Genomic DNA, 72089 nt, shown 5'->3' on the forward strand with positions numbered 1-72089 from the left:
TCTCTCTCTCTCTCTCTCCCCCCCATCTTGTATAGAACACACGACGCTCTCACTCTCGACGCTGAAACTTCCCTGCGGTGAACACGCTGTGCACTAACCCTGCCTGAAGGCAAAAGTCTCTCCTCGTAAGTATGATATCCTTCAAGACATGGGGGCCCACCAGTACAGAACACCCCCTCCTCAAGACATGGGGTCCCACCAATACAGAACACCCCCTCCTCAAGACATGGGGTCCCACCAATACAGAACACCCCCTCCTCAAGACATGGGGTCCCAGGAGTGCAGAACACCCCCTCTTCAAGACAAGGGGTCCCACCAATGCAGAACACCCCCTCCTCAAGACATGGGGTCCCAAAAGTGCAGAACACCCCCTCCTCAAGACATGGGGTCCCATCAGTACAGAACACTCCCTCCTCAAGACATGGGGGTCCCATCAGTACAGAACACCCCCTCCTCAAGGCATGGGGTCCCACCAATGCAGAACACCTCCTCTTCAAGACATGGGATCCCACCAGTGCAGAACACTCCCTCCTCCCCTTACTGTGCAAATAGGTAACTTTAAAACACATGAGTAGAAATGTACAAATGGGTATTTAAAAATGGGTAATAGGTAATTAGAAATGGGTAATAGGTAACTAGAAATAGGGAATAGGTCATTAGACATGGGCAATAGGTACTTAGGACCTAGTCACACACAACACTCTTCAGATGTTCATGTTATTCCCTCGCAGGTTAACACCGTCCTGACGAAGAAGTCCACCTGACACCACACACCCACCCCAGCAGGGTCATGGCGTCAGAGTGACACACACACACACACACACACACACACACACACACACAGATCCTTGGGGGGAAAAAATGGACTTGGACGCGTCAGCAGCATTCCAGATGACACACCACAGGTTACGACACCTCAGAGGACACCCCTCACCCCCCATCGCAGGTGACACACACACACACACACACACACACACACACACACACATTCCGATTGACACCAGGCGCCGGATGACTTTTACTCCCAGGCGACCCGCTTCAGGTAACACCAAGGTCGTCCTGTCTCCGAAACCGCAGGCGATTGTCGGGTCTCCGTGGAGAGAGAGAGAGAGAGAGAGAGAGAGAGAGAGAGAGTGGTTGGTAAACGTACTGAATTACGAATAACATCATTGCGTCGTGACAATCCACTTTATCTCTCTTTTTTTAACCTTATTAGATCAATACTTTATTGAGAAGCGAAGGAAGTGTGTTTCTGTAGTCGTTCCTTTAGGGTTATAGAGTCAGTTGTTCGAGTACTGGTAGATGGAAGTTATATTCTCCACAGAGGGTGTTGGATACCATATGCGACCTTTGTCGACCAGTTCTACCCATAGATGGAAGTTATATTCTCCACAGAGGGTGTTGGATACCATATGCGACCTTTGTCCACCAATTCTACCCCACAGAACATCAGAGGGAAGGGTGTGGTTGGGTAGATTGTTCGAGGGGTGTGGGTAGATTATCCCACCCGCTCCACACTGCCCGGTTGGTTAGATGGCTACACTGAATCACCAGATCATGGAACCCTTACTGATAGATACGCTTGTCTGATTAATGACCTGATTTACTGGTTGATTAAGGCTGATTGACACATGCGATTCTCCTGATTGTTTCATGGGGTCATTTTCTCTAAGTCTTCATTTGATGATTGATGGGGCCGGTGGTTGATGATCGATTGATGGGGCCGGTGGTTGATGATCGATTGATGGGGCCGGTGGTTGATGATCGATTGATGGGGCCGGTGGTTGATGATCGATTGATGGGGCCGGTGGTTGATGATCGATTGATGGGGCCGGTGGGTGATGATCGATTTTGATGGGGCCGGTGGTTGATGATCGATTGATGGGGCCGGTGGTTGATGATCGATTTTGATGGGGCCGGTGGTTGATGATCGATTGACGGGGCCGGTGGTTGATGATCGATTGATGTGGCCGGTGGTTGATGATCGATTGATGGGGCCGGTGGTTGATGATCGATTGATGGGGCCGATGGTTGATGATCGATTGATGGGGCCGATGGTTGATGATCGATTGATGTGGCCGGTGGTTGATGATCGATTGATGGGACCGGTGGGTGATGATCGATTGATGGGGCCGGTGGGTGATGATCGATTGATGGGGCCGGTGGTTGATGATCGATTGATGGGGCCGGTGGTTGATGATAGATTGATGGGGCCGGTGGTTGATGATGGATTGATGGGGCCGGTGGTTGATGATCGATTGACGGGGCCGGTGGGTGATGATCGATTGATGTGGCCGGTGGTTGATGATCGATTGATGGGGCCGGTGGTTGATGATCGATTGATGGGGCCGGTGGTTGATGATGGATTGATGGGGCCGGTGGTTGATGATCGATTGAAGGGCCGGTGGTTGATGATCGATTGATGGGGCCGGTGGTTGATGATCGATTGATGGGGCCGGTGGTTGATGATCGATTGATGGGGCCGGTGGTTGATGATCGATTGATGGGGCGGGTGGTTGATGATCGATTGATGGGGCCGGTGGTTGATGATCGATTGATGGGGCCGGTGGTTGATGATCGATTGATGGGGCCGGTGGTTGATGATCGATTGATGTGGCCGGTGGTTGATGATCGATTGATGGGGCCGGTGGTTGATGATCGATTGATGGGGCCGGTGGTTGATGATCGATTGATGGGGCCGGTGGTTGATGATGGATTGATGGGGCCGGTGGTTGATGATCGATTGATGGGGCCGGTGGTTGATGATGGATTGATGGGCCGATGGTTGATGATCGATTGATGGGGCCGGTGGTTGATGATCGATTGATGGGGCCGGTGGTTGATGATCGATTGATGGGGCCGGTGGTTGATGATCGATTGATGGGGCCGGTGGTTGATGATCGATTGATGGGGCCGGTGGTTGATGATCGATTGATGGGGCCGGTGGTTGATGATCGATTGATGGGGCCGGTGGTTGATGATCGATTGATGGGGCCGGTGGTTGATGATCGATTGATGGGGCCGGTGGTTGATGATCGATTGATGGGGCCGGTGGTTGATGATCGATTGATGGGGCCGGTGGTTGATGATGGATTGATGGGGCCGGTGGTTGATGATGGATTGATGGGGCCGGTGGTTGATGATCGATTGATGGGGCCGGTGGTTGATGATGGATTTGAGGGCAGCAGACATTGTTGAGTGTGGGGGGTTCAGGTATCAGGTGATGTCTCCTTGTATCAGGTTACCAGGGTCCTGACCAGGTGATGTCATCCCCAGTCAGTGAGCTGGTCAGGTGGGCAGGGAAGCCAACCACCCTACCAGTCACTGACTCAACCAGTCAACCACCACTCCTCCACCACTCAAAACCAGTCCTGTCAACCAGTTTCTTATAAACCGAGGGCATTTGGTTAACCTTTAGAATCACTGAGCTAAGGATTAATCTTACATGACGAAGTAGCTAGTTAAACCAGTCAGTTGGACAATCAGTCCAATCACAGAGTCGACTTTTGAGCATATATATATATATATCACCCCAGTCATTTTTTATCATACCCAAGCCAGTCAGTTCAGTTCATTAGTTGACCGAGTTGCCTAAGTCAAGTCCTAGAGACCAGATCAATTCTTATGTGATTTTTTTTTTTTCCTACATCGATGTTTACACTCATTTGCAGAGTTGATAAAAGACGTGATGTTCTGATATTTGAATTATATTAGAAAACACCGTAGGGTACGCCAGACGAACAAATGAGTAGGTGATCACCCTCAGCGCAACGGTACGACCCTTGAACACGACGGTACGACCCTTGAACACGACGGTACGACCCTTGAACACGACGGTACGACCCTTGAACACGACGTTACGACCCTTGAACACGACGGTACGACCCTTGAACACGACGGTACAGCCCTTCGACATGACAGTACGAACCTTGAACACGACGGTACAGCCCTTCGACACGACGGTACGACTCTTGAACACGACGGTACAGCCCTTCGACACGACGGCACGACCCTTGAAAACGACGGTACAGACCTTGAATAGCGTATCTTACGTTGGGTGTTAGTTTAGAATTCCAAGAGAAACAAACACAAGTACCTAACCTAACAGGAGGATTTTTTTCTAGCGAAGAATAAATTACTGGAAGATTTATTCCAGCCATGACACTGGATAAGAGAGAGCGGCTCTCGGCGGATGACGCAACTTTCTCACAAGACGATAAGACGAAAATCATGACATAAAAGAACGAAATTAAAGTGTGACATTATTACCAAGTCCCTCTTCTCTCTCTCTCTCTCTCTCTCTCTCTCTCTCTCTCTCTCTCTCTATATATATATATATATATATATATATATATATATATATATATATATATATATATATATATATATATATTCTTTCCTGGCACATTTTAAAGTGAGGGAGGAAGATCGTGACCTACACTAATAAGAGGGACGTGGCGGAAGGTGGCATAGCGCCACAGCTGGGGCTGTGGAGGGAGGGCCCCACAGCGTCTGGGGAAGACTTGGGGGTGGGGCTCTATAGAACGCCAAGTCTCCGGATAGGAGCTCTCCCCGCGGGAGGAGGAGGAGGAGGAAAACTCACGAGACCGAGGCTCCTGGCTGGAGAGGAAACTTGATTGAAAGGCGGAAGAAAAGAGAGAAAGAAGAGCAGGCGGAGGAGGAGGAGGAGGAGGGAGGAGCTCATCTTAAGGGTCCTGGTGGCCCTGGCTGTGTTTGGGGACGTAGACTTGGCAAGACGTTTAAATGGGAGGGAGGAAGATAGTGTTATCCATGCCATGGTGAGGGACAGGTAGGTCAGGGCCCGGTGCTTGTCTTGGAGGTTTTATGAGTGTCTTCCCCGGTGGTTCAAATGGTGGGGTTTTAGGGGACTTGAAGACTGTGTGAGAGGTTGGTGGCTCGGAGGGATCCTTGGGAATGTGGTTATACAACTGTGTTCAAATAGCATCAGACAATAGGGTCTTAAAATGGTTGTTTGTTGACAAGTGGAAGTGAACAGAAACTCATGGGTTAGTGTAGGAGGAGTAGAAAGACATACAGATTTCTTCTATAGAGGAAACCGTGTAGCTAAACAGGGGTAGATAATGTCGGTCGTGGATATGAAGATAAATGTTTATCAGGTGTTTGCTAAAACGTATCTGTGGTACTGTTTTCAACGACTCTTAATTGGTAAATCATTCCGTATATTAACAGTCCCGTTGAAGTAATGGTAACCTCGCTTCATTTTTATGGATATGAATGTTTACTGGATGATGCAAGAAAGTGAAAGAATTTAATTCACTGGATGACCGAAAGAAAAAAAGGAGGAGGGGCGTGAGGAGTGGCTGCTGGTTCCCGCTAACCGCCCATAGATACTGGTCGAGAAGACCCCGCCCGTCGACCAGCCCCAGAGACACGAAGACCTCCTCCTTCAGGCGGACAGCGTCAGATGACCCCCTGGGTCTGGCACATCCACAAAGTCGGTTAGATGAAGCCCAACTGTTAACCTGTGTTCAGGGGAGCAATGTGAGGGGAGACTCTGGTCTTGGTCTGATGACCTGATGGTTCTACGTGGACCCATAAGCGACCATGACCCTCAGAGCTGACCTTACCCATGACAGAGAGAATAACTCACTGTTTAGTGTCAGGTTTTGATAAGTAGAGCGTTAACATATGGAAATAAGGACGCAGATCCTGTCGTCAAGAAAGAGATATGGAACACCGAACGACCCTTGGAGGGAGCTAGAGGTGGCTGGGAAACCCTTGCTAATTACTTCCGGTAGATGATATGTTAAGTGATAATTATGATAAGTAATAAGTACGTTAAATGATAAGTATGTTGAGACCTTGAACACGACGGTACGACCGTTGAGCACGACGGCTGCTACCCATGAGCACGACTGCGCGATCCTTAAACACGACGGCGAGGTCGACGCGCTCAATACAACAAACACCAAAGCACAACGGTACGACCCGTGAGTATATGATGGCGTGACCTTTGGACTCACACCTTAAGGGCAGTGGTACGAAAGTTGAATGTTCCACGGTACAGTAACGCACAGGGCGGAGGTAAGTTACACGAGGAGGACGGTACACGCAACTACATTGATGCGAACCCCAGTGTTACAAGGGAGATGTTCCCAGCACTGGAGTGCAGAGTAGTGGTGCACAGTGGGAGGCGAGGAGAGTGGTACACAGCGGTGCACAGAGGAGAGAGAGAGAGAGAGAGAGAGAGAGAGAGAGAGAGAGAGAGAGAGAGAGAGAGAGCGGTACGCCGGATTGTGGTACCCCAGCAGGTGATCATCTTCAAGCTCGGCTCTAGCGTCAAAAATTTAGCTTGGAGGATAAAGTTGCCTGAACCGCTGCCAAACCCCAGAGAACTGGCACTCTCTGGTATAACCCCAGAGAACTGGTACTTTCGGGTACTACCCCCGGAGAAGTGGTACTCTCTGGGACACCCCATAGAACATACACTTGCTGGCGCATCCCTTAGAACAAATACTGTGAGTGACACCCAAAAGAACAGATAATCTTTTAGATACAGTTACCATTATTTTTTTTTAATATTTTGGAAGAACTTACAGATTTGTATCTTCACACAGGAAGGCACCAACCACAGGTGCTAGTCCAAGTGTACGCATCACCGTCGCTTCTGATGACGCATGACCTCCCATGCCTTACGCCAGCTCGAGAGGACAGATGTCCACCATGACAGAGCTTTTTGTCAACCGTATGATTCAAACACGGTGAAAACCTCGAGGTAAGGCAGGGTAACTCCTTCCCAACACTTTACCCAGACGTCATGACCAGCTTAACAGTTCGCCTTTATCTAAACGACTTTGTCGATAGGCCAGACCCAGGGGGTCCATCTGAACTACGACAGCGTCAGCAGCCTCTGGATGGGTCAGCAGACGACCCCTGGGTGTGTCGGGTGACGCTGACCTGTCGTGACCTGACCCACAGTAGGGTGGAGGAGGTGGCGAGGGTTCAAGTTTCTCGATCAGAGAAGTTAAGCAGCGTTGGGTTAGGTTAGCAAGTAGATGGGGGTGACTGTCTGATAATAGTACATAGGCCGTTGGCATATGCAGTGATCGCTATGCGCTATAACCCCGCCTAAAAGCCAAAAAGGAGAAGAAAATATACGTGTTATGAGTACTCCTGAGTACATAATTACTCACATGTGTCATGAGGCGTTGTATAAGTACTCCTAAGTACACAAGCACTCATATGTGTCATGATGGGTTGTATAAGTACTTCTAAGTACACAAGCACTCATATGTGTCATGAGGCGTTGTACACGTACTCCTAAGTGCATAAGTACACAAGTACTCATATGTGTCATGAGGCAGCGCAAGTCACCACCGGACGCGTTATTTTATGGCCTTTGACCCTTTTCCTGCCGGCATTGGGACATGTTCGGCACCAGTGGGGTCTTGGTGTCCGGCAGTGACGTCACCTTTCGTCACCGGACGTCTCTCGGGAAGGTCACCTTAGCTTCGGCGGTGAGGTCATGTCCGGTCGCAGTGGCCGTCGCAACCATCGCCGCCGCTCTCTGGCCACGGGGATAACCTCCCCCTCTCCCTTCACCAGACACACACACACACACACACACACACACACACACACACACACACCGGGTAGATCAAAACGTAATATCCGAGAATATGGTGGGCCTCCTGAGTGGGCTTAATGGAGATCCTGGGAAACGCAGAATGAGTCGTAGGGGGTGGGGAGGTCACTTTGGGATTTATCCTTGTTGCTTCGGTCACGTTTCAAGAGGAGGTGGGAGGCTCGCGCGCGCGTTGTGAGTCGGTGGGAGTGAACTACGACCGTAGGGGACGACATGTTCGAGACTTGGTTACGAACGGACGACCCTTTGGGTACGACGGTGCGACCCCTTGACTACGACCGCACGACCTTGGGGCACAACAGTGACGCCCCTTGAGCACGACCGATGTGTCTTCTCGCTATAAGGACATAGGTAATGGAAGGAGACCGCGCTTGGCCTGTTACCTCATGCCAGGTAGTAACCCCTCCACTTGGCCTGTTGCCTCATGCCAGGTAGTAGCCCCTCCACTTGGCCTGTTGCCTCATGCCAGGTAGTAGCCCCTCCACTTGGCCTGTTGCCTCATGCCAGGTAGTAACCCCTCCACTTGGCCTGTTGCCTCATGCCAGGTAGTAGCCCCTCCACTTGGCCTGTTGCCTCATGCCAGGTAGTAACCCCTCCACTTGGCCTGTTGCCTCATGCCAGGTAGTAACCCCTCCACTTGGCCTGTTGCCTCATGCCAGGTAGTAGCCCCTCCACTTGGCCTGTTGCCTCATGCCAGGTAGTGACCCCTCCACTTGGCCTGTTGCCTCATGCCAGGTAGTAGCCCCTCCACTTGGCCTGTTGCCTCATGCCAGGTAGTAACCCCTCCACTTGGCCTGTTGCCTCATGCCAGGTAGTAGCCCCTCCACTTGGCCTGTTGCCTCATGCCAGGTAGTAACCCCTCCACTTGGCCTGTTGCCTCATGCCAGGTAGTAACCCCTCCACTTGGCCTGTTGCCTCATGCCAGGTAGTAACCCCTCCACTTGGCCTGTTGCCTCATGCCAGGTAGTGACCCCTCCACTTGGCCTGTTGCCTCATGCTGGGTAGTAACCCCTCCCACATAACATGAGATTAAGCAAGTGTAAATAAAGATGTAAAAGAGATAATTTTACCGCGTAGTTGTGGATGAATGGAAGGGATTGACTGGGGACACGGTCCGTGAAAACAGCATGCATGAATTTTGGAGGGAGGCTGTAAGGTAGTATAGAGGGATATGTGATTGCTATTTGTGTGTGATGGGGAGGGAGGTTTACACTCGTGTTGCCCTCCGTCTCTTAATCTTGTGTTTCCGTATACGTACCATGTCTTTACTCCCGTGTATGAATGCACACATATACCCACCCAAGGCTATGTTAGGTACCCATGTATATGTGTGTGTGTGTGTGTGTGTGTGTGTGTGTGTGTGTGTGGATATAGAGACACTGTCTGAGTAAGGGGTATACAGTGTCGCTGGCAAGAGCCATAGTGAGCTACTGTAAAATGGACGTTTATGGGATGAGGTTCAGGTGATGGGTAAGGAGAGCCGGGAGGACCCATGTGCTGAGTGCCTATTAAGAGGTGCTAGTGTGAAGTGGAGCTGCTGCACCAACCTCGCCACCATTACTTCTTTCCATCTGAGATCCCTCGTCCCCGCGTTGCAGTTCGACACCACAACAGCCCTTAAGAGCTCCTGCAGACCAGAGCGCTACAATCATTATGAACATTATTAATGATGAATAAACAGACAAGTATTTATGTATACACTAATGCACAACAACCTCCCCTCCCTAGTATTTGAATCGTGCGTATTTTCGCTATATTTTCAGCCTTCGTTGTACTTGATTTAGTTAGCCATTCATAGTTATATTTTTCGTGCATGCTGGCATTATTATTATTATTATTATTATTATTATTATTATTATTATTATTATTATTATTATTATCATTATTAATATTATTATTAGCATTATCATTATTATTATTATTATTATTATTATTATTATTAATATTATTATTAGCATTATTATTATTATTATTATTATTATTATTATTATTATTATTATTATTATTATTATTATCATCATCATCATCAGTATTATTATTATTATTATTATTATTATTATTATTATTATTATCCGACGCGTCGAGTGGAAAGAGGCCACCGGGCTGTTGTGAGGACTAGCCTGCGCGAGAGAGCCAGACGGTGTAGCGTGGGGCCGACCCCCCACAGCGTGGTAGGGAGGCTGCGACCCTTGCATCCGTCCTGACCAATTGTCACCGGGTCGCCACTTGTTACGGACGACCCCCTCGTTGGGTACGACCTCACGCCCCAGTTGGCTAGCTGGCTGGCTGCCCGCCCAGGGACAAGGGCGAGACATGGATGGGATTAGTACTCTTATCATGCACACATCACAGGGTTACACAGATAGTGTGTAGATAGTGGGTAAGGCACTGTGGACATAGAGTGTGGGGTATACAACGGTATGCGAATTCTTGCCTCACCCCTCCCCTCTCCCATCTCTCTCTCTCTCTCTCTCTCTCTCTCTCTCTCTCTCTCTCTCTCTCTCTCTCTCTCTCTCTTTGGGAGACATACAAAGTGAATAGAAAGAAGAGAGAGAGAGAGAGAGAGAGAGAGAGAGAGAGAGAGAGAGAGAGAGAGAGAGAGAGAGAGAATGCTGCTGTCGTCCGAGCAGGACCTGCTGGTGGACCTGTCGTTCACCTTGAGGATAAGGGGGAGGTGGGCTGGGGGAGGGTTGAGAGGACAAGCGGTCATCTGATGACGTCAGGTCAGGTCAGGTCAGGTGGTCAGGGGTTGGGGGAGGAGGGAAGGCCGTGTGACCTGACGTCAGCAGCTGACGTGGCGTGGAGGGGGTTTTAAGGAGACGGGGAGGGTGTTTAGGGAAGTGAGAGGAGGGGTTTGGGGGCGTGAGAGGAGGGGTTTGAGGAGGAGAGGAGAGAGGTATTCACAGCAGGTCTGGTCTGCCATCCTCCTCGTGTCGTCAATATACCAGAGACGCGTCTTATCATCTGATAATTCCGAGTCGTGATAACCTCGATTATGCTTTACTTCTACTGGTTCCTCGGCTTTTGGTCACTGATTTCCTTCAGGTTGGTGAAAAAGGGGGAAGATGAAACAGCCTTCTGCTGACATGAGCACGCAGGTGTAGTGACTATGTAACTGATAATACGAGAGAAAACTTCGTTTTGGAACATGCGATGTGGTATATGGGGGGCGACGTGGTGTCAGTGGACTATACCAAGGCTTATAGAGCGGTTCAGGATAAAATGTGGACAGGATGAGCTGTGTACATATTGATACATATTTTACATAAATGTCTTAAGGAAATTCTGCTTTAAGGTTCGAGTATATACATATTGTCCTGGTACTATGGAACAGACCAGGTGGCTGGGAGATAAACATGTCTCCTTGGGTTACCAACAGATTACAGTGATCCTTCAGGGTCAGGTCATAGGTCAACTGATCATACCCAAGGGTTCGTACAGCCGTGCTCAAAGGATTGTAGCGTCTTCTTGTTCAAAGGGCCGGACCATCTTTCGCAAGGGTCGTCCTGTGTTGTTCAAAGGACGGTGAACATGGCACTGAACTGCTCATTTGAATATGGATACTTAAAGACGCATACCTTGAAATGTGTCACGTAATGGTTCTCTGAAACGAAATACCTGTACCCTAACTCTTGTCATACTCGAATGTATTTGTAAACTTTATCTAAAGTTTACCTTAACGTGCACTCGTTCGCTCAGGCGTCTGTAGAGCGAGGTAGTTGTCCGTATATATGTAAACTAAGGAAGTATACCGTGGCGTATGATGGCTCATCTGTATGCAGATCTAAGGCTAAGGTAATGTTGCCTGACCCATTGTGAATCTAACTCTGCTGCGGGTGATTAGGAGAGGGATTTGCATTAGTAGTGCATGTTCCTTTACCTGTCGCCTAGTATCGACCCGTAGGACCCTTTCTGCCCAAGGTGGGCGGGGGTGTGGGTTGTTTAGAACTCTCTCTCTCTCTCTCTCTCTCTCTCTCTCTCTCTCTCTCTCTCTCTCTCTCTCTCTCTCTCTCTCTCTCATGGCAACTCGACTCCCAGACGCTCTCATCATGTCGTCCAAGTATGGATTGGCCTGTGAATGGCAGGCAGTACTGTAATGAACTCTCTCTCTCTCTCTCTCTCTCTCTCTCTCTCTCTCTCTCTCTCTCTCTCTCTCTCTCTCTCGCATGGCAACTCGACTCCCAGACGCTCTCATCATGTCGTCCAAGTATGGATTGGCCTGTGAATGGCAATGCTGTAATGAACGCGCCACGGCAACGCTCGTTCTTAGTCGAGAGACAGAATGGCAACACTGACCCCTTTTCAAACGTATTAGTACGTGACGGCAACGCTCATAATGGCAACGTCCATAATGGCAACATCGTTCGTACTGCATCTGTGCCGAATGGCATGACGTACGTCCACAAAGGCGACGGTGCCATACCCTCACCTCTTCACGGTGGCAACATTGTGTCGTTGAGCCGTCCCGCGTCCTCAGCTAGATTCCAGCGATTAACCGCTCGATAATAAAGACCTCTCTGGCTAATTATTAGCGAGATAACATCTCTCAAACGGATGATGATTAATAATCATATCGATGACTCGGAGCCATGGCGGGGCTCCAGGCCACACCGTTGTGGTATTTGCATTTCTCCTTATCATAACGGAACAGGGAGAAGTAGAGTTTGGGCTGGGTAAACAAGACCTTGGCCCACGGAGGGTGATTACACATCACGACGCCCCTCACAGCCCGGGGGGGTGTCGGTCTTGGCAGGAACAGCCCAGTATGTAATGCGGTGGTTTCCATGCACTATGCATGACAGATAAGAGTGTTTGATGTGAGCAGATGAGTCCGATCTTTGTCTATTCCTGGCGCTTCACTGCTAACGCGGGAAACGGCGACCAAGGACACACACACCCACATTCCTTGTTCGCTGATAACCACGAGGAAAAATAAAACGGGATAAATCCGAGTGCACTTTCATGTTTCCATTTTCCTTGTAGTTATCAGCAACGTGGTCCAGATGATTTGATTGTATTTTATTCTCATTGTATGTATTCATTCTGACTGGCAAAGTGGCAGAGTTGCACAGGGAAGGAACAAGATGCCAAGCGAGGTCATAAATGATAACCTAGTGCCAAGCTTTCATCAAGTGATAGATGAATACACGACCAATTACGACAGCGTAAAGAATAGCTGCCTCGTATACAGATACAAATGAGTTCAAACAGAGCAACAGAGCACTGGGTTCCTAACGAGGCTGTTTTTGATAGTGCGAGAGAGCTAGAGATTCTTGGAATAGTAAAGGAGAAGTAGGAAGACATAGCTAAATGTATGTATGGTACTGCTTTTAACTACTGTAATTGGTGAATTATTCCAAATGTTAACAATCCTGTTGAAGGAAAAGTAATTCCCTTCCTTGAGACTTAAAACGCTTGCGCACGAGTTTAAGTATATTACTAAGAGTGATTTCTGACTAATATATCCTTAAGTAGCTCGTAAGTTCGAGATTGTCGAAGGCCCGTAGTTCCCTTTACACACACACACACACACACACACACACACATATATATATATATATATATATATATATATATATATATATATATATATATATATATATATATATATATATATATATATATATGGTGTACAGACATACACGTACTTAAAAATACACACACCGTCATTATTAATATTCAGAATGCAATTTGAAATTCAGAATAGAGCTCTGAGGTTCCTCCAGATAAGAAATTGAATTAGATTTAGTTTAATTCTATATTTAAGAGTTTGAATTACATATGCAATCTATTACTCTGTATTGCTAGTCGATCCTGTAGCCAGCGAACTGTTGCCACAGTTCAGATTTCTTAACCTAATGTCAAACATGCCAGCTTTAACAATGTGAGTACCATCCGGCCGTGGGTTGTTGACAATAACCGTACTTTAAAAATGGCGGGGAGCCTAAGGTCAAATAAGATCTTTCATAAATTCACGCATAATGACAAATATTCTTCTTTACCATAAAGATATATGTGTTAGAATTGTTAATATAGTTGTATATTCGAAACTTTTGTTAACACCAAAAAGAAATATTTAAGAATATGGTGGAGTATGAGACTCTCATATGACTGAGCGCGGACCAATCAACGCTCGCTTGGTTGTGACGTCACTGGCTTCGCTTTGACGCGGGAGAAGCCGGGCGTGGTTCAGTCGGTCAGTTGAGTGCGAGGGCGAGGCGTGTGATCTTCATATTGGGTTATCCGTACTGTTGTACTTTACGTTTTTAAATTTGTTTTTCAACCTTTAATTAATCATGACGACTGAAACCGAAACCAAGCCTGTGGAGCAAACAGAGGAGAAGAAAGAGGAAGTGAAGGAAGAAGTAAAGAAGGAGGAGGCAGAGGCGAATAACGCTGAAGAAAAGGCTGACGACAAGGCTGAGAAGGCAGACAAAGAGAAAAAGGAGGAGGAGAAGAAAGATGTGAAACCCAAGAAGGAACCAGCGCCTCCAAAACCTGCGGTGCATAAGCCGGACTTTGAGAAAGACGTGGTGTATTTATACCAATTTACTCGCACGCCTGTGTTGCCATCCCTTAGCCCTTACTGCCTGAAGGTGGAGACCTGGCTGAGGCTTGCTGGACTCAGATACGAGGTAAGTGAACCCTTAAATTATTGCCCTTTTTTTACTTGGTTTGAGTTGAATATCATTCCCCTTTAATTTAAGGATTAGACGTTGATTAGGGTATGTGCTCTTGGTTCAACCTTCGCTTCGAGCAAAGTTGATTTTGTTTGTATAATTGAATACTTAAATGAAGTACAGCTATTTCGAGGTATTCTACCGCTGGAGGGCGCGGGAGGCGTGGCGAGTTAGCGGCGGCGTTGTAGTCTCGTGGATGGCGTAGGTTGGCCTACCTGATGTTTTTGTCGGTGAACTCGAGAATCTTCCCTCTAGTTCTTAATGTCTTACCCCGAGGTGCAACAGACTTCAAACAAAAAGGTTGCTGGTGTTTGGACAGGATGCTGTATATACTGACAGTAAATTTTGTAACTTAAAATTGTCTAAGGCGCTCTGGATACAGACGATCCTCCGGAGGTGTTAGCCTTTGCCATAGTAAAGCAGTTAAACTAAACGTCACTGTCCAGTTCAGCGTAGTTTAGCTGGATGTGCTTTTAACATCTTTGTGTGGGCCTGCATGATGGTAGTTGCATGGGTGGGAGTAATGGTTCATTGGATGAAACGGTCAGTGGGAGAGATTTAACCGGGGAAGTGTCACTTGGTGGTTGAGAGGGACGCCCTGCAGACGAGGCTTGACCCATGGGAGGCAACTGTCCTTTGTTTGACTTCAATATGTGCCACTTAAACACCTGTATATTGTAGCTTTGAGTTTTCACTCACAAATGATGTCTTTTGGTTGACAGGGCAAGACGGGACAAAATACAGATGGTAGATGTGGTGATTGAAAAGCAGAGCAAGCAGTGTGGTGCATCGAGGTGGCAGATAAAAACTGGGCGGAGCATAGTAGGGTGGTGGGGGCATGACAGCTAGCCGGGACAGGTCAGGAGGGTGGGGCACGACGGTGGCTTAATGGAACGGGTTAGGGGCGCAACAGCTGAGCAAGGAACCTAGCAGGTGCTCGCTGTGATTCATGGAAACTGTTTCAGAATAGAATGCTGCCCCGTGCGTCAGTACTGAAGAGGAAGTTATTGGAATTGGTAGATTGTGACGCTCCTGCTAATATAGGCTTAATATCTTGCTTCCTTGCTTGTGCTGACTGGTTGTAGTTGTGCTGCTTGGAACCTGTATTGTGCTCCCTTGTATGTTTTTCCTTTGTGTGTTTTTCTACCGTAGGCGCTGGTAATTCTCATGGTATACCTGGTCACACTCCGGCCGTGGGTATAATTGTAAACCTTGCTTCCTTTTTTTCCATCGGCTACAGTGTTATTGCTGGTAAATGCTTGTATTTAGTGGTTTGTATCAATTACTGCTGTTATATCAATCATATTGGTTGACGAGTACTTTCGTAGCGTTGAGGGGTCAGCATAGATATTTAGATTTCTTGCATTGATAAGCTTGGGTCAGTATTTGGTTAGAATTTTGTTCCTGGTGGTTAACATGCTGTAGTTACTTCCATTGTTATTAGAGGTATTTGAAGTTAAAGGTATATCGAGAGGCGCAATAGCTTAGTGATTTAGTTCGAAAACTGAGATCTGAAAACCTGTTGTAGCAGCCTTATTACTAGGAAATGGTTTCGATCAGATTACATCAGTTGCAGGTCATGAATTCGCCCAATGTTTCGGTGATGTTCAAATTCCCTTAGTAAGAAGTCGTATTAAAGTTTATGCACTAGTGAAAGGAGATTGAAAGTAGTGGCAAGCAGCCATTTTGTATTGGTTGTCTGTTTGTGCTTGTTCCGTCATTGGTAGGATTGACCAATAACTTTCTGTATACAGGTTTGGTAATTTTGGCGCAGTATCAGCGCTTACTTAACTAGAAGTCCTTGGCTCATTTTGCGTTCTTACGAAGTGGATGTTGATCGTTTCTTCACAGGAAGTAGACGTGTTGCTTTTTGAAGTGCGAGCGGATTGAATTGGAAAGGTCAGCATCAGTTGAAGTGGTTGTAGGTTTTTCATTTGGGTTTGAACGACCCACCCTTCTACTCGCCCTCCGTTCTTTAACAAAACCTTGTACAATATTAACGCTGATGGCTGAAGAATCTGGTATTGACAAGTTAGCTGTTGTCTTGTACAATAATGTAGGTAAGTGGTTAGCTTGGTTAGTTATACTTTTACCGTCAGCTGTTTAGTTTCTAATGCGGTTTGGGTTATTGCTGCGTTGTGGTAAGAATTAAGAGCGGTTTCGTACTTGACATTGAAGTATCTTTTTGCATGTAAATGTTGGTTAACTTTTGGGGCATCCCTGAATTTGTAGGAATTTCATGCAGGGTTATCACCCTGCTCTTTTTAGATATTAGAAAGAAATTTCTTGCACGCATACGAAGTTGAAGCTTTACCTAACTTGGCACGGGGTCAAATGTCATATGGTGAAACGGAAATTTTGAACTTTGGTCACTGGCAAGCACATAATTAGAGGGCCTCTTTGTCGTTGCTGTGTATTCCAACCTCCTTTACTCGCCCTTTGACATCCTGTGGTGGCTCATGGTAAGCGACAGGAAAGGCCAGCCCCCTCCCCTCCCCCATTTTCTTTGGTCAACATGGTTGTTTTTTGTGCCTAGTAGGTTAAACGGTTTAGTGAGCCAGCTTAGTTTTGAATGACGCAGCTAAACTTGGACGCTTTATTTGTGCCTTATCACTTGTTCCCTCCAGGTTAATATTAAGGCTGTACCATTAAGTAATGCTACACCATATGTTAGGGATGATAGCAGATAACTTCCCTTTCCTGAGGAAGAGGTAAACGCAATTCAACCCAATACAGTCTTTATACGTTCCGTGCATTAGAAACAAATAACGTTAGAATGACCATTTTCATTTTACACTATATATCTAACCTAAGTAGGTGGTCATTTTTTTTTTTTTTAGAATTGCGAAAAATGTCAGTCTGTACGTACATAAAGAACGACGAACTAATGAACTGTGGAGTTCATTTACGCTACATTACAAAATTGGAAAGGGTTTTTAGTGCTCGGAAAGTTACCTAACCCTCAACCGGGGAGACCCCCCCTTCCCTCTCCCCCTCCCCTCCCACCATAACCTACCTCAACGTAACCTAGAGCTGACGATGATTCGAGGGCAATTAAAAAGTAATCTGGACACAGGCTTGCCATCTTAACGCAAAGGAAGGGACGCATGCGTCGCTTGAGGCCGCGCATGCGTTGAAGTGGCTGCTGCCAGTATCGGTATATAAAGTGTTACTCTTTAAATATCGTTTGAAAAAACCATAGAATTCTAAAAGGAATTCGAACAGTAAGACCATTGGGTCCCAAGGAGACTGATATTGGGAGAACAGAGGCTTTTGGTGTGCTGGTGATGGCGAAGTAAAAGTATACCGATTTTTCAGCGAAATGCTTGTAGTTTTTTCATTTCAGCTTTAAGATATACCATTGTCAGTTTTTGAAATGAGAATCGCTTGCTGGAAACGTTAGAAATAACAGATCTTGAGAATTTGCCTTGCCACCGTAAGCAAATTTGTTGAATAGTAAAAATGAGTGTACTATCTTTAGTTATCCCTGCCTAAAGCAAACGTTTGAAATGATTAAGGCAAGTCATTATTGTTAGTGGAAGTTGTCTATATATAGCGAGTAACAATGACCAACATTATGGACACCAATATTAGAGGTTTGATATTTTTTCATCCTTGATTGTTGAGCCATGTTTGACCCAGGTGTCGTATTTTCTGTGGCGATATAGATCAATCGTTCTCCGTGTTTGATGAATCCCAAATTCGTGACCGGCCAAGTAACTGCAGCGTTAGAAAAGTATTGAAAGTAAACTTGGGGCTCTCCGTGTAAACTAACCAGAATTGAACTAAGGCAGCATATGGGTAAAGTTTTTGAGTGAAAAGTAATTGATATTTTCGTTCCTCGAAATTTTTATTTGTTGGAATCTTGAGAAATATACTGGAAGAACTGTGAAACCCATTAGTGAACTGGTGATATGGCTCAAGAGAAGTAAACTCTGGTCAGAATGACTGCTGCCAAATCAGATAAGTGCAGACGTTAAATGTAGTAGCTTATTGTTGCATTACTTACAAGTTCGTTTTCTCTTATTCTGTTAGGAACTGATCTTGGATTTTCGCAAAGCTTTGCTTTAAGGATCTTAATAAAGTCATTTGTAATTTTTTAAATGTTTATAACTAGCATCTCCAGGCATCAAGAGTTGCATGCATCCAGAAGTCTGGGCCCTGTGACCCTGTGCCGTATTTATTCTAACTGTTCGTCTGTCGTCAGTTTCCCTCGCGCCGTGTATTGAGGCCTCTCCATGTCGTGACTTCGCTTTTAACTATTCCTGGACCAGTATTATGTAATATGAACTACAACCTTAACCATTTTTTTTCCTCTTATATGTTTATACCAGGGACCTTTGGCAGAGTAGGGGTAGGAATTGGAACCTTTGGCAGTTAGTGGGGTAGGAATTGCCCCCGTACTATCATAAACAGACAGGGTAGATGTATAGTGTGGATGTGTGTACATTAGCGTTTGTTTTATGTAAGTTCGCTTTGACATACGTGCTTATACATGGGTGCAGCAGCTTTGGTGCCCGGTTATAGTGAACTGCACACGCGCGCGCTGTTTTTGTAAGTCTCTCTTCGCGCAGCTTTAGTTTGCTTTAGAGCATACACCAATGTTGGCGTTTGTGAGGACATATTTTGTGTATGTTTAGCGCATTTATCTTAGTTGTACGTATGGAGTTTCCGCAATTTCTGTCCTTGATGAACGACTTGAGCTTGATGTTTGCTACAAGATGATGTATTTACCGGCCTTCTTAGGGAATGGTTTCACGTGTAAACCACTAATGTATAACATTCCAGTGTGCATCTATTCTTTAGTTACGGGTATGCACTGTAAAACTCTGCTGGTACTTGGGTTGGACTAGGCCAATGCTCCTGACTACGGTTAGGCCTCCCGCACTTTTTTTTTTTTTTAGGAAGGCATATTCAGTTGGCAGGGAGGAGGGAGGCAGTTTGATTAATCGCTGCGGATGCGCAACAAGGTTGGATAGTTTCGGTTTGGATGGGTAGTAGTGGCGAGGGATGTTCACTTTCCCAAGGTAGCTTCTTCAGATGTCCCCTCTGCAAAACCTGTACGGCCTTGGACCACCTTACCACTACCTACCCACCTGAAATGGTACCAGCGGTATGCCAGACCAGGTGGTGTGTTAGTGCTACGAAGGCTAACGGGTTGCGGCGTTCAACAGCCTAACTCTGAGGTGGGAAGCAATGTGAGGGGTTTTGTTCCGGACTGGGCTGTTGGAATGGAACACCGAAACCATCGCAAGGTATACGTGAGGTAAGATCCCAGTTAGTTTTAGGGGTAGGAGACTATGGAAATCATCCTATGGCATACGAAAGTTGACTCCCCGTTAGGTGGGGGGGGGGGACCAAAAATTAAAGTCCACTTGATTTGTCATCTTTACCTTCCTCAGTCTCTGCTTCATCCATCCATCCCAGCAATTTTTCCTGCCTTCCCCTTTTCCGCCATAGCCATTTATCATTGCTCCCGCATGCCTGATGTGGAGGATGATACACGGGGAGGAATGTTTTGCATATTTGCATATTAGGGTTGTGTAGCGATGCAGTGTTGCCATTGAATCCATCCACATTCCCTTTTGACTATTCTCTTGACCCCCACTTCTCTGAAAAGCTACCACCTCCATCAGTCGCCCCCCCCCCCTCCATTCTCCCCCTCCCACTTGCCCAAACCGGAACTTCCGGCGTCCCGCCCATCAGGAACCTGTCATTAGGCACGGCTGCTCGCTACCTGCCGCCCGCACTTCCTTAGGCTAGACCACTGCCGCCGTCCTAGCCCATGGGCCCATCCTACAGCAGTACCTGAAGGGCTCAACGTATTTTCTGCGGATCCTGTTATACGCGCGTAATTAGCACTGATCATACCCTCTGATTTATATCATGGTCGAGGCTAGGAAGCAGATCCCAGTTTTCTGTTTGTATTTTATGCAACTTGACTGGTAGTGGGATGATGAGGGTTGTCTGGAGATGTATCGCCAGCATTTCTTCTAACTAGTGGCCAGTTCTGCTGTACACCAATTGGTTCGTTCCACACAGAGCTTGTCTCGCACCTGTGCTGCCTTAGAAATGCGTGTGGGGCAGCTTGTAACACGGCACGCGACCGGCTCTGCCTACGTACCTCGGCCGCTGCCTCTTATCACCAAGGCAGCAGAGCACCGCTGCTACTGTTTGTGCTCGAAGGACGTGGCGTGAGGGAGGCGGAAGAAGGGTGGGGAGTGGGGCGGGCAGAGGGTCCGCCACTTGGGACAGTCGCAAAAACTTGTACGAGCAACGCATATCATTAATGCGAATGGCTGAAGGTAAACAGTTCTACATGGGTCATTTCCCCATCCCTGAATGAATAGTGTGTAAGCGTACAAGGCCCATCATACTCGGGCCTCTTTAAATCTTTTGGGGATCAAATTGGATACTTCGGGCTGGCCTTCGGGGAGGATGAGGAGCTGTGAGGTTGTACGTGTCGACGTTAGTGCTCGGGGGCCCGACGGACAGGTGATTGTGGCTGTGTTGCAAGTGTGGGGAGCAACGCACGCCACGGCCAAGATGCGGTAAGGCAGGTGCAAATATGCTGACGACTCCGCCCTCTGCCGCTGGTCCTGCTGCCGTGCCTCGCCACTCGTCTGCCTCGCTTTTCCAGGCACACCTGTTGGTTTGGAACATTAAAGGAAGGACCCCCGACGGTCAGGTGGTGTAATGCGACGATAAAGCGTGGCTGAAGTAAAGCAGGTGCCCTTCCTTGCCCTTCAGTCGGGAAGTTGGTGGAATTTGAGGTTGTAGGGAATTAGCTGATGGAAAATGTTGGAACAAATTTTGTCCTATTCAGTGGGAAAACCTAATTAAACTCTGCACAGATTAAACTTTTTTTTTTTTTACCGAGAACTTGGTAGACCTTTGACAAATGTTTTGTACAGTCTTCTCAAACATACTTTTGTTTCATGATTTGTGATTACTTGTGCAAATAGTTAAAGCCTCCAAAAGAAATATGGAAGACATCAAGTGAAGAGAGTTCGAATGTGAACGTTTACCAAAACTTGGATGTAAAAGTCTTGAAATAGTATTGCGCTATGTCAGACTTTGCAAACAAGTGAATTTACAGAACGGCCAGGAAACGTAGGATCTTTCCTGAAAGTTTAGAAACCCAATCCCAAGTGTAATCCTTAGAAATTGCAACCTACCACACTTTAGATTGAGATTGATTGGAAAGAAGGCTATGGTTTAGAGCTTGCCAGAAAAAAAAAATACGCGTTTACATTAAATTCCCTGAATACCTTGTTAGGATATTTGGATTTGCTGGCAGTTACTTTTCCTACCGTAGGGGTTGTGCTGCGCCCAAGCCTTACACGAAAACAGGCTGTAGGACAGTTATCGTCAGGTTCTAAGATAATGTATATTGCTTAAATCCAGTATAGTCTGATCGCAAGTGTATGGATGTTGCTACCTCACCACAGCGCGCGTCACCTTGGTGTGTTTGGGGTACGAAGAAATAATAAACTCTATGGTGGTACAGTGCGGGTTCTTAGTATACCATTAACACCTATGCGAAAGAAGTGAGGAAAAGATCCCATCTGGAACGTGTGACAATGTTGACGTGAGACTTGGGAGTTGCAGTCCTTGACAGGCCGCCGGTCGTCCCACAAAGGAATACGAAACTTGTGGGAAATGGTCGGGTGTAAATATAAACAAACCATATTCAAGTCTAGGAAGAGGGCATCGAGAACCTTTTTTTTTTTTTTATTTTAGAGAGAGAGCTACTGTACCACTAAGTGGGGAAACAAATTCGTTAGCAAAATCATCAACGATGCTAGCAGGACTTGATAACGGTTTGTCCCAAGTATTACATGGATAAGGCGGGAGACTGGAAAATTATGGGAGAAAAGAAACGTATCCACAAGACTGTTTATGAATTCAAAATTCGGCTAAGGAACCTGGGTAATGATGGAACGCAGAATGTGCGAGGCTTTCTGATGGTCCTGCTATGAAAGGAAGTAAACTAGCAATATCGGAACCACCGCCACCAGCTAGATATAGCAGTAACAAGACTGTTATCCCAAAAAACTGACGCTCTTGTGCGTGATTAGCCGGGCTGAGATTAGATAGGTTGCAGTCGCATAACGGGACACGATAAGAATCTAGAGAATCTCTTTAACAGCTTGAGTGCGATGACTTTGGATTGGCACTGACGTTGACGTTATCGCGTTCCAACGTTTTGGCCAGTACGTGAACTCGTCGTGTTGCACCCCGGAGACTTCAAAAGTGTCTGAGCGCTTCTCGGCATTTTAAGTGACATTGGGATTTCCACATCCTGGCTGTTGTATGCATTGGCGGTGACGCTGGTAGTTTCCACGGCTTAGGCTTGTGGTTTGGGCTTTGCACTGATCGTAATCTACAAGTAGGTGATGAAACTATCGTCTGGTCCCGAGTATTTTGTTGTGTGAGCTCTCCACCACGCGTTAGCCAGTAGCTTTTTGAGGGTTGGGAGAAGCCGGCGTGGGAGGGTGCTGACGGTTGACCATGGAGTGAGGGAGGGAGGGGGGACGTGAGGATCCCACGACACAACACGTGCTTTGGCAACTGGTTGTGGTCTCTGAAGAACACCATAGACACGATATACACTACAGAATGTGGTTGGATTGGGTGAGGGTGTGTAGTAGTAGTTGTTGCTTACGGTGGCTGGGGTGGGGAGGTGTAATTCCAGATGCGTGAAGGCAGGCAAGCAAGCAGGGCGGGCGGATGGGTGAGGCGTGCAGCACCGTCACACTCTGTATGTGGTTTCCTCCCTCAAGGACACTGGCAAGGTCCTCCTTGAAGCAGCTTTGGGTGGCTGACACTTCTCCCTGCACAAGCCAAGATGGTTTTCATTTTACAATAACTTCTCTCCTTGCTTGATCTCCCTCTGTTCTCCTCCCATCTTGGCCCCGAGAATGCTGACCTGTACAGATCCGTCACGTTTTCATAAATGAACTCCAGGTCCGTGCCCATCGCACGAAACGCACCGCAGAACATACACAGGCTTGTTTACACAAGCCGCCACATTTTCTGCCAGCACCCCACTGCTGTGAAACTAACTCCTGAGCACGATGATACGACTCTTTAGTATGATGGCAGTGCAGTAGTGGCGTGGGGGGGGGGGAGGGGTGTGTGTGTTCATTAGGTGTCCCTGAAGTTCCTTCAGCTGGGGGGGGGGGGGGAAGGGAACTGCGTTGCTGCCTGTTGACCACGTTGCCCGGGTGGTAAGCCGAGGTGTATGGTTGAGGGGGTGGGTGGGGAACTTCTACGCTTGCCCCCTTTTGCTCCACTGTACTATGGGGATGTTAATCTTTGATGTAAAGATGATTGGACATTATTTTTGAGTGGGTGGATTGTGCTCCGCTAAGGAACTGGCCAGTTGCATAACCTTCAGTGTTTCTGGTGGGATGGGAGGGGTAGGGAGGATTTCGTGATTGGAGGTGCGGGGGCGCGGCTCGGCGGAGTATGTTAATCTGGCTGTGATCACGCCTTCCCCAGCTGTGTCAGGTTGGCGTCAGCCGCATCGATTTTGCGGCACTGAGAACTTAGCAGGTGTGTTGAATAAGTAACGAGCTGGGTGTGTTCTTGAGCAGAGATGCGGCCACTGTGATCTGTCTGCCTTGGCGTCGTGTGGTCTCGCCCCCACACTCGCTGTACGGAGCGATGCTGCTCCTGCTCGTGATATATGATCAGTTATCGTGTTCAGAATTGCAGTAATTTGATAGTGAATGAACTGATAGAAGTATTGGTACTTTTAGGGTTGAGTAAGGAATATTGTCATACCCATCATGGTAATCGTTATTTTAAGCTTCGATTTTTCTTGTTCAGGGTCGTTCGTTTTAATGTTGCCTTGCTGTGGACCTACATTATAAGGCCTTGTTGATACCCAGGGAAGAAATCAATTTTTTTTTTGAGAGAGAGATCTTTAATAAATTTATCGATAGAATTGCTCTGAAAGTACTTATGTACTTTCCCTTGTATGCTGGGTACTATCATACTACTTTACAATTTTCCAATAGCACTTTCATGCTTAATTTCATAAATCCTGTGGTTTTGATCTAGCATTTTTCCAACAACTCGCCAGTAGTTGCATCATCATACACGCGTTTAGAAGCGTAGAAGATAATGAAGAGGTCGTCCCTTAATCTTCATCCTTCCATGGTTGACAAATCAGAAAGTTCTTTTTCTATCACTGGTGTTTTGAAAGCTAGCACAGTGTGTGTGGTCATATAGTGTGTGGTTCATTAGAATGGCTGTTAAGAATTATAAGCGTGTAACCAAAGACAATCATGTACTATCATTGCTCCTGATTGGTAGGCATTTAGCGACAGGAAAGTGTATTGTAAATGACATGGCGTGCTGAGCGTCACGGGGAACGGTGTTGGCCATGGTTATGGTTAGTCCCCAAGGGGGGTTGTGGGTCTCGGGAGAAACCAGTGCAAGGTTGCTCCCGGCATTGGATACATTGCTAGGATGGTGGAGAGATAAGAAGAGACCCCTTGCGTGTTTGATTGGTCGTATATTTAGCCAGCCGCTGGCAGCGTGGTTTAACGTTATTCATTGCAATGTTTTGTACGTGAAGACCGTTAAGCGGTTGAATACAAATGTTGACAGTTTGTCCATACCACGAATCACTCCAGTCTTTATGGTAATTTGCTATTACTTTCGTCAGTTACTTTTAAGCGTGACAGGAATCTTTTTCTTCCCCTTTCGTGGTTTGATTCATTATTGGAATGGTAGGCTGTAATCGTTCATTTACATTTTCTTTTAACTACAGCACAAAGAAGGGATTGTGGTTGTAACTACGATAATGTGGCGGGAAATAGTCGACTTTGATTTACACTCTAGTTTACTGTTGCTGACCGTATTTAGGAATGAGATACTTTTGGTTGTCGACTACAGATTACAGTAAGGTACATGACGTAACCGTGTTGCTGACTCTTGCGGACATGATAGATAGCATTCGGCTTGGCAGTTATAAGGCTTCGTATCGGCAAGATGTAATGCTGACATTCGAGCACCCCTCTCGGTACGACAGTAGTAGGGTATAGGAGCCTGTCCTTTCATCGGACTTGGTCAAAGGCCAGGCCATCGTTAACCAAAGCTCTGTCCCATCACCGAGGGGACAAGTAAGCATTAAGGTAGCCAGCCCTAGAAAAGACCCAACCGTTGCTGCTCTCCATCCCCCATGATGGCGTTAGGTCGTAGATACGAATGTTCAAGACTGTGGGCGCTGTACGTGTGTGAAGTCTGGTTCGGTGGGCGGTGACTGTGGTCTAAGGGAGGGAAAAAATGGGTTTTGCTCTGCTTGAAGAACAGGCTGGATGGGTCATGAGACCTGATTGCCCGAGGTGTTTGGAAGATCAAGTTTGTAGCGTTACCTGGACATGGTTACCTGTCTTTGCCTGGTACGTGTTCAAGCGATATGGGGGAGTGTTAGATTACATAGAGTCTTCCCACAGCTCTGGTGCTGCTTTAGTTTGCTGGGAAAATGATCTGGATGGGACGTAAGTCTGTTGTCCTCGACTTAATTGAAAACTGGTAAGGCTGGAGCAGCTACGATAAATTTGGTGGTGGTGTGGATGGAGCCCCGTTGTGTGGGTCACGCGGCTCAGTGCACGTGCGTATATTGATCCCAGTGCGTTCCGACCCTCGCGCCCCTCCCTTTCCCCTCCCATCTCTCCTGCTGCTGCTGCTGCTGCTTGGCCGCCAGCGTCAGACTGCACACAAAGACCTCCCGTCCACGTCTGCGCCAGGATGCCTCCAGCCTTCCACTGACACGCATTAATACAAACTTGCAGTGTAGTTCCTTCCCTTGACATGTCTCGTACATTTCCCTCTGGTAACGAAGGCATATTGTTGGCAGGCTCGATCGATAAATGTTTTAGTACGAAGTGGAAACTAATGGCGGGAGGGAGTGTGTAACAGACCAGGGCAGTATTAAAGGTACTGCCTCCCGGCCACCCCCTTCCCTACTAACTTATTCTAAGCACAATCGTTCCTTCGGGGAGCCTGTGTTCGGGAAAGGGATGCACACGACGGCTGCGATGCTAACCGACCCAGACCCAACAGGCGGGAGTCTCGCCCCTGACCTGCTCGAACCAGCAGTTGCTTCCGTACTGTTGAACCAGCACTTGGATACCCCGGCCACTCCCACCCTTCCATAAATCCTGTGTTGTTACAACGTACTTTGCATAATGCAGGTGGAGATGCTCGATGTCCTGGGGTTGTCCAGTGGCGGGAGAGTGTGTGAGAGGAAGGTGTTGCCGGGTGCGTGTGTGTGAGTGGCGGCGGTGAACAATGGGCGTCAGGCGGCCCAGATAGGTGCTGGTGACAGCCTGCTGAGGCAGGGGAACTCCTCTGTACCTGTCGTGATAGGACTGTGATGGGGGATATTTTTCCTCCATGTTAGCTGGGTGGGGGGGGGGGGGTATCGCCTCCTATGTTCTGGTGTTGGGACCGATGGTGTATTTTTCCCCCAGTGGTCCACTGCTCTGGCTGGTAGTGGAAGGTTTCCTTTTCCATATTTAGTTGTGGGGATGTAAGTAGGGGGGTTCCCTTCCTCATAATTGGCTCTGGAGATGGTAGATGGGTTTCTCCTAGTTCGAGTATTGGGGAATGGTTCGGTAAGGTATATTCCTTGTTACATTATCATAATGTATTTGTTTCTTTGAGTGGGTGTTATATATGACTGTCAGGCACTGTGGCTACAGCACTAATTGTTAATTGTGGCTCATTCCCTTATGATAATCACTAACAGGCAGTTTGATCGTTGCAGAATGTTGACCACAAAATGAAGTATAAGAGCAAGAAGGGCCAGCTCCCGTTCGTCGAGGTGAACGGCGAGGAGGTGGCGGACTCTGCCATCATCATCAAGGAGCTAGGGAACCGGTACAACGCAGACCTGGACACGGGCTTGACGCCCGAGCAGCGCAACGTGGCCCACGCCACCATCTCCATGATAGAGAATCACTTCGCATGGTAGGATCACTAGTTCCCTTGTCTTGGTGTTCCCTCCTTACTTGCAGGATCCTGACTTGAGGAGGGGAAGGAAACTGGCTTGGATATTGTGTGTGGAGGGGTGTTGTGTGATGAAAACTTGTGAGAGTAGGGAGTAGCTTTTTTAAAGAACGACTCTCTGGGAAATGATGGCAGGGTTTGGGGAAGGGGGTGGGAGAAGTTACCGTATGTTCATTGGAGGTTATTGGATGGTAAGATACAGGAGGAGTTGTGGAGGTCTCGTGTATAGATTAGGCTAGAATGGAGTGTGGATGTAACCAGAAGGAAGGCAGGTGGTAGATGTAACCAGAGTAATGGGGTGGGGTCAGGTTAGATGAGGTACAGTAGATCTAACGGGGGAGGGGGTAGATGTAACTATATTAGGGAGGTAGAGGTAACCAGGGGGGGTGAGGTAAACATGGGGGCAGGTAGGAGGGGATGTATGTAGCCACAGTGGGGAGTTACGAGGGGATAGAATCTAACAAGCGAACAGGTAGGTGGTTGTGCATGTAACTACAGGTGAGGGGATGTGTGTAAGTAGCCGGGGGTGAGGGGACGTATAAGTAGCTGGGGGTGAGGGGAGGTAAGGTTTACAAGTGAACCCGAGAGGGGAGGTGATACGTGTAGTTAAGCAGAGGGGAAGGACAAGTGTGCAAGTAACTAGAGGAGGGGAAGTGTGTAAGTAACCAAACTAGAGGGGAAGAAACGAGGGGGAGGTGAGGTGTACTAGAGACGGCGAGGGGAGGTACGATATCTAAGTCGAGGGTTGGGGGAGATGAATAAATTAGCAGTGGTGAGGTTGGGGTGCAGAAGCAGGTAGAGGTTGGGGAGGTTGAGCGGTCATAATGAACTACTTTTGCACAGTGATTATTTTTGTTTGATCGTCAATAAACTTAGTGTGCTTGGTTTGGGGGCCGGTTATTTTGTAGGCTCTCGTTACTTGGTGTACAATGCTCCTGCCGTCATGGTACCAACGCGGGCTATGCTTGTGCTAGCAGCCCAGGTGCTGGTGTGTGCTGGCTGCTTAAGATCATTAACATAAGCAAGGGGACGAGGTTAGCCCGAGTGGTGACATATCTAGCAATGTGGCCGCATTGGAAAGTGCAGCGTGGTGTGGTGTGTGTGTGTGCAACTTAATGCTTGGCAGGGTAACCTCATCAGCTGTGGCTGGCGGCCGGTGGTTACCATGGAAACGTGAGCAGCAGCAGTGTGGTGAGGCGGCATCGGCATCCCCCCTCACCACTATCATCAGGCCCCGGCCCTCTAGCTGACCCCCTCCCGCCCAGCCCTCTGGCTGACATCCTTCCCTCTCCCGCCCAGCCCTCTGGTTGACACACTGCCTTTCCCGCCCAGCCCTCTGGTTGACACACTGCCTTTCCCGCCCAGCCCTCTGGTTGACACACTGCCTTTCCCGCCCAGCCCTCTGGTTGACACACTGCCTTTCCCGCCCAGCCCTCTGGTTGACACACTGCCTTTCCCGCCCAGCCCTCTGGTTGACACACTACCTCTCCCGCCCAGCCCTCTAGTTGACACACTACCTCTCCCGCCCAGCCCTCTAGTTGACACACTACCTCTCCCGCCCAGCCCTCTGGTTGACACGCTCCCTCTCCAGCCCAGCCCTCTGGCAGATTCCCCCACTCTTCCCCCCTGACTGACCACCCCCCTTGCCTCCCCCATCCGGCCCTCTGGCTGCCGTCCCATCCCTCCTGCAACAGACCTTCTGGTTGCCGCCCCCGTCTCTCCACCCCCACCCGGCTCTAGCCCTCACACCTGTCATTCACACCCCTCCCCTGCTGCTGCTTGCCATATTGCACCCCTCGGGTTTGGTAATCAATATGACCAGTGGTGTTGGTGGTTGAAGTGTCCTTGTCCAGACCTCTTGGTATAAGGACATGTATGTGGCAGGCGTTGATGTCTTCAATATGTGGTTATGATCATTTGGTACGGATGACTTTGGAGGGTCAGGTCATAGGTTAGGCACAGTCGTGCTCGGGAAGTTTTTGAAATCGAACTGATGCTAGCAGACTGCTGCAGATGGTGTTGAACATAACACTACCCATGCTGGGTGCGTCTTGGCGTAGGCATTATGGCGGAATACACACCATTGGTGAGCTGACGGAAGCTTAAAACAGTGACGTGTTAGGCTGGACGCTCAGTGGTCAAGGCATGGTGGCAGAGCGGGGGAGGGTTAGTTATTTACGAGTAGCGGAGGATGTGGTGAGAGGGGGGTGGTGTGGTGGAGCCGCGGGGGGAACTGACATTTCCAGTTTACCATGATATTTAATTACTATATCGAGTGTGGTTTATGGGGGTTGACGGAGCTTCGATATCTGAAAGTTGACTTCCGAGTGGAGAGAGGTGCGATTGAAGGAGAGTCGAAGCCCAGCAAGTAGGTTGTGGGTAATAAGTGTGGCGGGGGAGTTGCCTGGCCAGGAATGGTTCTGGTGTTGCCTTACCGGACACAAAAGTGTGCAGACCTGCATATCTGGTCTGCATTGAAGTTGCTACTCAACTCTCGGAACAGGTCTGATAACTTGCTTGGGGTGTTGGATTATCTTTTTGACACTGGGAATTTGTATTGGCTTGGCGTAATATTGTTAATTTGATCTCTGTGATGAAGACGTAGGGTCATTAGTCAAATGACCTAGCTTTTGACCGGATCCATAAATGTCAGGTCAAGGAAGAGTCGAGGCGGTGATATTCAAGGGCCGTGCGGTCGTGTTTGAGGTCGTGCCAGTCTTGCACTGTATCCTTTGTAATTGGTGAGATGGTTTTTGGTTAAAGCTTCCTGGTCCGATTGTTGCAGGTACTGCTTGTACAGGACCAATAAGTGTCCTCCTGTTTCCAGGGGGTTCAATTCGCTTTCGTTGGGTAGATAAGAGCCCATAGGTGGGTATCTGTACGCCATATTATGCCTGTAAATAGGTAATGAAAACCAGAATCTGATTTGGACGTTAGGAGATCCAAGGTGAAGTGTATCGGTGTGCAGTGGAAGTAAACAATGCCATAGAATGGACTCTCCTACACCTTCAACAACCTTGCAGACCCCTTAAATTGAGCAGAACACATGTCCTACGTCGTCCACGGTAACTGACAGAATGCTTTACCAGAGTAAGTGGGTGAAATAGTGGAAGATGATTGGGCAGTCCGCCAGCGGCGTGGCCCCATTGAGTAACCAAAGCTGCTGCTGTGAGGCGTGGAGGACGACGTGGGGACGCTGTCCGAGCAGGTCTTTGCTCTGGCAAGAGGCGGCGTGGTGTCAGCTCATTATATAAAGTAAACTCTGGAATATTGGCTTTGAATTTAAAACATGTTTACCAGATTCTTCTCAGCCATAGGCAGTTTTTTTTTTTTTTGTTAGTATAAAATTTCATACAAATACGAAGCACATTATACCATACACACACACAGATTCGTATGAACCTGTATGGCCGACCTGGCTTTATAGGCTTCCATCACGGATGGTTCTCGGGAGATGTGGGAGATATTTTTATAAGACCCTCATCAAATGATCAACCCTTCCGAGTTTGGTTGAAGTTGACCCACAGTAGTTTTGCATTTAAATGTGAAACGTTAACGGACGGACGCCATTTAGCGAAGGAAGCTCGCATGACCTGTGGCAAAGTAAGCATGGACAATGTTTTGGCTGTAGGATAAGACAAGGGTTTACTGCTTGGATCATGATAATGGGGATCGTAGACAGTTGGGAGATGTTTAAAGATTGTTGTTAAATGTTGTTATATACATTGCAATGTAATCTAGTCATCGTTTCACACCCTTTGAAAGCAGCTGACTTATTGTTTAACTTGTTTGATAAAAACTGTTGCTCACTCCTTGTTAAAAGTGCACTTCGTAACAGGCAGTGTCACAGACCCAATCACTAGACCTGAGTGCATTGTAGGTATAACCTATAATGCACCACCCCTAGGAGGTCGGAGTACATAGTCAAAGTAGCAGTTTTTGAGGAAATTTATAACTTGGCGAAAACAATTGACAAGTGCAGCCACCAGATGTGAAATATCGTAATGACTGGTGATTTAGAACGCTGATTTCTTCAATCGTCAATACTTAAACGTTACATTGTAGGCGGCAATAGTTTTCACGATTGTAAGAAAAACCTGCGAACTCAGGACTTGGAAGAATTAAATGTTTTGGTTTCTCCTGAGTGGATACTAGATGGCGCCTTAAAAATAAAGCCGAACTACTAAGTACCCTAGATTTGTACAGTGAAAACGTTAAATGCATTGGAAAACTGGGAAGCCTCGTTTACAATTTGCTAGACCGTTTTCTTTCCATGTTGATCACGTAAAACGAAAAACAGTAAAAAGAAACTGAAGAGTAGAGAGGCTATAGGATATATTAGTGCCCCTGCCATGAATGTCAGGAGCACTAAATTGCTGTTGTCCGTCACCCAGTGAGTTGTACAGTCGACCTCAATTGGCAGAGTGAAGTACTTTAAGTCGACGCGCATATATATATATATATATATATATATATATATATATATATATATATATATATATATATAGTTGCGAGAACTCTCTAAATATTTGAATTGAGGAATTTGATGTACTGTGAATGCTGACAAATCTTGGCAGACTTGTCGCAGACTTCCTTTCAAAATGTGTTCAGTACTCTGCCGACGTCACAGCGTACGCTATATTTTTTTTCCTCCACCGTGGTTCATTGACGGCATCCAACTTATCGTACCGCACTGCCAGGGCATTGAGCTTCGTGATCTTCCAAATTTACAAGAAATTTATTCTTGTTGATAACAAGACTTACCCGTTATGCCAGTACGTGTAGCTAAATAAGGGTAATGACAGTACAAGAGAACCCATACATTACGTGGTTGGCGGAGTGTGGGAACTACAAATAAGCCATTGGCGGTGGGAGGGGCTTGGGGGAGGTTGCCTCGCGCCCCTATCCTACGTGTAAGAATGTGTGTGTGTCTGTAACTAGTCTGGACCACCACATTACTGCTTGCTGTTGAGCATGTTTGGATTATTGTAATGGGAGTTGGGTAACAGTGCGAGGTGCACCAATGGTAGTATAGTGTGGGTAGGAATTTCTTACCATCCCATTGTAAAATAACCACTTTGTTTTCTTGCCCATGGTGGCCTTAGTGAATATTAGTGAACATTGCGCTCCTATTTTAGTACGTGGTATGGGGTTTGCATTAGTCAAGAGGTAATGTAGTGACGTACTTTACTGTAGTTTATTCCTTCAGCACGACGATGCGACACTTGGGTCATAAATACCAGTGTGTCACAAATGTTACCGTGATTATACATCGTGGGAACTGTAAGGCTGGGGGATGAGGAACGTGGGGGCTTGCTAAGTGGGAGGGATGCGGTACCCACACTGGCCCAGGCTACACTAGTGATGGCATGAATGGAACGTGACGGCCTTGCCACACTCCTACCGCCATCATCACTATCACGACCACATCTCTTCATTCCATTTAACCCCTTGCGGACGACGGTGTGGTCGTGTTGAAAGAGTCGGTGCGATGCTCCTAGTTTGTGTTGGACCGTATGGCGCTGGGAATGGTGTACATGGTGGGGGTAGTGGGTTGGGATTGTGTCGTGGGATGCAGTATTTGGATGTTAGCATAATCTAGGGTTAACGATGAATAGGTATAGAGATGGTATTGCTAGAAAGATGGAGTTTGTGATTAAGATTCTGTTGGGGATAGAGCTGTTGAGGATTGCGTTATTTAGTTGTAGAGGGGAGGAGGACGTGCTTGAAGAAAATGTCGACGGGGTAGCATTGTTACTTAGGAATGTTAGAACTTAAATTGTAATGATTGCAGGTGGCAGCGATTTGATAGATTGCGTTTAGGGGGGGGTAGCGTCATGGTGGTTGCGGCGTCTGTTGGGATGATGCCATGTTGGAGGGGATGGCAGGGTTTATACATACGGAAATGGCTTGGTAGTGGCGGCGACGTTTGGGTGGGGTGTTGTAATATTGTAGGTGGGTCTGATGAGGGTTAGTGTGTGGCGGAGGAGCGTCCCCCTCGTCCTGGCCTAATTTTTTGTGGTTCCTCTGGAATGCGTCGGGCGGCGTCCGTAGTGGTGTATCGGGGAGGTGGGGGGGACGTGGTTGGCTATTCTTCAGTTTGGCTTCTTTGTTCCCTTTTAAGTAATGTGACTTTAAACTTTTAGTTTGCTCTCAAGTGGTAGTCGTGGGATTGCTGTTCGTGGGTATTACTTGCATTATTTATTCCAGTGGTAGATATTAAATGTATGTAGCACTACGATTCGACCATGTTAATAGTGTAGTCTCTGACCTAACCTTCAAGTGTCTTGCCATCATACCCAAGGGTCGTGCCGACGCGTCGTGCTCAAGGGATGAAGAGGAGAACAGCGGGAGTGACGGGTTTAGGTAGGTAGTGGTGGTGGTGGGGTGGCTTGTGTTGTGCATCCCGGGCGGGTGGTGGCGTGCGTGAGCCCCTGCCTGCTGATTATTCACTTGGTGGCCTAACATCTGATCATGACTCACCGACGCCGGTGCCTCCCGCTCCTGTCCCTGTCTCCCCGTGGACCTTGCCCCTCTGACCCAGCACAGATCTTGATTCATCCTTCAGCAGTACTAGCTACCTCGATCGGATGCTCCCACGTACACATTATAATCACATGCATCATTTTAACTCGTACCTCGTGGATGGCCTATTTAGACGCCTTGTCCATACTCCCGCAGTAGTGTACAGCTGGCGGAGGCGACAGATTAATGGAGGGTACAGTAGAGGTTTGGTTTATTGGCCAGTTAATACGTGCCACCTGTTCAGTGCAGTCGCTTGGGCTGGAGAGGCATTATCTGGTTGGTCCCAGCTAGGTTGCCTTGCTGAGCTCGACGGTACGACCCTTCGGTGTAATTGCCTGGACTTTAAATGTGACCATTATGCAAAAAAGGTCATGCTGTCGTCCTTAGGGGGGTGGGTAATTTAATGCCCATTTAAGCTGGGATTATTCAGCAGCACCGAATGCTGCTTGAGGGAATAAGAGTCGCTCCGTGCTGGCAGGAATGCTTGAGGCCATTAGTGTGAGTGCAGGCCGGCCGGCGGGTACCAGTGAGGGGTGCGGGTCGTAAAAATGTGGCCTCGGATATAAAGCGGGGGGGAGGGTAACGGGAGCCAGGGCACAGGAATGGAAGAGTCATTGTTGATCGTGAGGGGGAAGAGGGGAAGATGCTACTCAAGTGGAGTCTTGGGGAGGAGGGGGGTGGGGGCGACCAGTGGTGGCGCGATTTGGGGCTCTTAACTTGAAGGGCAGGAGAGAAGGGGAGGGAAAGGAGGAACCTCGATGCTGGTATTTTAGGTGTGCATTATGGGTTTTCGGCGAAGGAGCACGGTAGGGTAAACTCTTGTTAACGTAGCTACTAGACTCTCCGAGCATACACTTGAGGCAGTTAAAATAAAAAACTAGATTTAAAGTTAAATTTCGTGGATGCGAAAAGAATTTACTTGCTGCTTGTTTTGTGCAACACGAACGCTAGAATTGGTAAAAAAAAAAAAAGTTATAGTAAACATTGCTCAGTATACTGTCAGTTGTAAAAGCTAGACCATTATGGACTTTTCACCCCGTAAGAATTTGTAAGTTCAAATGTTCATCATGACTCGCAAGTTTGATTGTGGTCGGTATTTCTTGTATTCATAAATTTGTGAAGGTGAAGCTGTCGTGATGTAACTGTGGTGGCAGGGGAGGGGAGGCATCCGTGTGTACCCCCACCCGACTACTTGCATCACAGCTTTGCCTTCACAACCGGTAATGTATTGACATTTAGCTTACCAGCCCTGGTTAAGTGGAAGGAACTGGTCGTGCTAGGGGGGTCAAGGGATGTGGTGACTTGGTGTCCGTCGTCGTCTTATGCTTGTGTACATACTTCTTGTATCTAACTTTTCGATGGGTACTGAGAGAGGGATGGTAGTAACTGGAATGGGATAGCAGCAAATTACTCACGTCCTCGTGGCCTCCTTATTCCCTCCTTACTCCCTGCGCCGACATCAACAACGACCCTCTTCACACACACACACACACATTCATACAAAACTAACCTGATTTTCATGCTTGAAGGCTAATATTTAATATTAAGAAACCTGTCAGTTTGCGTGACCCTTGAGTATGTTAGCGTGACCATCGTGCTCAAAGATAGTTCGGTATTGCACAAAGGGGTTAAAGACCTCTTTGTATATTAAACACAGAAGTTTGAATTGGAAAACGAAAAAGAGTTCTCTTAGAGATTTTAAGTACAGGTCAGGGGGTGTGAATAACCAGGAAAGGGAGGGGGGTTATGGTAATGTGATGGTACTTCCGGCCGACGTTTTTCCTGAACTTCATACAGAATCCATCTAATCTTAATCACTGTTTCGTGGGACATCGTAAAGCTTTTTTTCTTTTTCTGGAATGGCGTTTGCTTGGTTTGTTTCTTGTTATGCTTAACGTAGACACCAAAACTATGATAAATAGCGTCTGTGGGGTTCATTTACTCTTCGTGGGATTTAATGACTAGAGCATGTGCGGTGGTTTGTTGGTTGATGTTAGGGGGGGGGGGGGGGCAGATGGCGGTTGCCACCGTAAAGGACAGCGTTATCTCGGGTCGTTTGGTATTTATTCAAAGCTGTACATGCAGGCGTTAGGGGAAAATATGCCGAAGGGGGATGGGGTAGGTTATTTCAGCGAGTGGTCTTGTAGTGTTTGATGGTTCGTGCCAACATCATGGATTAGACCCTCTCCATCCCCGCCCCTTTGCGATATATGAGAGTGACGTTCTCTCCCGTCTTCGAATATTGGTCATACAAGCATCTTAAGCAGGCATTTGTAGCTTAACCGCTTCGGAGACCGAGAGAGACATGGTGCCTGTTAAGTACAGTTTTCGATTGTTTGAATTGCGGTGTCGGTTGATTTTATATTCCACATTATTATATAGAGTAGCCATGAACGAGTGAGGTAATTCTCTTGACATGAACACCCACCTTTCATTCTCATTGAAGCCTTACTCATACAGCAAAGATATATAGAATTAAATGGTATATTTTGGAAGAAAATGGTACTAAAGCAACTAGACTTGTTTGTAAATATCAAGGATGTCCCGACTTGCAGTATAGCAAATTTTCAAAGTTTGTAGAGTCTAGGTTTAGGGCGTTGACCGTGAACACCGTCGCAAAAAATGTCAAGCCAGGCACACGTGTGGTGGTGGTGGTGACGGCCTAATGGTGATGTGCAGGGCAGAGGTGTAGTATGTGGGCGAAGCAAGACAAGGCAGAGAGGAGCGTGACGTGCTGCGGCCAGATACTGATGGTGTAACAGGTGGGTTAATAGACCGGTGGGCGGCCGCCATCCAGCAGCGAGTGAGCCGCTTGGCCGAGCTAAGCCTTCCCTGCCCTCATTTCCCCCCGTACTTATTTTTTTTTTTCTATAATAACTGGGTTGACGGTGATCGATGATGTGGATTTCTAAAGAAGGCTCATCGGAATCTCCAGTTGCGGCGTAGGCAGTATTATTAAGTCTTGTGAGCACGACGGTTGTGCTGTTATGAAAGACGCGTTTGACCTGAAGCTTAACGATATGGTGAAATGCTTTGCCATTAAACCCGTTCTGGTCAAGGGTTTCAAGATAAGAGGTTTAAAATGTGGAGTGCTTGCGTTGTATGTGCAGGTGTACATGGCCTTAGGCAAGACGGCAATGAGAACAGCATGGCAGTACGAAAGCGAGAGGAATGTGGAATGCTGGCTAGAGGGAACGCACGGCCTACATTACGAGGACCCTCCGTAGCTAAGCCTTTTGCTACCTACCGACAGACCTATTGAGGACTATGACCCCACGGCTGGCTAGAGGGAATTGGGCTTGTGGTTCAAGGAAGTAAGTTGTCTCGGCTATATGGACATGCTTTTTGACTGATTACGACACTCGTTTACAATGCCATAAAATGAAAGAATTTTGAGCTCGACCTAACAGTCCTGGTATAATGTCATGACTTCAGGCTCTCTCCTGGTCAAAGTTCATGCCATCAAACACAAGGGTTTTACTGTCGTGCTCAGCGGGTCATCAGGCCATCAACCTCCTTTTCCTTCAATCTACATAACAGGCCAACAATTTGTTGGCAATGCACATGATGTGCACGTGTGATCTTGCTTGCTGGAATGTGGGTGAGAGGTTTTTGAATCGCCTTCGAATGTTTACAGAAAATATTTGGTATTAGCAGTCTGAAAACTTAGGTTGCATTTACTTCCTGAAATGGTCTGTAACAAAAAGTATGATAAAATGCGTCTACATAAAATTTAACTCTAATATGGGCCTGATATAGTTTCAGCATATGCCTCAAGAGCATGCAGTATATGTAGACAGTATCGTGAATGTACAGTTTCGTTGCATAAGTGATTATCTTTGGCTAAGGAAATAAAGTAACATGTTTGCCTAGCAGCATGGACTTTATTCATATAGAACTATTTGATGTCACAAGTGAGATTGCCATAGTGTCAACCCTGCTTTGGTAATGCTCGTAATTTCAACATCGTGTCTTATCAGTGTACGTATATAGAGATGTTTCTTTCAGTAGTCGAATTATACATTTTTTTTTTTTTAATATCTGAAGGATCTTAAGCTAAATGATGTATTTCCCGACAAAGGTCTTTTGACGGTCTTTGATAAAGGGGTCGTCAGTTAATCGAACTTGAGGTCAACGGGTGCGCGCGAGGTTAGCACAAAGAACCCGCTCTGAGAACGTTCTCCCAGTCTGCCTTGTTTAGAATGATTGCAGAGGTTTTGAGTTGGCATCGTCTACGATTAGATATTGAACATTGTATTCTAGAAAGGACACTTCTTTATTGTTCTTCACATTGTTCCGTGTGCAAGAAAAAGGGGATCGATATTCGATCAACAGTAATTAAAACACTCGAGTATTCGGGGCACAAGCGTTTCTGATGAATTTTACATGTATGAACATATATGGTCTAAGTGTGACACCATCACAGCTCATTTACCGTTGTTAAACTTGGGAGGTATATTTACTGGCTTTTAGATTCTTTTTAGTAACTTACTATATCATATGACACGACAGAATCCTAGGTCATGTAACAAATAAAATAATTTAAGATTTGTTTCAGTTCTTCTTAAGTAGCATCACCTCTCTTCACTGAAAGACTGAATTTGGAATGTGAATTAAATTTGAATTTGAATATTAAAAGCTTTGTCCAGGCATACCCAAGACGATTGATGTCGTGTGAAGGGTACACGGCTAAGGGTAGGTAGAGGCAGTTAACACTGGGCATCCTTGGGCTATGTAAGAGACGGGAGGATACTTGGAGTAAGGTGTAGCATGCTGTAGAGTGAGGAACATGAACCGTGTGTTGGCGTTGCGAGGGAGGGCGGTCAGGTTAAAGAAGGCCTCATGTCCTCTTATTCTCCGGTTGTATGTATGAGTTGTCTTAATAAAGCTCCATGATTCTCAGGTGCAATTTGATTTCAGTAGAACCAGCTTTCTTGCTCATCCCTCTTATCAACGTCGGATCTCCCCTCGCTAAATTTGCTCAGACGTAGTAAACCTGAAACCCGAACGGCCTTTAGTTCTCACATGAAGTATCTTGCGGGTAAGCGAAAAGTGGAGGTTGTGTATCGTGTTTCCCTCGGCAGGACAGCGTTCGCCCGTCCTTGATTCACTGTCTTGATGTGCCCCTCCGCGTCACCCAGTCACCCCCAACCGCCCTTGCTCCGCTCTGGTAGAACGCTTACCATCTTTAATTTATTGTTGTATTCTCATTTTCGTATTCTACATACTTCGCTTGAAGACATGCGTTTGTCATTCCTTGTGCCTTGACGCCCCTAACTGACCAATAGTTGTAGATCTTTGAGCTTCATTTCACGAGCTTTGAAAAGAATGGCAGTGTTCGGTGAGGACGAGTCGTGTGGACTTTCAAGCTTGGCGCGATAAACAAAAGGTTTGTAGCCATGCAACTGACGCGCCGTGCTGATCACCCTACCTGCCATGGCAACCGAACGAACACGTGGGTCTTGAATTTGCATCAACTTCATTAGATTAGGAAGTGCGGAAATATTTCGTTTCGCAACCTGAAGGAAGGGATGGTAAACACTAGTGGTAGGCTTATATTTGGACCACTGTATTATCCTTTGTGATGGTGGCGCCTACCGGTTCAAGGCTGCGCTACTCTCAGTAGCAGGGATAGGTCAGATTCCTTTGAAGCGAAAGTAATCTTTCCTCAGCGGGCGAAGATGCAGCTTTACCATTATAGAGTCCCATAACCGCATTGTTTTTCTGCGTCGGTGAGGCAGCGCTAGGATATATATATATATATATATATATATATATATATATATATATATATATATATATATATATATATATATATATATATATATATATATATATATATATTATATATTAGGTAATGTTGTTCGTGTTCCTGGTTCTTCTTTTATTTCAAATGGGCATTATCTGCATCTTTAGTGTTGCCACTATTATTTGTCTCGGAAATATGTTTACCAATTTCTAGGGCCTTGCAAAACTACATCCTTTGCATGATACGGAACTCTGTGCCATTGATAGTTGTGTGTGTGTATATATATATATATATATATATATATATATATATATATGTTATTTTTATGGACCTCCTTTGAAGAAGGAAAGTGAATTTGAGCAACTTGCATTCTACAGAAGTGTAGTTACACATTTCTCCTGGAAGGATGTAATCTTGCAGTTTGTAACTCATTTGAAATCATTTGCTGGCAGCATTGGTTGATCCGGAACGCGTCTGTGGTCTCTCTAACGCTGGCAGTACAGAGTATTGATTGTGGCCATGAATGCAAACGGTGGGAGGGTCACAGTCCGGGTGGGGATGCTCTTGTCTGCTCCAACAGTGTTCTCAAACTTGGACATGATGAAAGGCGAATCTGTTCATTTGGTCACCGTAACATGCAAATTTCGTAGTAAACTCTGGTTTGTTTTTAACTTGATTGACAAAAAACACTGCCGCGTAACCTTGTTCCTCAAATTCGATTGTAGCCAAAGTAAGCAATTTAATGAGAAGGCAGAAACATCTGAGAGGCAAGTGGTTGTTGCCTGTTGCTGAGAACCACCTGTGGCCTACCACCTGGCAGCCACACTAGTGGCCTTCGCGTAGGGTCTCCAGCTGCCGCTGCCATCATTGGTCGCTTTCCACCAAACTCCGTTCACTGAATTATACGAAGCGGAAACTACTTTGGGGTTTGCGAATTTTCTTCGCATGTAGAGTAAAAGAAATCGAAAGGCATTATTTGATGCTGTTTGGGAATGAATTGTGTGTGGTGCAGATGGAGTAAGTTTGTGTGTCTGTGTGTGTTTGTGGAGCGCGGGAGTGAGTGGTTTGCCGCTATTGATCCTGTCTGGGCCACGTCTGGTGCGACCTGCTACATCGCGGCGGCGGCGGCCACCACCGCGCACGGGTAGCAGGAAGGGAGGGATGCTGCTGCGGCTTCCATCCCCCTCCCACCCACACATGAACGCATTCCCTCCTCCCCACGACTCTAACAAGCGTGTTACTTTTCAGGTTTATACAATAATTTCCTCACCGGCATGTAATTATTTTGGCAATTTCAGGGTAGTGAAGTATTTCAACTACAACAATCCAGATATAATGATTGAAGGATTTAAGTTGGACCTGAAGCAGGTGATCCAGCGACCTCTGCCCACCATCATCCTTAACTTCCTCTTTAAGCGTAGATTTAAAGCGGTGGGTGTTGCCATGAGCATAAACTGGACTGGTGCAGTGACCCCTTGGCAACTTTCAACACTTTTTTTTCCCAAACACTTAGTTAACAAGGAGTGGTCTCCAGCTCTGTGGTGATATTTTTTTACCGAGTCGCTTTTCCACCGGGATGTATCACCTGCTTTGCTACTGACAACTTCTGATGGTATTGGGTTAGAAATAATTTGCATGTTTTTTATTAGGATTCTCATGAACTAATATACTTACAAAACTAACAAGCATCTGTACTGGTATCTACATTATTACTTGTGTTGGGTATTCTTCACAAGGGTGGTGAAGTGGTGGCGGTGCCGTTGTCCCGGTGATTGGGTAAGGGCAGCCAAGCTCAATCTTCAGCAAGCCCTCAACACCCGCATTCCCAATGCAGTCCTCAACTTTGCCTTCAAGCTGCGTTACCGCCAGGTCAGCGCACGTCTCCACACTGGTCATAACACGTGGTTAATCAAAGTTGTGTAACATCTTGATTGTGCTGGTGCTTACCATCCGAGTGCAATAGGGTGTTGCTTCCTTTGGTTCATCACACACCTAGATGGTAACCTAACACCTGTAGCTTAGCACTGACCATCATCTCTACTGCTTTTCACCTTCTTGCTGCTGCTGCTGCTGCTAATACTTCTGTCGATGCTGCTGCTCCCATTGTCACTGCTATTTATCTTTCACCCAAGTCCTTGTACAGGCAGCAAACCTGCAGGATCCTTCGTGGCGTCTTGCACACCCATGGTCTGTTTCTAGTGGGCACCGCTTCCCAGTAAATTTGCAGAACTGGCAGTTTTGAGGTTCTGAGGTTTGTTGAATACAAACCAACGAAATCCTCAATGTAATTTTGTCACCATTTGTAGTGCCTAGTCATCACCCGGCAGTGCCACCTATACAAACCAGCATGTTGCATGGGTGTCCTTTTTCTTGTAGGGTGGTTAAGTCCTGGCGCACCAAGAATCCCGCTGGCATGCTCGGTGCCTACAAGATGGACTTGCAGCAGATCACTGAAAAGAAGTGGCCCAAGCCTGTCCTTGAATTCATCTTCAAGCTAAGATTCAGGAGGGTAAGCTGCCATGCCACCTCCTGCCTTCTAACCTCCTGTTGTGCCTGCTTTTGCTTCCCTCCATCTGACCAGTGTTACTGCCCAGTCTTTCCTAGTTTGTCCAGTAGAGTTCCCTAATAATTACCTAAGTTAATTGACAGTATATTATTCATGTACTAGTTGCTTTTAAATGTCATGCACATAGCAATCCCATTGTTTTGCACAAGTTAACCAAAATGTCAGATGAGTTTGGATTAACTGTGCACATAATCTAGAAAGAAAATTGTAACTGTATTTAATTGTATTCATATACATTCAGGCTGCCAAGAAAGTTCGTGCACATGGGATTGGAGTCCACAAACCTGAAGAGATAGAAGAGTTTGGGCACAATGACTTAGAAGTTCTTTCACACCTGCTAGGGGACAATCCATTCTTCTTTGGTGATTCTCCCACAACGGTAAGTTAGATAACCATTTACTACTTTTTATATTTGTGAATGATGCTCTTATTTCTTTCCCATTGTGGGTAGGGTGCAATGACAAGTTTTGGGCTAGTTAAGACAATAGTCTTAATTGTATGAAAAGTAAAATCGGAACTCTAAATGATTTTACAGAATGCAAGATGTTGATGAATGAAGAGGGAAGTATGGGCTTCAGTGGTTTGCATTACTAAAGGGGAGGGGTGCATATAAGCATTTGGCAGCAAGATCAATAAGGTGAATGAGATACGAGTGAACTAGGAATGTACCAGTATAAATATGCATTAGAAGCAATGGGATCAGAAAGGTTAAAATATAAGTGTTGATGTAAGCAAACTAGTCCATTTGTGTGTTCCTGGAACTCTCGCAAACTTGGGGAAATACAAACAAGTGTGAAAGAAATAATGCAAGTGGCAATCAATTGATGAACATGGAATGAAGGATAGTAAAAAAGATTTATTGAATTTTCTTTGGTTTGGAAGTCATTCAGTGTTTTGGTATTAGTATACTCATGACTGCTTCATTAGCTCCTTGAATTAAGAAAACTTGTGGAATTCTGAACAAAATACCATCGTACTTCTCGTACCGATATGCACAAGGGGGTAAGGAAAGCCAGAAAAGATTACACGTTTGAATCAATAGGCACAGGTTGCCACATCATGAAAAGCATTGGCAAGATTGTGTTCAGGTAGTGTAAGGGACATTTGATTTTTTTAATAAAACAAAGGGTATTTGAGTAGGGGGGATTTCTTAAATCTATGACCAGGTTTAAAAAGTTTTGATCAGAATTGTAAATGCTTTATTCTTGATAGTATTGACTTGGACAAGGTGAAACTAAGAACTGAGAAGATAGCTAATGAAGGTAGGGACTGAGGATTATTTAAGCATGGGTAGGGTAAGAAGGCTTCATGTAGGAAGAGGTTACTAGTAATAGTGAATGGGTAAGAGGCAATTGAAATTTTCACGAAAAGAAATTTACCAAGTAAAGTTAACCTATTGACTCCTGATGTAGTATATGGCATGGGACACTTGTGGCAGCTATGTACCATATATGGTATGGGGCATTCAGAAGTCCTGGGCATGGTAATCACCAGTGTTAAGAGTGTGGAAGCAACTACTGGCAGCAGAATTTTCACATCCTTTACCTGTATTTTTCCGACTCTGCTTCACAGTAACTATCAAAATGCCATGGATAGTACATATTTCGTGCTGCCCAGGCTGCAAGGAAAATATTAGTAGACAGTGAAAAGGACTAGAGATGGATAGATGGAATTTAAAACATTTATTGGTTAGAGCCTAAACATGCGGATGGGTGAAAGGTATAAAAGGGGTGATTTGCTGTCCACCAAAGCACATGCAGCAGGGAGAAACCATGGAAAGATCTTTGGGGTCTGGTTGTGGATAGGTGGGTGTAGGCTACAGTGCATTACACATGCCAGCTGGAGAATGGATGGGAACAAATGCCTACCTGTCTGTTTCTGGCACTACATGCAAGAAACTGGGGACAAACATGAAAGATGTAGATTTAACTCTTCATTGGGGAATTGACAGATTGCATGAGATGTGTATATGGGGGATACATTGTACACTTGGCAGTAGCATTGTTGCAGCCAGAACATTTACTCATCAGTTTCTTAACATGTATACGTAAAGCTAAGGGGAGATTGTGCCTCTGTCATCAGGTAAACAAGGCAATGCTGTGTAAGCTAGTGCCGCATGAGCTCCATGTGGCCTTTGGCGATGCTTGACCTATGGTACTCTTTCCTATCGTGTCCATGTTTTGTTTTGGGCCAAGGAAAAGTTTCTCCTGTGGCAGGCAGAATTAGCCAGATCTGAAATGACAAGATTTGAGCCCTCTTAGCCATAGCCAATTCATCAATAACATTAATCTTTGGAAAAACACAGGCATTGTTATTGACACTCCATCACTGTTTTTAAACCCAGAAGTGATCCAGGTGTACAAAACTTGCTTAACTCTGCTATACTTGGAGTTTGCCACCCACTTATTTTACAAATTAGAAATTTTCTTATGGTTTATACTAAATAGCAGGTTTAGGTTACCTGAGTGGGTGGGCTTTTGTGTAATGTCATAGTTCTCGATCATTTTCGAAGCTTTGACAATTTTTTATGTAAACTAATTAGTGATGCTTTCATGTTGCTAATGTAGTGATCAGTAGTGAAGATGTTGGTGTATATTGGCTTGACAAAAATCATGTAGTGATCAAAAAGAATAACACTAAGGAACTTGAATTTGCAAATATTCACACAAGCAAGAAATGGCAGGCTATGATGACTGTTATATTCTAGATGGGTAAGAGAAATCTGTAAAGAACTTTGTATTACATTAGAATACAAGATAAACTTTATCCGAGATATGCTTGGATAAGTCTTTTTTTGAGCATGTGGCCTCTTCTTGTATGACTTTTGTGGTAGTGTAAGAGCTGTGCAGCTTGAGTGAAATATGTAGGGCTATTCATTTCAGGTGAATATGACGGGGCAGAGACTTTGTAATTGAGGAAATGTGTGTGAGGATGGCGAGTGGAAATTTCTAAGTTGTGAAAAAATTATAGATGTATGCCTTCACACTAAATCACCGGTAATTCTTGATAGATATTGTAGGTTTAGTATTTAGTACTTTATAGCATTCAACTTTTCTTTTTTTTCTTGACAGCTTGATGTGGTTGCCTTTGCCAACCTTGCACAAGTAGCATTTATGGACAAGGAGGTAAGTTACTCCCTCCGAGACTGGATGGATGAAAATTGTGCTAACTTAGTAGAATTCTGCAACCGTGTTAAGGACCGTGCATTCCCTGACTGGGAAGAGATGTGCACTAACTTGGACCTCAATTCGCATATACCAAAACCCCCTCCAGAGGAGAAGGTAGAGGAACCAGCAGCAGAGAAAAAAGAGGAGAAGACAAAGGAAGAAGAAAAGAAAGATGAAAAAGAGAAGGATGACACGGAAAAAGAGAAGGCCCAGAAGGATGAAAAGGAAGGAGAGAAAGAGGACAACAAGAAGACGGAAGAAAAGGAAAAGGAGGAAGAGAAGAAGTAATTTTATTCAGTTGTTGAAAAACAGTCAAGAACCAAATCTATTTGTAATATATGTGATAAATGTTGTTTGAAAGGCTTTTTTTTTTTTTGCTTGATACACTTTGTATAGATCTTCTTGTTAGCGTGGAACACAAGCACCTCCCCGTGCCGACTTAGTCGTTAACGTTTCGGTGGCCACTGTCAGAATAAGCTCGTTCTTACCTTCATTATCTGTGGGAGAATTCAAACAGTAAGAACTCGAAACATTTGGAGGGGACAGGGATCGTCTCTGCTGGTTTTCCAGTTGGATATATATATATGTCATAGTGTTGGTTGGGCTTTCATGTTTTAGAGATCAGTTTAGTCCCACATCGCCAGTGTTTTTATACCTTGCTGTTTGAATTGGTACCATTTCTTTGTAGAATTCTTTGGTCTCGGTATGTGTACTGTAGTTCATAACCTGACTGCTCATTTTCACAAAGTATGAGAGATTGATATTCAGAGATAAGAAAAGGCAAAGTTGAAGGTTTGAACTGGTCGAGTCATTATCTGTGTGGCTTACATAGCTTGTAGGTTTTATTCATAAAAGATTTAGTTAATGAGTTTTAGAGCAGTATTATTCATGAAACATGATTTTGCTACTTTTTGCTACCATGACAAAGAAATTTTTTAATTCTCATTTTTTATCACTTTTGTACTATTAGTTTGTACATTACTAGCTTTTAATATGGCATCTAGAACGTTATGATAGTTTTTACACATGGAAGTTATTTTGTAATAAGGAAATACTCATTTTATAGGTTCTCTTTGATACCAGAGGGAAAAAACTCCCACCGCTTTTTGTGATAGGAATGCTCATAGCCAAGTTGGTAGTCTATCTGGGGTTTTTGCTCTGAAACACTGCCTGGCTGTAATTATTCGGTAGTTGAGCGAAGTAACCATTCCAGTTTGTATTATATGTAAAAGTAATCCAAAATCCTTCATTGAGGATTTTGAGATCTGGTTACTGAAAGCCAGTACGACAATATATATGAAGGGTTTAAAGCACAGTATATCCATGACACAAGAACCTGAGATAGCCCATACTTGGTAACCCCAAAATCTGAACAATCCAAAGACAGCTTCACGGCACCAAAGCAGTCAATAGGGACCAGCGTGCCGCACAATCAAAATTACAATAAGGCACAAGGACTTTTGCAGAAAAGCTTGAGAGTGCTAAGAAAGTGAAAATATACATGGTATTTCTAAGAAATTAAGAATTTTATACATGGAAGTTGCACAGTATTTTCAGTAGATAAATATGCTGTGATAACCAAAACACCAGTTTTTGTAAAGTGCTACATAGAAGTAAGCCATTCATACAATGAACTTTGTAGCCTTGTGCTTAGTCCAAATTGTAAAGAATTTTTGCTCCAACTGCTAATGTTTGGCTGGATATTGCCCTAGAAGTCTTGCTAGACCCTTCAGAGTGTATGATACCATGTTTGTACCCTAGCTTTTGTACACTTGGTACCTTAAGGCTTCAGCATTCATGTAGTAGGTGATATATCTGGCATTTCTATTATAGGCACATACACCACGGTTATCATGTATACACAGACGTATTTATGTTCCTCAATAAATGTATCCTTTTAGGAAAAGTTATTTTTTAATCCCAAATACAAATTGGCAAGAAAACACCCTTATGTATATAATTTGGTTTCTTGCTGCAAATGCAGAGATGATTAAGAGGTATATATTGGATGCTGAATTCTCAAAACATATTCTCATGCATGAGGCATTACAGTTTACATGATTATGCCTTAGCCAAAATCTCTCCTGCTTGTGTATATTTGCACAAAAATATAGTATGATTAAAGATAGAGGTTAAGAACATTAGGTAGCAGTAGTTTGGAATATTAGGTGCCTCCAATAAGTGCTACAGTTGCCCTCTGCTAGTGACCTCTCAATGGTGAAGTACTTAAGGCTGTGATTGCACTAAAGTTGAACAGTTATGGAACAATGTAACGAGTGGGGGAGGAATGGGATATATTTAGGAAGCGGTGATGGCTTGTGCAAAAGATGCTTGTGGCATGAGAGGCGTGGGAGGTGGGCAGATTAGAATGAGTAGAGTGGTGGGATGAAAGATTATTAGTGAGAGAAGTCATTTGGACAATTTTTGCAGGGAAATAATGCAAACTACTGGGAGATGTATAAAAGAGGCAGGAGGTCGAGAGAGGTGAAAGAGGACAAATGAGTTGGGGTGAGAGTATCATTAAATTTTAGAATATTTTTTTGGAAGGAGGTATATAAAGTGTGTAGGACAAGGGAACAAATGGGAACATCAGTGAAGGGGGGCAAATGGGGAGGTGATTAGTGGTGGTGTGAGATGGAGCGAGTATTTTGTAGGTTTGTTGAATGTGTTTGATAGTGGCAGATATAGGGTGTTTTGGTCGAGGTGGTGTGGAAAGTGGGAGTTAGGGAGAATTTGATGCAGAAGAGGTAGTAAAAGCTTTGCGGAAGATGAAAGCCGGCAAGGCAGCGGGTTTGGATGGTATTGCAGTGGAATTTATTAAAAAGGGGTAACTATTGTTGACTGGTTGGTAAGATTATTAAATGTATGTATGACTCATGGTGAGGTACCTGAGGATTGGCGGAATGCTTGCATAGTGCCATTGTACAAAGGTAAAGGGGATAAAAGCGAGTGCTCAAATTGGAGGTATAAGTTGAGTATTCCTGGGAAATTATGTGGGAGGGTATTGAGAGGGTGAAGGCGTATGCAGTCTTTTGTGGATGAGAGCTTGGGAAGTGTCTGTTATTCACTCGTAATACAGCACTGGTGGCTGATTCATGAGAAACTGCAGAAGCTGATAACTGAGTTTGGTAAAGTGTGAAAGAAGAAAGCTGAGAATGTGAACAAAAGCAAGGTTATTAGGTACAGTAGGGGTGAGGGACAAGTCGATTGGGAGGTAGGTTTGAGTGGAGAAAAACTGGAAGTAAAGTGTTTTAGATATCTGGGAGTAGATTTGACAGCGGATGGAACCGTGGAAGTGAATCATGGGGTGGGGGAGGAAGCGAAAGTTCTGGAAGCGTTGAGGAATATGTGGAAGTCGAGAACATTGTCTCAGAAAGCAAAAATGGGTATGTTTGAAGGAATAGCGGTTCCAACAATATATGATTGCGAGGCATGGGCTATAGATAGAGTAGTGCGGAGGAAGGTGGATGTGCTGGAAACGAGATGTTTGAGGACAATATGTGGTGTGAGGTGGTTTGACCGAGTAAGTAATGAAAGGGTAAGAGAGGTGTGGTAAGTGTGACAGAGAGCAGAAGAGGGTGTTTTGAAATGGTTTGGTCACATGGAGAGAATGAGTAAGGAAAGATTGACCAAGAGGATATATGTGTCAGAGGTGAAGGGAACGAGAAGAGGGGGACCAAATTGGAGGTGGAAAGATGTAGTGAAAAAAATTGAGTGATCGGGGCCCGAACATGCAGGAGGGTGAAAGGCGTGCAAGGAATAGAGTGAATTAGAACGATGTGGTATACCGAGGTCGACGTGCTGTCAATGGATTGAACCAGGGCATGTGAAGCGTCTTGGGTAAACCACGGAAAGTTTTGTGGGGCCTGGAAGTGGAAAGGGAGCTGTGGTTTCGGTGTAATGCATGACAGCTAGACTGAACGAATGAGACCTTTTGTCTTTTCCTAGCGCTACCTCTTGCACATTCGGGGGAGGGGGTTATTTCATGTGTGGAGGGGTGGTGACGGTATTGAATAAGGGCAGACAGTATGAATTGTGTACATGTGTGTATATATATGTATACGTTGAGATGTATAGGTGTGTATATACATGTGTATGTGGGTGGGTTGGGCCATTCTTTCGTCTGTTTCCTTGCGCTACCTAGCTAACGCGGGAGACCAAAGTAAAATAATATATATATATATATATATATATATATATATATATATATATATATATATATATATATATATATAATTGCGGTATAAAAGGAAAAAGTATTTTTGATGGCACACTTTAGGGTTCGCTCTTATCCATCTGTCAAGACCGCTCTGCCATCACGTGCCCATCTTTTCCAATGCAGACTGTGACCTCTCTACAAACCACTTAAAGTACATAGGAGCTTAAAGGTTTTATGCCTCCTTTCCCAACCTGTGTGGCTTTATTCAGTGACCTACGGTTGCATTTTCTGCCATATACATAAAAGTATCTAGAACAATTTCATTTCCTTCAGTTTCTCCTTTGAAACACTCGAGTCTGCTTCATTTCTCTTCCTTGCTAGACTTGATAATCCTTGTTTTGTTCACTTGATCCTCTTGCTTAGCCACCAGCTTATGTACGCACTAATTAAATTCCACCACGAGAGCTGTCATCAGCAAGTGGCTATCCCTTCAGGCCTAAGATATCTATCTACCTCATTGTTGCAAAGGTGTTAAATGTTCAAAGAGAATGTTTCCCCATTATTTCACAAAGTAACAAAATTAAAGTAAATTCTCTTATAAAGTGTCTTTTACCCTACCTTAAGGTATAATCGTATGAAAAACACTAACACAAAGTTTCACTCATCAGTAAAAATAATTAGATTCGGTTACATCATTGTTGATTTGAAAATAGTTGATTGATTTCGTAAAACTTATTAAGCTCTTGAACCTCGAACTTTTTAGCATGAAAACGGTACCTAAATATTTATTGAGAAATACACTCTTTGGCTTCCTTTCCAACGTTTTTATAAACCTGACCATTTTTTTTCGACATGTCTTGGTTTCCTTTAGTAAATTACATCGTTTGACATTTACAAAAACTTTATTCTTTCCATTGTTATATAATAATTCATAAGTCGCATACGTTTGGCTTTCCGTATGTACGCAAAGTATTCGACAGTAATACTGCAGTTTTGAACGGACGTCTGTACATAGGTCAGGTCTCCTCCCTGTGAAGTGACAATGAGTCTCCAAGAGTATATAACCAATCCTCAGTCGATAAAGAATTGTCTCAAAATTGTAGTGGTCTATTATACTTACAAGTCAATCTGCTCTGCCATTTACATCTGACCTATATTCGTTATGTTCCTATGATACCGGTGAGGTATAAAACATGGACAAAATGCTTCATATTTAATGAAAGGAAATACTACCTACAACATTTTCAAACGAGTGATTTACTGATTTATCATGGATGAAAGCAATATCGTTGATACGTTTTGATTATAGACTTTGTGAAGGTTTGTCTTCAATTCCTCGATTAACAGTAACCTAACGCTACATCCAATTTTCTGAGTAATGTTTCCACCTTCTTAAGTGCATCGAGAGCACACACTTCTGAGAGTCACTTCAACAAATTTACGGAATTCGAGTTTTTGCCATCTTGAAACTTTAGAGCCACATAAATGCAACTAGTACCGTCTGTGTCGAGGAAACTCTATCCCTCAGTCCACCCTACCATTTCTTTTTCCAGGACCCATGTTTTTCCAGGTCACAAATCCCATTTATGTTTGCCACATCGCCTATCTAATGCTTTATTTACATTCCGTCTGGTGAACAAGACAAAAATAAAGAGGTTGACTCAAGTGTCTTGATATTCTTGATAGATTTCTAACCATGTAATCTATCTCTTAGCTGTAGTGATATTGATAATCTGAAACAATAAAACGGGACATATTACGAATTCCAGTTCATGCAAGCAAGAAGGAGACTTCCTTGAAGACATGATTTTATTGAGCCTTTTTTCCTCTCTACTGATGTCCGGCAGATATCATGAGTGTATTTTCAATGTATGACATTTTATGCCCGTAACTGGTAAAAAAAAGTTCGTGTACCCCATTGGTACTTATTTGCAAGGGTTACCACATCCAGTTTACCATGAAATCCTGGAAATGATATACAGTGCTAATGTAATCCTCAGTAACCAGCTTTGAAGTTACCATGGAAAGTTCCTCTGTTAGTGTCAGCATATTTCAAACCCCTACTCCGTCCGGCTCTGATTGAAGACACACAAATTTCATGCAATTACATGACTAATAAAGTGTTTTGATTTTTTATTTTTATTTCACACCTTCAAGGATGTAGAAACTCAATGGCAGAATGACATCTATAAAATTTACCTGTGAAGTGGAGAATGGGGGACAGCGGTTTTAAAAACCCATATATATATATATATATATATATATATATATATATATATATATATATATATATATATATATATATACTTCTACCCAGCTCACCAGAATGAAATGAAATGATTCATGTTCACCTCAGTGTTACTTCGTACATGCTGCATTTTCATTGTAGAATTTCTTCATGGCAAAATCAGCAAAATTTAGTAAGTTGCATCGTCCTTAAATTATTCCAAAATCTATAATGACAAATCTTTGTATAACACCTGCAAGATATTTTCCAGCTCCAAAACCAAGGAGCCTTATAACACTAAAAAGAAAAAACTCCTTGGTACTACCGTATCACAAATTCCTATGATTGGCACAACTAATTAAAAAAATCTATTGATATTGTATTCAAGAATAGCAATACAGTGAGGAGCTTGCTCATAAAACACGCCTGAAAATTCAATTGGTTGTGTTGACCATACACCATGTCAAGACTGCAATAAAGTTTATCTGGAACGAAGTGGAAAAGAAATAAATTTGAGAATTATGCATCATCAATATATTGTTTATGTTGGTCAGGTATCAAGTATCATATGCCTGTATTAGCGAGACTTCAGCCAATTCAATTGATTGTCATACAAAGTTGGAAGTTGAAATATAATATCAAATAAGTGTATAATGCTACACTGTAGTCTTAATTTTCCTATCGAAAGACGGGCGGATCCAAGAAACAACATGAAATAACTCTTGGTATGTTCTAAAGTATGGCTCTTGAGAATATTCTTCTCAGCAATGCTAAATGTGTCGGCATTTAAAATATTAAGGTCTCCCATCCAACTTTGAAAGAAAACTTAGGTAAGGCTATATACCGAATATGAACATGAAGCTTCACAAATCAAAAGAAACATTGTAAGAGAATGGAAACTCTTCTCACTGTTCACTGTATTACGTACACTTACTGAAAATTGTTGGTCTGGTTTTTATCAGATCATTTTGACTATTTAGGAACATATTAGGCACATAACCTGACATACACAACCTACCCTCCTTTTGTTTTCAGATTCACCCACAGGTCCCGCACACATAATTACATTACATTACTTTTGAAGTATGAAGAGTTAGGTTTGAACAAGATATTCCATACATCTTATGTGTCGTGTTTGACTTGATTTAGGACATTGTTAAATCAGACAAATAAGTCAAGTTTATATTCTGTTCAAAGAAGATATTCAGATTGTGTGCCTATATTCACCTGTATCTGTACATTTCATCGACCCTATTTTTTCCTCCAACCAATTCCAAAATTATGTGTGCTCAAGATGTGACTGTTTATGCGCGTGTGAATAACTAATACTCAGTAATTTGAATATAAAGAAATTAGTTGCATGGAACCCCTATGATACAGTCATACAGATGATCTGCTGCAACTACTTTGAGTGAAATATTTCAATGAAGTTGTATCTTGTGTCGATTTAGTAAGATTAACACACCTTGCTGAAAATCTACAGCGAATGTGTTGAACGATTTCAAGATAGGGTATTTCTAAGAAATTAATGACCTGTTTAATTAATAATCGTCATATTCAGCATAATTTTGTGAAGGTCAACATAATCTGATATTACCCCCCATATATCATACTGACGTTTTTGAGTTATCCATCTTGTCAAAGGCTTTGGCAAAATAGAAATAAATATTTGATTCGTGACCTTTCTCAAGCCCCTTGAAATCTTTATGGTAGGTCAGTGATAAGGTCAAGCCTGACCTACCTTTCAGAAACCACTGTTGAACTTCTGCTGGAGGTGGTTCATTCAGACAGGTGGTTTGTCAACCATTTTCTCTGGCTGAAAGTTTAGTGGAAATCGTGGAATACATATGTGTTTTTTGTCATCTTTTAAAGTCAGTGAAAAAATCTTAGGTTATCTTTTACTATAGAATAAAACTTCTTATGTTGGACGAGTTGATATGAATTTTATACATGAAGCGAGAGGAAACTAACGAGTGGTCCCTAAAGTCTACCAATGACTCGTTAAGGCCATTATTTCTCTTATGACCACCAGTCGATTCAGCTGGACCACTCGAATCTCTTCCTCCTCCTTCAGGAAGAAACATGCCTTCAGGATTATATACAGAAGGGGAGATAAGTAAGTAAGTAAGTGGTCATGAGGGTTGAGGGAGGGCGCGGGCGGCCTGAGGGCCCCCGCCGGCAGGTGGTGCTGACGGTTTGTTTACATGGCAGCGTCAACACAAAGTCTTGCAAGATAATTTACCTTAAATAACTACAAAGATCAACAGGTATTGACACCTCCCAAAAGACAGTAGAGTGAGTAAGGTCAACGGGAATGGAAGAGTTAAGTGCAGTAGTGAGTTGTAGGGGGAGTTTGGTGGAGACGAGGATTATAAGAATTAAGATTACGTGTTATGAAAGTCAAAGAAAAAAAATACTAGACCAGAAGGCAGTTTGGCATATGACTTTTGTAAGGTCTACTATAACATTAATATGTTAATGAGTTAGTTGCAAAATGGTAAATTTTTAAGCTAGTTTATGATAGAATTTTCACTTTGCCGTGTACTGGGTTATGTTTAATTCTTTACAACATTAAAATCTCTTTAAAATCTCTTTACCCAGATCCATCAATCTCACCCAAGTTGTCTGCCAGAAGGTGACATTAGGGAAGGGCACCTGCCTTTGTTCTTGTTCTCCTTTGAAATCATATTTTTTTTTAGCTTCTATTGGTTAGCTTAGACACAGCTTGGCTTTGTTAGATGAAGGCAGGGTAAGGAGGCATACCCACATTACACGGCAGCGTTACTGTTAGGTGTATACATTTTTGTTGAAAATACTGGTAATTATGTACTTTAAGGCTGTGGTAATTGTACTGTTTCTTGTGTAGTTTGCTCTTATCACCTCAGTTACTTATGAATGTCATTGATATAGATAGATATGGATAGATATGGATACAATGAGACAGGGAAGTGTATTTTGATCCTGTGACTAAATATGACAGGAGTCGGGAGGGCTATGAAAGATAAAAGTCTGTTGTTAGGTTTGCATTGAAATTAGGATTACGAAATGACTACTTGTCTTTTAAATGCTTTATTTAGTTTATTATGGTCGCAGAATTACTTGCAGAGGACTTATCTTTATCATCTTTTTTAGTAGATAATGTCAGACAAAACAATAGTAAAATATCATGGATATTGCGGGGTTGATTAATGTAAAAGTATGTAATTAGCTTATGAAGAACACCAGACTTTATGAGAACTCCATCTAACCTCTTTAGCTTGCTTGATTTTAATGTTCAGTTTTCTAGTCGACATATGCTTATCACACTTGAAAATGCACTGCCAACATGGTCCTGGACGTCTTCAATTAGACTACACCATGGGATTCCTGGCCAGAAACAAATATGTTAGTATATTTCTACTATCATTTTCATTACTATGTGAGATTGTAGTTGGTTGTGGAGGCTTGTTAATATTTTGCAAGTGGAATATTTACTTTTACATAAATAAACCTTATTGCCATGTTTAAAACTTATTTGATAAGATATACTTCACCAAATCATACTTCATAATTGTTATTGTATTCTCGAATCATTGAACAAGTATTGCAGAAAACAATCGGTCAGCATCCAAAGGTAATTGCGAAGTGTAGCTATTTTAGTCTATTACTTTATGAGGATCTGGGAAATTGTATTAATTTTTGTAAACTTTGAGTAAGCTCTAGAAATTAAGAAAATCTATGGAAATAACCTCTTACTTTTCTTAGATACTTAGATTTACCATATTTTTTCAATGTTATTTGAAAAATATTTTGTGGAATGTTTACTGGCACTTTTGCACTTTGTACCTTATACTCCCACGGAGACATCAGAAGCAGTTAGGTAGATAATGGCAGCTAAGAGCACTTTAGTAAGGTTTCCATGGGTTTCATGTACCTTATTTTAATCATTCGATTTTCCTTGATTCTTGTATCCCTTCCCACTGTCAACTTTGCATCCCAAGTTAGGTCTGAACTAGATTGGCTTCTTAGTTTTTGATTCTAAAGATGCACAAAGAAGTAATAATGAAGGTTCAGTGATTGGCAGCAAATATGATGTTGGTGTTAAGAAAGCTAAGTTACAGAGAAAGGTTAGAGGTCTTAAGTTTTTCCACCATGAAAGATACAAGATTGAGGGGTGACCATCACAGCCTGTAAGTTTTGAAGTGTGTGATGTTTATAGTAAGTATTTCTATGAAAGATGCAAGGACAGAACAATCAAAGATCATAAGATGAAATTAAGCAAGAAACTTGTTATAAAAGATGTAATGAAGTACTTATATAGTAGTTGATGAAAGGAATAAACTGAATGACGAAATTGTTAGTTTGGACAGCTTACATACGTTCACAAGAATGACAGTAGAGAAAGTTCAAAAGATGGGGGCCCTATGAATGTTAGATTCTTTCCCCATATAGTATTATATTAATGATAATTCCAGGAACAATTTCTATGGTTAGAGACCTGGTGTTACTCAGGACCTTCAAAAGGCTCCTGCAGCCCATTGTTATGCTACTTCCAGTTGCAGAGAAACATAGACTCCTTCAAAGTGAAAAGTTCTTTGATGAGACTGTGCTCCTAATGGTACAGACATACAAAGGGTGACATTTTAATCATAGCTTAACCTTGAGCTGGCAGGTCTGAACAGGTAATTATAGATTAGTAAAGGGCTACCTGATGGTACTTTACAATCATGAAATTATAAATCACTCACAGTGTACTCTATTTTGGAAAATGTTGTTCAGCATTCAGCCAACTCGAAAGTTCTCTCGTCAAGAATTTCCTATATCTCCCAATAGAAAGGTGTATTGTAACTGATATCACTATGATTTAATCAAGTTTGTTTCAACCTACTCTCAATATTTGTTGAAAGTACTTTTGACTACATTACTTTATGATGCCATTTCCTCCAAGCGTCAGGTAGTACACTTCACTATAGTGATTCACACTCATGTTGGTTGATTTTTTTTTGTATATTTTCTGCATTATGGAGTTATTTCACCTATATCCATCAAAGGAGTAGAATTTAAGGGAGTTGTGCAATACCAGTACATTATTACAAAATAGATATTTGCAATTGACTGCAGAAAGGTTAGAGGCATTATGATACGATGAAAATACATTTTAGTTCACCAGCGATTTGTGATGTTAAAATTTAAGGAACTGTTTGCTTTCTTTGCTGAATCAGAGCAGAATATGTTGTTCTGGAATAAAAGACTAGCGAAGGTGAGCAGCTAGACACACACTGTATGACTGATGAAAATTGAAATGATCTGAATGTTTCATCATCAGTTTTGGTTTATGATTAATGCTTTTTTCCCCTCTTTCCTGTTGCTTAAAATGGTAATTATCATAGATATTTACAGAAATACATTTCTTTTAATCATTCGTATGGTGTCAAATCTTTTTCCAATAAAATGTAAAGGGTAATACTGTTGTAATCAGCACAGTACCACGTTTAGTGCTGCATATGTCCAGCACATGTCAGATTATAAAGCTTTTCCTGTTCTATATGTGTTTTGCTACTAGTAACCAGATTGCTTAAGAATATGAAATCTTTGTTTAAAAGTAATTAAAATTTTTTATTATATATGTCAGTTATAGATTGGAAATAGTCCAGCTTTCTTATGCACACTTTTTCAGGCACTCTTTCATCATGAGTGGGGATGAAGTAATGAAAGACATGAAAGAGCGAGCTAAGTTGCGCCGCCAGCTTCTTGCTCAGCAGGTAAGGGCAAACACCGTCTTCATAAATGGCTAATCTCATATAATACACATAGGTCATATTACTGGTGTTAATGCAAAAGCTACGAAGTTGCTATAGTCATTCATTTGCCTTTCTTATACTTTAACTGTGCTTTTTATATTGCTTACTCTAAGCCTCATTTATTATTGTGTTTCAAGTTTTGAACTGATGTATGTAATCTGAATTGGAAGCTTTTAGTACATTTTTTCTGAGTGATTAAATTATTCATTTTTTTTTCATGGATTTTGTTGTTGTTGAAATATTCTCATATGAAGGGGATGAGCAAAGACAACATATAGGATCTGTGCCTCAGAAGTAGAGGGAGTGAAAAACCTAGAAGGATATAGAATGAAGGAGGCTTTAGAGTTTAGGGGCTTGAACATTCAAGAGGGCAAAAGACATGCTTGGAAGAAAATGAATTAGATTATTGTTGTTTATGGCAATTGATATATTATTGGGGCTGAAGCAACACAAATAGAGTGATCAAAGTGAATCTTGAAGTAGCCTATGGGGATAGCCATTGAATATAGGCTTTGTTTTACACAAAACACGTGACAGCTTGGTTTTGGATTTTTGCAGGTGAGGCCATTGGTTGTTTGTTTTTCTTGACATTACCCCCACTAAGGTGGAAGAAGCATTTTGATGACAATTATTGCCATCGTGTCAGGAGTCCAGGTTGTAAGTTCATGTTGTAGCATCCATAGAGATGGCTTTGTTGTTTTTCATTCATTTTTATTGCTATGCATTAAGATATCAAAAAAGAAAATAGTTTACTCCTTTTTTTTTTTTTTTGTCCATTGTTTTGCCTTTCCATGCATTCAGCTCAGGACCATGCTTGTAGAAAGACCCTCAAACATTTTTTCTTATGGAGCATATTCATACTTTCAAATACTCTGGACCCAAAAATATTTACTGATAACCTTGAGTGAAAAGCAGACATTGTAACATTAAGTATTTGTGAAAAGATTAAGGTCTCTTTCTAACTATTTTGAGAAGGAAGTAAGCAAGGTATAGGTTAAAGAAATATTGAAAGACAAAGATATGGAAAATATTGATCTTTGAAGAATTTTATGGAAATTGAGAATGTTTGCTAATGTAATAGATTAATAAGCAGATTAATCTGTGATTTGTACTTGTAGGACATGTAAGGCTGATTAGCATAACTTTTTTTGGATATAGCAAACCCACCTTGTTCAAGTCTTTGATATTGCTTTTCTCAAGTGTCCCCTCTGATTTTGAAGATCTTGCAGTAGATTTATATAGGTTTAGTCTTGAACACAAGCCACTTTTTCTTGTTTGACTTATTTTTTTTTTCAGCTAGGAGTGGCCAGTGCAGACAAGTTGGGTCAGGCTTTAGGTAACATTGGGAAGCTCCAGGATGATCAGGAACGCATAAAGAGAATCAGAAGGTCTCGACAGCAAGAGGAGCTGGAGGGAGAAGAAGCTGCTAATATGGTTTATACAGACTCCTCTACATTCCTGAAGGTGGGTACATAGGCTTATGAAGTTCACTGTCAAGTTATAGGATTGATGTTTTTTGGAAAAAACATAAATTTTTGATGAATAGGAAATGGTGAAATACAGTAGTGATATCAACAGACACTGGTGTAAGGTTTAGAATTAAACAAACTTTAGTTACTAGTATGTAGTTTTATTTATGTATGTTCTTTATGAGTGTATTTTTATCTTTAATAGGGTACTCAGTCAGCCAACCCACACAATGATTACTGTCAGCATTTTGTGGATACAGGGCAGCGTCCACAAAATTTTATAAGAGATGTCGGTCTTGCAGACAGATTTGAAGAATATCCAAAGCTTCGAGAACTTATTAAACTTAAGGTATGCCAACTCACTTCTTTTAATGAGTTGCTCTGTTAGGTTAGAAAGGGATGAGAAGACTTATACCCACACTTTTTTATGAGCAAGAGGCAGGCAGTGGAAAAATTCCAGAGGGAATAATAATTAGGAAGAAATAAGTTACTACTGTACTTAGGGGTAGACAGGCCCTAAGCATGTCCAGTTGGATATAAACATGGGTAACAGGAGCATTATCTTCCCTATTATAAAAATTTTTCTAGATCCAGTTTTATTCTAAGCACAAATGCCACATCAGTACATATTTACGTGCTGATGGTTAGATGCTTCATAAAGGAAGCTGAGTATTCCACTTTTAGGTGAAATTTTATGAATGATTTTTCACCCCAAAAATATCATATATTCTGTCTTACTTGTGTGAAGTGTTTTGCATGTAGATTGCAGATAGACTGACTCTTTCATTGCTCCTCTTGCATCTGTTTTTTAATCAACATGGTGAATTCTGTTGTCTTTTGTAGCCTCTGACACCATTCTTGTGTGAATACTCCAGAAATATTTAAGTTCTGTTTGGAAGTAATTGCAACAGGTTGTAGATTATTAAGTAATGCAGTCCAGACGCATCAGTATATTTTCATGGCAAGCAGTAGCTTGATGTTACTGTGGGCCATTTGAATTAAAAATAAGTTTTCGAACATACCTCTAAGCACTCAACAATGGAATAATGTTTTCCTGAAATGTTTCACCCCAGCAGTCAGCAATTATCATTTTGCCAAGAAAATGATGAAGTACTCGCAACTTTATATAGTGGGCTAGTCATTATGTGTCAGGCAACTTCCCCGTCCTGTCTACTTGTGTTGTTGCACTGCAGTTTTAAGCCTCACACTGATATGCATTCTTTTGTGCCTTGTTATTGGTTGCTGTAAGGAAAGTATTATGAATGTTATAGGAACTTTGATTGATATAATATAGAATACTGAATCATTCATATTAAGTCATTAGATTTCATGATTTATTTTGACAATTTACAGAATTTTCTGTGTAAGTGTACAATTGCGGATATGTATTTCTTAACAGTCTCTGGTGGACATTAGCAATATTTGGCAACCCTGATGTAGTAAACATATAGTATGTAGTATTTTTCGTGAAAGAATGAGCACAGCATGTTTTTCACTTGTAACAGATGTGTGATTCACTTGTAATTAGATATGTGTGGATGCCAAAATGATTTTATTGTATTCCTTATATTAAACCGAAAATTATAAATCATTGCAAAAGCTTACCAACTATATTACAAATTAACCAAAATGTTTTTGATTTTTTCATCATAATACATCACACAACTGACATGTTTGATGGAGGGGTGATATTTATTGTTTTATGAGTGAGTTTACCATTCACAATATCTTCCAGCTGGACTTGTATGCAGGTCATTGTTCTTTGGCTTGTCTAGTGGTTTAGAAAAGTTTCTCATACATGAGAGAACCCTTTGTGATATAAGTGAGTTTTTATTTTAAGGATGATTTGATAGCTGCAACGGCAACTCCACCTATGTACCTTCAAGCAGACCTTCAGACTTATGACCTACGAGAGCTACCAATAGAGTTTGATGTGATATTGGTGGAGCCTCCATTAGAGGAGTATCAGCATACAGGTGTAAGCAATGTGCAGTTCTGGGATTGGCAGAAGATCATGGATCTGGATATTGCTCAGGTAAATTTATTGATCATCATATGTATATTGTAATGTTCCCTCAGGGATGAAACTTTGATGGTAAGACTTAAAAGTCAGGAATAGACAAGAGCATGGTATATATATTTATTTGGTTCTGTAGTTTATGGAATACTAACAGTTAGTGCTAACCTTGAAGATGATGTGTAAATATGTTTTTATAAGAAAGTTTAATGTTTTCAGCTGTATTGATGAATAATTGTAACACTTTAGTTAACTTTAAGTAAACTACACTTTTCACTTATGATAGTGTGATCATCCCAAATTGATGTTATCCCAAACTGGATGTGATTAGTTACACTAACACCATCTTAATTAGGATGCTAATAGTTATCTCGTAGAAAGATGCATTATAGATCAAGGTTCTCTGTATTATTTTCTCTTGACTCGACTATTGCTGTGAATAGTGTTCATGCAGCTTATAGGTTTTACAAGACTCAGCCTGATTTAGGTTGCACCATCAGTGAAAAATCATCTTTGGTGAGGCTGTGACATTGCCAGTTAAGCAAACAGAGTACAATACAATCTTGCCAAAGAACTTCATTCTTCAAAAAAGTCTATCCTGTCCCTGCTACTGGCTGTAGCACAACCTTGTGTTGAAGGAGTCCCTGGAAAAGAGGTGTTGGGCCCCTCCAGGATCCCTTTAGAAAGGAGTCCTGGAGTTAATATGGAAAATAGTTAAATACAGCTTATATGTTTAGTGTGTTTGTGTAGGTTTTACTGGGATCCACCTGCTCAAGGTTATACTATGAGTGAAAAGTCAACTTTGGTGAGACTTTATCATTGGTTATAAAATCTTGTCAAAGAACTTCTCATTCGAAGGAGCCTGCATTTCCCTGCTCTTGGAAGTAGAACAGCCTCAGGCTGCAGGAGCCTGTAGAGAGTTCCTCGGTAACATCAGAACACTTTCATAGAAATTAGTGTAGGGGAAACTGATTCTTCCACTGTACAACAGCTTATTTTCTGAAATTTCAAGCATTAATTGTTGAAATTGTATCCTAGCATTATGAATAGAAGCTCTATGTTGTGGTGGGATCCTTCAGTTGAATTGGGTTATGATTTTTTTAGAATTTGACACTATATGCTCAAAAAGTTCATTTGGAAAATGTCCAGTTTGTAGTGTGGTCAAGAAGTCATTAGAAATGTCAGTGGATTAACCAGAAGTGCAGTACTGTACTACTTAAAAGCGGTTTGCTGCTTTAATATTAATTTCATTTTGTTCTTAACATTTGTTTTAAAAAGTAGTAATAGGTGAATGAATGACTTAAGAGTTTATTATGAACTTTAACAATGCATTGTGAATGATGAAGAGCATAGAATGATCTCCAACAGTCTTTTTTTTTTTATTTTTGATAACATGCAGGTAGCAGCCCCACGCAGCTTTATTTTTTTGTGGTGTGGATCATCAGAAGGGTTGGATCTTGGCCGCCAGTGTCTTCGAAAGTGGGGTTTTCGACGCTGTGAAGACATATGTTGGATACGTACCAATATTAACAATCCAGGACATTTGAAAAATCTTGAGCCAAAAGCTGTATTTCAGCGAACAAAGGTATTTTATCTGTGTTCTACCATTACTTTTTGTCAAAGTTCTTGTACATAGTTAAGAAGCTAAAGGAGATTAGTTGAATGGCATTAATATTGTTATATAAAGGAAGCAATAGGTATTAAGGTTGAATATATTGTCATATATAGGGAAAGTTACTGACTTCACCTGCTTGAAGTCATACTGCCATTGAAAATTTACCTATGGTGAGGCAGTATCATTGTCATTTGACAAATAAGACTGCAGTCTATTCAAAGAACTTCTCACTTCTAATCCATCCTGTACCAGCTGCTGATTGTAGTGAACCCTTGAAGCTACAAATGTTCCTAGATTGTGGTCCTGGGGCTGTATGATGACAATGTAAAGAGCTTTAAAAAGTTTGATAACAAAAAGGAGGTACATTATCAATATATGCTGCTATGATATCGATGGGCTAATTTTTGAAATTATGGTTAAAATGTTGTAGAAAGAATATTAGCCTCTTTTTTTTTCTTGTGATCAGTGATACTTGCACCTTAAAGGATAAAGGTAACTTTGAAAGAGTCGAGATTATGCGTCGAGGAGTAAATGTATGAAGGAAGAATTTATAGTGGAAGATATACCTGTTATTGAATATCCTCCCAGTTGAGGTGGCAGAGGAGGGTTAAAGATTGTCACGCATGGTGAAGTAGTGAGAGTTAAACCCATTAGCTAATTCGCTGATGATATTTATCAATATTTATGAAAGAGATGTATGGAAATTAGAAACTATGTAAAAACAAGTGAGCCAACATAACTTTTATGGCCTTGATTTAGTCAAAATTGTCCTATTTAGGGATGGTGAGTTAGAGATGAATAGTGGATGGGGGGAGATACAGTGGAGGGTGAACCTCAGACACTTCATATTCCTCGTTTCAGTCCATTGGTGGCATATCAACCTGAGTATAGCACATCATTAATCTGTGTACATCTGATGCCCACTTCCTCTTAGAACTCCCTCAAGGGGGGATGCTAATGGCCAAAGAGTCTCCATAACTGGTTAACTTCAGTACTGCTTCATAGCCATTAGTGCCTCCTCCTAAACAGTCCACTTGGGGGGGGGGCATCTCCAGAGCAGTGTTTAAGGGTTAATGAGGCATAGACTAGAATGCCGAGATCAAATACTCCAGAGCATAGAAAGGATATGGTAAAGCTGAGGAAAGGCAAGGTGAATAGATATAGGTAATTGTGGAATATACAGAATGGGGTAGTGTGTAGTTATTTGTACACAGTGACTTTAATTTTGTGAGGAAGCTTATCTGAAATAAAAAGGAATAGGCCTGAAAATGTAGACAGGATGTAGATAGATAGGTAGATATTGTTTATGTCAAGTATTTTTATATGTGAATTTTTCCATGTTGCATGTATATGTTTTCCATTATCTTTTAGGAACATTGCCTGATGGGAATAAAGGGTACAGTGCGTCGGTCAACCGATGGAGATTTCATCCATGCAAATGTTGACATTGACCTTATTATTTCTGAAGAAGCTGACTATGGATCACTAGAGAAGCCAGTGGAAATATTTCACATTATTGAGCACTTCTGCCTTGGCCGTCGCAGGTAAGATAATGTAAAACTTTATTGTTCTTTAAGAGAAATTTTTATGTCTTTGTACTCATGATCTGTGGTAAGAATGTATATTCTCATGTATTTTAAGGTATTTTCTTATGAAGGGAAATTCATTCTTCATATGATCTTGTAGATGTTGGTTCCATATTTTCAAATAGTTTGTCCATGTAGTCTAACTTAATGATTATTACATATTCCTTACGTCAGTATTTTGGTGTTTTTGTTCTTTATTCTTCCTCTTTTCCCATTCTCATTTTATTTGTGTCGAGGATTGGTCTCTCCAGAGTCTTCCTTAAGGTCCACTTTCAGAAGCAGATTGGAACACATGCATCCCCTGCCACAGTGAAGTAGCATCAGGAACAAATGAACAATGGTCTTGGTTGCATGCATCCACTCTTTAGCTGTCATAGGTATTGAGCTCTTCCAGTGATGCTTATATTTACTTCCATTTTGCTTCATTTTTCCGGAGTCCAGTACTCAGATGCCAAAGAAATGCTCTGACATATCCTACCATACACAACTCTTGTCTAACTTCCACTTTTACCCCAGGGAAAGGTCTGTGGAGCCTCACTGTGGATGGGAGTTCTGGTTTCAGTGCATTATACATTTATACATCACAGCTCGAGAATGGATGTGAGCGAATGAGACCATTTCTTCAACTGTTCTTAGCACTACCTTGTTAATGAAGGAAATGGTGGACATAAGTGGATTTTTTTCCATTTTTGATCACTGTTTTCTGCTTTTGTGAAGTAGCATCAGGAATAGACAAAGAAAGGCCACATTTGCTCACAAAATACTATATACATATATGAATGAGAGGTGTACAGGGGTAGATATACAGTCAGTGGACTGAAGCAGGGCATGTGAAATGACTGGGATAAACCATGGAGAGGTATGTGGTGCCCAGTTGTGGATTGGGAGCTGTGGTTTTGGTGCATTACACACTTATGAAGTGACAGCTCAAGAAAGGATAAGAGCAGATGCATCCTTTGTCTGTTTCTTGTGCCACCTTGCATGTGGGAAATGGCAATCAGTTTATTTTATTTATAATTGCCCCAGGACAAGTATCTGAAAAACTCCTTGTGTTACCCAGGACCTTTTTAAAGGTTCCTGCAGCCCAAGACTACACACACATGCTCACACACACACACACACATACACTCAAGTGAAACGTATGGGGTAAACCATGGAAAGGTCTGTTTCTTGGCGCTACCTTGCTGATGCAGGAAGCAGCAATTAGGTATGATAAAGATGATTAAGAAATATGTAAAAAAAGTGAACTATACAATGGAGTTCCCTAAGAAGTAGTGCTGTCTCCACTTCCATTCAGTCATCCTACACACCATCCCATTACCTCAATCAAACTACATGAAAATCCTTTCATATGCAGGCAATGTCACAATGTCATCACAGCACCTTGACAACATTGTAGAAACAACTGACATGCAGTACTACATTACATAAATGGCTCACCATTAACAAAATGTCTGCATCTTCACAGAAGTTTTCAATCTGTATTATAACTCCTGTTAGACACAAATCCAGCTCGCATCCTCCTGTCACTTTGACTGGACAAATGTTCCCTTTGAACAAAGCATCGACCATTCTAAGCATCATGTGCAACACACACAGCGTGCATTCCCCATATCATTAACATTCTTACAAAAGCAGTACACAAACTAAATGCCCTCAGAACACTAAATGGTACCAAATTTTTTCTGCCTAATATTGGAACATTGTGTTATCTAGGAGTAATTTTTGTAGTTTTACATTACCCAAGGACCCCTTTTTTTGAAGGGACACCTGCAGCTTCAAGGCTGCACTACTTTCAGTAGCACAGAAGTGATGGAATCCTTTAAAATGAGAAATTCTTTGACAAGGCTATACTCCGTGTTGTTAACGGATGATAATACAATCTCTTTAAGGGTGACTTCTCACTTGTAGCTCATCCATGAGCAGGGGGGTACAGTAACACCCTTAAGTGTCATAGATACCTGATGTGTGAAGAAAGAATATTATCATCAAGAGATGGAAATTATGGAGACTTTATTGCAAATTTGGCAAATCATTCTTTCATATGTACTTCGCAAGTTTTTAGAATCGTTGAATTGTGGCCAAGGCTTCCTGTTCAGGTCATTGGCTGTTCTGAAGATGATGCAGAATTACCAATTGAAAGATTATGTTCTAATAACTAAGATTGGAGTATTATAGGCATTTGAATCCACTGAAGAAGCATACAGCACTCGCCAGTTTAAGTGCATGATGCTTGTGGGTCTGGTGTTTTGTATCTGCCTGTTTGTTGGTGTGTAAGTTAAAAGCAATGTGAAATTCCAATAAGGGTGTGTAAGGAGCAAATAAGAGTTTATTAGACTTTATCGGCTGTGTATTGTTGGTGTACAGTGCAGATGTTTAAGGATGGTAGATATATTATCAGAATAGCTTGATTTGACATTTCATATTACATATTTATCACTGGATAATACATCTATGCTTGTCCTTTAAGCTCCTTCTGTCTGAGCAGAAATAAGTCTTAATTCATAGTGATTTTTGGGTTTTGAAGAATACAGGAAAGTCTGTAGCATAAGGATAGTGACATGAGATATTTTTAATGAATTTGAAAAATAAAATTTGGTTATTAGGTTGCACATCTTCGGCCGTGACAGCACCATTCGTCCTGGCTGGTTAACTGTGGGACCAGGTCTTACAAGCAGTAACTTTGATCCTGATGTTTATGCTGGATATTTCGCTAATGGCCAGATTACAACTGGCTGCACTGAACGAATAGAGGCCTTGCGACCTAAATCTCCTCCCCCAAAAGTGAAGGGTGGTCCAGGTGGACGAGGAAGAACAGGAATGTCATCCCGTGCAAGCTTCACCCGTGGACGAGGGCGAGCAAGATAACAGGATAACAGGCTCACTTCAGCGGTGTGAATTTTCCGTATTACTTAACTGAAGGATGCTTGAGGATGCATCCATTATGCTTTTGATATCACACATGACCATTCTTTTTGTATGTTGGAAATTCCATAGAAGTTATGATATATGTTGAATCATATGGGTAAATGTATTGATAATTATGTAACGCTTTTATACCAATTTCTGTAATTGAGCTCCTTTTGCTCACACAGTGATAAGAATTGTTGAAGTTAAGGGGATGACCTGTAAGTATTGCCATTTGTTAATATGCATAATTGATTACAAAGATTTACCAACAATAAACTTTATTTATTAAAGAATATTTATTAATTAGATCCTTGTATATTGTTGAGCTTTGAATGCTGATAGTATATGTCATTTGATGAAGTTGATACTTATTTTACATGTTAAATTATGCCCCATAATGAAGAGCAATCACTTTGTTATCCAAAACTACCTCTCAACAGTTTTACTTAATGTATTGTAATATAATCAAATAAATTGTATTCAACAGAATGTCACATTTTCTGTGCGTAGAATTTAGATATTTAGGAACTTTCGTGGGTACATTTGGTGATATGGAATGAGAGATAAGGAAGAGAGCAGTACAGTGTAGAAGAGTCATTGGGTCCCATAATAGATTAATGAAGGGTGGAGGTTTAAGTATGGAAGTGAAGAAGGTATTAAGTGACAGCATAGTCCTCCCATCTCTGATGTATGCAGCCAAAATATGGACATGGGATGAGTTACAGAGGTCAAAATTCCTGGCTGTGGAAATGAGTTATTTGAGGGGAGCATGTGATATAAGTAGATGAAATGAAGAAAGTAATGAAGGAGTGTCTGAGAGGTTTGATATGGTAGGGTATGCAAAGGGAATGAATTGTAGAGTGGTTGAAACATAATACTTAAAGGTGGTTTGGGCATGTGGCAAGAATGCAGGCTGGGGAGTTTACGAGGAGAGTGTATGATAGTACAGCTGAAGTGGTTGGTGTGAGAGGAAGACCTCCTGAGAAATGGGGAAATAGAGTAGAAGTACTCGAGGGATAGAAATGGGGGAAGAATGCATGGAATGGCATGTGAAGACAGGGATAAGTGGAGACTCTTTTGCTGTGCTTACCCCTTTAATGGGAGTTCCTGGAGGGAAAGAGCATCAGAAAGATAGATTTTTGAGTAAAAAGTTTTGCTATTATACTGTCAGTCTCAGGTCTTGTTAAACATGATTAAGGAATGCAAATTTTAGTAAAATTAAAATCAGGATTTGCTATTAGGTTAGTTTAAGATTGTATCCTGTAAAGCTTTTCTAAGGGCTCCTGCAGTGCCAAGATTGGGCAGCATTCACTTGCAGGAGCAAGAGAACTCCTTTGAAATGAGAAGCTTTTTAATGAGGTTGAACCCTTTCATTAAAGTTGACATATCACTGAAGCATGTGGGGTCTGATAACACAAACACACGTTCATAATAGTTTCAACTCTAAAACACTAAAACTCTACTGTGAATCTCTCCAAGGAGCAGTTCTTTCTCCAACATTCTTCAGTCTTTTCCTACATGACCTCCCATTACTTAAGGCAAACGTCAACAAGGAGGTTGTTTTGTATGCAGACAAGCCTACAGTAACACCATAACACCACAGTAGCAACATCAAACATGCAGCACCACATTAAACAATTGGAATAATGGCTCACCTAGAAAGACATCTGTATGTTCACAGAAGTCCTCTATCATTCTTAACCTCAAATAGACATGAATCCATTTCACACCCTCTTGTCATCTTGAATGGACAGCCTCTCCCATTGAACAAAAGCCCAACCACTGTAGGCATCTTGTGTGACACACACAACATTCACATGAAATCAGCACATGACTAGATGCCCTCAGAACACAAACTGGCACTAGACTTGGACAAGAAAAAGAATTCTTCAACATTTTGCAGTTCATGTCCTACCTGTCTGACCTTCCAACCTCTCAAAAGCAGGTTTTAAAAAAGCTTCCAACTATACAAAATAGTGCCCTCAGAACAATCAGTGGCTGCCTAGCAACCACAATACATCTTTACAGCAAAACAAAGATACTATTAATACAGACCCACCTCAACATGCTCGGCACCTAATTCAATGCAGTAGCATTTGACCCACCCAAACCACTCTGTAACTAACCACCAACCCTCCAAGTAGAATTAATAGCTTACCCCTGCCTCATCCTTCAGCAACCTTTACTCACAGATCAACCCCACCCCCACCAATATAACACTGACAAAATACATACACACCAAAATCATTCACACCAAACATACACCCATCGGAAACCACACTCCCGACACGTCACTTTCCTGTACCCACAATGCAACTGTCATAATGAAGATGCCATGCACTTGCTTTTCATTTGTCTGCAGTCTCTGCACATAGACACACAAATATAGCATCAGAACACTTTATGACTTTTGGTGCCAAACAATGGATGTGATCAGCTTCATGAGTGCTGTAGGAGCCTCATAAGGATAAAAGGGACATGTGGGGCAGGAAGTAACATGAGAATTAGTGATCAATTATGAAAAAAGAATTGTGCTTTGATCATATAAGTAATGAAAGTAAGAGACAGGTGTGGTTATTTTGCATCATGGGCATGAAAGATTCTGGATGCTTTAGTAATGTAGGGTAAGTGATGTCCATAGGATAGATGAGAAAGCATGACTTATATTTGTAAGGGGAGTGGTGGTTTCAGATGGATTTATTTCTGTATTTAAGACTGAGTTGGGAAGGCAGTTATTTTGTTCTTGTTGGGTCTTTTCAATATAATCTTTGTCAGTGTTGCATTTGCAAATCACAGAATAGAGATTGCCAAACTGTGAGGCAGAAGTGAGCCCTTTATCTGTGCAAGGGTGTTGATGGTTTGTTGTGGAGTGGTGTGCATGGGATAAGTGTGAAACTGTTGCAAAGAATTGAGCACCAAGCATGTTCAGGTGGGATTATTCTGGTGGAACTTTGTTTCATAGTACAAGTTCTCAACATTCGTGATTGCAAAGCAGTCAGTCAGTGATTGTTGTGAGCGCTCAGTTTTGTGTGGTCTGCAGCTTTGTTAAATTTTCTTTTGAGAGGTTGGAAGACTAGGCAGGTAAGACATAGTTTAGAGTGAAGTGGATGCATTGTTTGTAGAGGTCATATTGCTAGCAAAAAGTTACATTTGGCAAGACTGTATCATTAGGAGCACATTCTTATCAAAGAATTTCTCCCTTCAAAGAAGTCCACCTTTCCTTGCTAGTGGAAGTAGTACAGCCTTGGGCTGCAAGAGTCTCTGGAAAGAGGTCCAATATGGCATTTGGATTCTTTCTTGGAAATGGGTTCTTGGTTAACTATAAGTAAATGAACAGATGAATTAATAAATATATAAACACACACACACATTTATTTAATTGATGTTACCAGACTCTCCCTGCTTTAGGTTACCTCTTGAGTGAAAAGTCACCTCTAGTAAGGCTGTCTTCATCAGTTTACAAAACAGTGTATGGTCTTGTCATTGAACTTCTCACTTCAAAAGGAGTCCGTTCTGTCCCTGTTTGTGCATGTAACACATCCTTGCAGCTGTAAGAGGCCCTGGATAAGGGGTTGTGGAGTTTTATGATGATAATTATAATGATAATATTGATACAAATAATAATGATTATATATCACTTGTTTATTGCTTATCCCACGTTATCAAGGTAGTTGTTAGGAACAAACAAACAGGAGCCTCATTTGCAAGTATCCTTTGTCTAGCTGTCATGTATAATTCTAGTGTATTGTATTGAAATGAGCCCACAAACAACATCTAAGCTCCAGAGATTATTCAGTGGTTTACCTTTACTGCTTCGTCTACCCTGGTTCAGCCAAGAGACAGCGCATTACCTCTCTTATACCACATTCATCCAATTTATTCCATTCCATGTGTGCCTCTTACCCTCCTGAATGTTCAGACCCATATACCCCGAAGTGTTCTCCACTCCACAATTCCATACGCTCCTTGATCTCCTCCTCTCTTCCTCCCTCCACCTCTGACACAAAGACCCTTTTAGTCAATTGTTCTTTGCTTATCTTTTTCATATGTCCAAATCAGATTGCCTTTCCTGTTTTAGCTAAGTAGTCTTAGGAACAAAAATCAACAGTGGCCTCATTTGCACACATCCACTCTGTAGCTGTTAATATGACGAAACCAGAGCCTACCATCCATAAACACGCCCGATGGACTATTCCTTGGTTTATCTTGACCGTTTCTCATGCTTTACTTTAAACCAGTGTCATCATGACAACCCCAGTTTGCTAAAATTGTTCAGTTCATTCTCTCCTATGAATGCTTATCACTCTCTTGAGTGATCAGGCTTGGATACACAAAGCCTTTCTCACTTCATCTTTCCATTTCTTCCTGTCTCCCAGATTTATGTCTTTAGTAAGGGTCATTTACTTCATTGAATGCAAGTTGTTTTATTCAAAATGTTCATAGCATCACCTTCCTGTTAATTACTGCTTGACACATTTTACTTATCATTGGTTAACTATCTTATTTTTAAGTCTGTAACATCTTCCCATATTGTTTTAGTTGTAATTAACAAGTAGCTCACAATTTTTGTGTAGTTTTCCTTATGGATTTGGGAATTACAAATGAGTTTGTTAGAAATAGTATGTAGCTGCAGTGTTTGTTGTTAATTGTCTTTAGAATTGAATATGAACTTGTACGGAAATGAAGGTGCCTTTTTGGGAACATTTTGCCTAGAAACCATACTAATGTATTATGTTAATTGTGGAATTTATTATGTCATTTTAGTTGTGGAATTCATACCTCTGAAATTAGTGATATTGTTGATTGACTGTACTTTACAAGGTAAGTTACATTTTTTTGCTTGCAATTTTGACATGATTCTCATGATGGAGAATCTTTAGTAATTAGTAAGATGATATGCAGTGTTTATTGCAGGATATTTGCTAAAAGTACTCTTATAGATTAGGAAATTTGGAATAATTAGGTTCACACTGATTTGGGGAA

At 42.9% G+C, this 72089-nt stretch overlaps 2 protein-coding genes across 10 annotated transcripts; both read left to right on the plus strand.

Moving 5' to 3' along the window:
* The first annotated feature begins 13808 nt into the window (after window positions 1-13808).
* Window positions 13809-47249, plus strand: fax (failed axon connections). Of its 3 annotated transcripts, none has more exons than XM_071671148.1 (5): window positions 13809-14262; window positions 27095-27297; window positions 40909-41041; window positions 42418-42555; window positions 45248-47249. In XM_071671148.1, the coding sequence occupies exons 1-5, from the start codon at window positions 13924-13926 to the stop codon at window positions 45629-45631; spliced, it is 1197 nt and encodes a 398-aa protein (XP_071527249.1). In that variant the 5' UTR covers window positions 13809-13923; the 3' UTR covers window positions 45632-47249. The 3 variants fall into 3 exon arrangements, with proteins under 3 accessions (XP_071527249.1, XP_071527252.1, XP_071527250.1); XM_071671151.1 differs by lacking the exon at window positions 40909-41041 and adding an exon at window positions 41347-41479; XM_071671149.1 differs by lacking the exon at window positions 40909-41041 and adding an exon at window positions 41987-42119.
* Window positions 47250-53673: 6424 nt separating this feature from the next.
* On the plus strand, window positions 53674-69350 carry Mettl14 (methyltransferase like 14). Of its 7 annotated transcripts, none has more exons than XM_071671158.1 (9): window positions 53981-53996; window positions 57386-57470; window positions 58068-58166; window positions 58806-58973; window positions 59184-59327; window positions 60819-61013; window positions 62395-62580; window positions 63982-64154; window positions 66803-69350. In XM_071671158.1, the coding sequence occupies exons 3-9, from the start codon at window positions 58131-58133 to the stop codon at window positions 67062-67064; spliced, it is 1164 nt and encodes a 387-aa protein (XP_071527259.1). In that variant the 5' UTR covers window positions 53981-53996; window positions 57386-57470; window positions 58068-58130; the 3' UTR covers window positions 67065-69350. The 7 variants fall into 7 exon arrangements, with proteins under 7 accessions (XP_071527253.1, XP_071527254.1, XP_071527256.1 ...); XM_071671157.1 differs by lacking the exon at window positions 53981-53996 and adding an exon at window positions 55012-55113; XM_071671152.1 differs by lacking the exons at window positions 53981-53996; window positions 58068-58166 and adding an exon at window positions 53674-53845.
* Window positions 69351-72089: the final 2739 nt, after the last annotated feature.

This window comes from Panulirus ornatus, chromosome 16 (assembly GCF_036320965.1).
Source record: "Panulirus ornatus isolate Po-2019 chromosome 16, ASM3632096v1, whole genome shotgun sequence".
Taxonomy (NCBI): Eukaryota; Metazoa; Arthropoda; class Malacostraca; order Decapoda; family Palinuridae; genus Panulirus; species Panulirus ornatus.

Excerpts from the sequence above, each read along its gene's own strand:
- fax (XM_071671148.1), top strand. The coding sequence starts at position 13,924 with ATGACGACTGAAACCGAAACCAAGCCTGTGGAGCAAACAGAGGAGAAG. Across the intron at positions 14,263-27,094 it reads TTGCTGGACTCAGATACGAG|AATGTTGACCACAAAATGAA; the intron begins GTAAGTGAACCC and ends TGATCGTTGCAG. Across the intron at positions 41,042-42,417 it reads TTAAGCGTAGATTTAAAGCG|GCTGCCAAGAAAGTTCGTGC; the intron begins GTGGGTGTTGCC and ends ATATACATTCAG.
- Mettl14 (XM_071671152.1), top strand. The coding sequence starts at position 53,751 with ATGACCACCAGTCGATTCAGCTGGACCACTCGAATCTCTTCCTCCTCC. Across the intron at positions 57,471-58,805 it reads GCCAGCTTCTTGCTCAGCAG|CTAGGAGTGGCCAGTGCAGA; the intron begins GTAAGGGCAAAC and ends TTTTTTTTTCAG. Across the intron at positions 59,328-60,818 it reads GAGAACTTATTAAACTTAAG|GATGATTTGATAGCTGCAAC; the intron begins GTATGCCAACTC and ends TTTTATTTTAAG.